Source organism: Cynocephalus volans, chromosome 17 (assembly GCF_027409185.1).
Source record: "Cynocephalus volans isolate mCynVol1 chromosome 17, mCynVol1.pri, whole genome shotgun sequence".
NCBI classification, from domain to species: domain Eukaryota; kingdom Metazoa; phylum Chordata; class Mammalia; order Dermoptera; family Cynocephalidae; genus Cynocephalus; species Cynocephalus volans.
In genome coordinates, this window is record NC_084476.1 from 30,030,994 (window position 1) to 30,103,082 (window position 72,089).

A 72,089-nucleotide genomic window follows, 5' to 3' on the forward strand; every position below is an offset into this window, starting at 1 on the left:
TCATCCACCAAACACACAACACGCATGTGGTATAGTGCCATGCCCTCAACAATCAGATGTTTAGTGGTCTTTTAAATCTTATCCCTTTCCAAAAAAAAAAAAAAAAAAGATTTGAAATAATTAACAAGAAAGAAAGATAAAGACAAAGATTTATTGAGCAAGACATGTTGCATAGCCCTTTGATGATTTAATCGTCACAGTGGACCAGGGAAGTAGATTGGTCTGCCCATTTTATAAAGAAGCAGACAGGCTCAGAGAGGCTAGGTGGAGAAACGAGGCTTCAAATTATGTCAGCCTGATTCCAGGGATGTGAACTTAAGTAGAACCCTGGGAAACCTAGGAAAAAAACATGGTAAGGACAAGGATTACCAGAGTTCTTACAACTGTGTTATAATCGGCTACAGATGTTTTGGGTTTCAAAATTTCTACTAGCTGAGGCATCAAAACAAAGAAGAAAAAGAAAGAGGAAGATCATATGAAGACAAATAAGAAAGAAGAAGGAGGAAAACAAAGAGGAGGTGATGGAAAAAAAAGAGAAGAGCAGGAAAAGGAGGAGGGAGGGGAAGAGGAAACTCATTTTCATACTCTCCATATCAGAAAAAGAGAAAATATCCCAATTCCTCAAAGGTGTAGTTTCTCACAAAAGACTTTATTTTATTTTTTTTGTTTTAATTTTATTTTGTCAATATACATTGTGGCTGATTATTGCTCCCCATCACCAAAACCTCCCTCCCTTCTCCCTCCCCCCCTCCCCCCCAACAATGTCCTTTCTGTTTGCTTGTCGTATCAACTTCAAATAATTGTGGTTGTTATATCTTCTTCCCCCCCCCCCGTTTGTGTGTGTGTGTGCCTGTGTGTGTGTGTGTGTGTGTGTGTGTGTGTGTGTGTGAATTTATATATTAATTTTTAGCTCCCACCAATAAGTGAGAACATGTGGTATTTTTCTTTCTGTGCCTGACTTGTTTCACTTAATATAATTCTCTCAAGGTCCATCCATGTTGTTGCAAATGGCAGTATTTCATTCGTTTTTATAGCTGAGTAGTATTCCATTGTGTAGATGTACCACATTTTCCGTATCCACTCATCTGATGATGGGCATTTGGGCTGGTTCCAACTCTTGGCTATTGTAAAGAGTGCTGCGATAAACATTGGGAAACAGGCATACCTTCGACTTGATGATTTCCATTCCTCTGGGTATATTCCCAACAGTGGGATAGCTGGGTCGTATGGTAGATCTATCTGCAATTGTTTGAGGAACCTCCATACCATTTTCCATAGAGGCTGCACCATTTTGCAGTCCCACCAACAATGTATGAGAGTTCCTTTTTCTCCGCAGCCTCACCAGCATTTATAGTTCATAGTCTTTTGGATTTTAGCCATCCTAACTGGGGTTAGATGGTATCTCAATGTGGTTTTGATTTGCATTTCCCGGATGCTGAGTGATGTTGAGCATTTTTTCATATGTCTGTTGGCCATTTGGATATCTTCCTTAGAGAAATGCCTACTTAGCTCTTTTGCCCATTTTTTAATTGGGTTGCTTGTTTTCTTCTTGTACAGTTGTTTGAGTTCCTTATATATTCTGGATATTAATCCTTTGTCAGATATATATTTTGCAAATATTTTCTCCCACTCTGTTGGTTGTCTTTTAACTCTTTTAATTGTTTCTTTTGCTGTGCAGAAGCTTTTTAGTTTGATATAATCCCATTTGTTTATTTTTCCTTTGGTTGCCCGTGCTTTTGGGGTCGTATTCATGAAGTCTGTGCCCAGTCCTATTTCCTGAAGTGTTTCTCCTATGTTTTCTTTAAGAAGTTTTATTGTTTCAGGGTGTATATTTAAATCCTTAATCCATTTTGAGTTGATTTTAGTATACGGCGAGAGGTATGGATCTAGTTTCATTCTCCTGCATATGGATATCCAGTTGTCCCAGCACCATTTGCTGAAGAGGCAGTCCCTTCGCCACTGAATAGGCTTGGTGCCTTTGTCAAAGATCAGCTGACAGTAAATGTGTGGGTTGATTTCTGGATTCTCTGTTCTATTCCATTGGTCAGTGTGTCTGTTTTTATGCCAGTACCATACTGTTTTGGTTATTATAGCTTTGTAGTATAGCTTAAAGTCAGGTAGTGTTATGCCTCCAGCTTTATTTTTTTTGCTCAGCATTGCTTTGGCTATGCGTGGTCTTTTATTGTTCCATATAAATGTCTGGATAGTTTTTTCCATTTCTGAGAAAAATGTCTTTGGAATTTTGATGGGGATTGCATTGAATTTGTATATCACTTTGGGTAGTATGGACATTTTCACTATGTTGATTCTTCCAATCCAAGAGCATGGGATATCTTTCCATCTTCTTGTATCCTCTCTAATTTCTCTCAGCAGTGGTTTGTAGTTCTCATTATAGAGATTTTTCACCTCCTTGGTTAACTCAATTCCTAAGTATTTTATTTTTTTGGTGGCTATTGTAAATGGGCAGGCTTTCTTGATTTCTCTTTCTGCATTTTCACTATTGGAGAAAAGAAATGCTACTGATTTTTGTGTGTTGATTTTGTATCCTGCTACTGTGCTGAAATCATTTATCAATTCCAGCAGTTTTTTTGTAGAGGTTTTAGGCTGTTCGGTATATAGGATCGTGTCATCTGCAAACAGGGACAGTTTGACTTCATCTTTTCCAATCTGAATGCCCTTTATTTCCATCTCTTCTCTGATTGCTCTGGCTAGTACTTCCAACACTATGTTGAATAGGAGTGGTGAGAGTGGGCATCCTTGTCTAGTTCCTGTTCTTAAAGGAAAAGCTTTCAGCTTTTCCCCATTCAGGATGATATTGGCAGTGGGTTTGGCATATATGGCTTTAATTATGTTGAGATACTTTCCCTCTATACCTAACTTATAGAGGGTCTTTGTCATGAATGAGTGCTGAACTTTATCAAATGCTTTTTCAGCATCTATAGATATGATCATATGGTCCTTGTGTTTGAGTTTATTAATATGGTGTATCACATGTATTGATTTGCGTATGTTGAACCAACCTTGCATCCCTGGGATGTATCCCACTTGATCGTGATGAATAATTTTACGTATGTGTTGCTGTATTCTGTTTGCTAGTAATTTAGTGAGGATTTTTGCATCTATATTCATCAAGGATATTGGCCTGTAGTTTTCTTTTTTGGTTATATCTTTACCTGGTTTTGGTATCAGGATGATGTTTGCTTCATAGAATGAGTTTGGGAGATTTGCGTCCGTTTCAATCTTTTGGAATAGTTTGTAAAGAATCGGTGTCAATTCCTCTTTGAATGTTTGGTAAAATTCTGCTGTGAATCCATCTGGTCCTGGGCTTTTCTTTGTTGGGAGCCTTCTGATAACAGCTTCAATCTCCTTTATTGTTATTGGTCTGTTCAAATTTTCTACGTCTTCACGGTTCAGTTTTGGGAGCTTGTGTGTGTCCAGAAATTTATCCATTTCCTCCAGATTTTCAAATTTCTTGGCGTATAGTTGTTTATAGTAGTCTCGAATGATTCCTTGTATTTCAGATGAATCAGTTGTAATATCGCCTTTTTCATTTCTAATTTTTGTTATTTGAGTCTTCTCTCTTCTTTTTTTTGTTAGCCATGCTAATGGTTTGTCAATTTTATTTATCTTTTCAAAAAACCAACTTTTTGATTCGTTGATCTTTTGAATGGTTTTTTGGTTTTCAATTTCATTCAGTTCTGCTCTGATCTTAATGATTTCTTTCCGTCTGCTAACTTTAGGTTTGGATTGTTCTTGTTTTTCTAGTTCTTTAAGGTGAAGTGTTAGTTTGTTCACTTGCCATCTTTCTATTCTTCTGAAGTGAGCGTTTAATGCAATAAATTTTCCCCTCATTACTGCTTTTGGAGTATCCCACAGGTTTTGGTATGATGTATCATTGTTTTCATTAGTTTCAATAAATTTTTTGATTTCCTGCTTGATTTCTTCTTGGACCCATATGTCATTAAGTAGAATGCTGTTTAATTTCCATGTGTTTGTATAGTTTCCAGAGGTTCGTTTGTTATTAATTTCTAGTTTTAATCCATTGTGGTCTGAGAAGATACATGGGATAATTGCAATTTTTTTGAATTTATTGAGACTTGATTTGTGACCTAATATGTGATCTATCCTGGAGAATGATCCATGTGCTGATGAGAAAAATGAATATTCTGAGGTTGTTGGGTGGAATGTTCTGTAGATATCTGCCAATTCCAATTGGTCTAAAGTCTTGTTTAGATCTTGTGTTTCTCTACTGATTCTTTGCCTAGATGATCTGTCTAATATTGACAGTGGGGTGTTCAGGTCCCCTGCTATTATGGTATTAGTGTCTATTTCCTTCTTTAGGTCTAATAGAGTTTGTTTTATAAATCTGGCTGCTCCGACATTGGGTGCATACATATTTATGATTGTTATGTCTTCTTGATGGATCAGTCCTTTTATCATTAAGTAGTGTCCCTCATTGTCTCTTTTTATGGTTCTTAGTTTAAAGTCTATTTTGTCAGATATAAGAATAGCTACTCCAGCTCGTTTTTCTTTTCTGTTTGCATGGAAAATCTTTTTCCATCCTTTCACTCTTAGTCTGTGTGAATCTTTATGGGTGAGGTGGGTCTCTTGTAGGCAGCATATAGTTGGGTCCTGCTTTTTGATCCAGTCAGCCAGTCTGTGTCTTTTAATTGGGGAATTTAAGCCTTTTACATTAAGAGTTGTTATTGAAAGGTGTTGATTTATTCCTAGCATTTTATTGGTTGTTTGGTTGTCTTAGGTGTCTTTTGTTCCTTGCTTTCTGATTTACTGATTGTTTTCTGTGTTTGTTGGTTCCTTAGGTTGTAGATAGTGTTTTTGTTAGCTTGTTTTCTCTTCATGAATGCCATTTTTATTATACTAGCAGGTTTAGATTTTTCTTGGGTTTTTATGGCAGTGGTAGTTATTTTTCTGGAACCAAATCCAGTACTCCCTTGAGGATTTCTTGTAAGGGTGGTCGTGTGGTAGTGAACTCCCACAGTTTTCGTTTGTCTGAGAAATATACTATTTGCCCCTCATTTCGGAAGGATAGCCTTGCAGGGTAGAGTATTCTTGGCTGGCAATCTTTGTCTTTTAGTATTTTGAAAATATCATCCCATTCCTTTCTAGCTTTTAGGGTTTGTGATGAAAAGTCTGATGTTAACCTGATTGGGACTCCCTTATAGGTGATTTGACGCTTCTCTCTTGCAGCTTTTAAGATTCTCTCTTTGTCTCTGAGTTTTGCCAATTTGACTATGACATGTCTTGGAGATGGTCTTTTTGGGTTGAATACATTTGGAGATCGTTGAGCTTCCTGGTCTGAAGATCTGTGATTTTTCCTATACCTGGGAAGTTTTCTGCCACTATTTTGTTGAATATGTTTTCAATGGAATCTCCATTTTCCTCCCCTTCTGGAATACCCATGACTCGGATATTTGATCGCTTATGGTTGTCTGATATCTCTCTCAGATTTTCCTCAATGTCCTTGATTCTTTTTTCTTTCTTTTTGTCTGCTTGTGTTATTTCAAACAGCCCATCTTCAAGTTCAGAGGTTCTCTCTTCAACTTCGACAAGCCTGCTGGTTAAACTCTCCGTTGTGTTCTTTATTTCGTCGAATAACTTCTTCAGTTCAGCAAGTTCTGCTACATTTTTTTTCAGGACATTGATTTCCTTGTACATTTCCTCTTTCAGATCCTGTATACTTTTCCTCATTTCATCATGATGCCTAGCTGAGTTTTCTTGTATCTCATTCAGTTTCCTTAGAATTATCACTCGAAATTCCTTGTCAGTCATTTCAAGGGCTTCTTGTTCTATAGGATCTAGAGTTTGAGATTTATTAACTTTTGGTGGTGTACTTTCTTGATTTTTTGTATTTCTGGTATCTTGTTTTTGGTGTTTATTCATTGTGGCCGGGGGTTTCACAGTCCACCGGTTTGAGACTAATGACTAACTAGGATGTTGCTGTGGTTGCCAATTTCGTATGGCTCCCTCCGTGACTGCTCAGTTGGCCTCTAGTGCCTTGTGTGTGTGGTTGCCTCGGGTCTTGGGCTTCTCCGAGGAGCCACCTTTCTGGTCAGCTTGGACTCTGCTAGGCTGGTGGATCACGTCCCACAGGGTGTGTGATCTCTGTTGAGCTTTCACTTCCTGTGCAGGACTTCTCCCTGTTCCGTGTGCTCTGGCCCAGGCTGTTAGATCGTGCAGTGGCGACCCCACCGGGTGTGTGGTTTTTGTCGAGTCTCCGCCTCCCTGGCCGCACGTCTCCCCACTCTGTGTGCACTGTGCTGGGCTGGGGCGTGTCTTCTGCACCCCTCGTCTATCAGCTGGGCCTTCAAGACCCTGCTCGGCACCGCCTCGCCCAGGAAGTCTACCAGGTTTCTGCTGGGCACAGACGACCGGTCTCTCTGGGTGCCTTTGTAGCACTATGTAGATCTTTCTCGGGTCTTTTTCACCTTTGTATCCCCCCAGTATAAACCGAGTCTAGCGCCCACCTGCAGCCTGGTCTCCGGCAGGTTCAAGCGGACCTGGGAACTCTCCTACCACACTATTCCAAACCAGAAATTCGTTAGGCTTTTTTCCAAACTGGTGGCCGCAGAGATGGTATCTGCCTCCCAGTAACAGGGAGTTTACCTGGGGCCGGAGTCCAGGGTATGGTGGAGTGACAGTCGGCCCGCCCGTACTTCCTTGCCCTCCTGACACTGGCCTGGGACGCCCCCCGCCACCAGCCCCACCAGAGAACCGCGGAGGGAGTGGGAGAGGAGGCCGGTCCGCAGGCTCTGGAAAGCCCAGCGCCAGGCCAGCAAGTGGGAGGGCTCAGTGATGGCCGAGCAGGGTGGAGCTGCCCGCACCTGGGAAAATGGAGGCAGCACCGGGCGGTGAGTGGCCTGGTGGTGCAGGCGGGAGCCGCGTGGGCATCCACCCCCCGAACAGAGGTGTGCCAGGGATCACTCACAGTGCTGTGCCAGGTCGGGTGCTCGCTCTCTGTCTCTGGTTTGCCGCCTTTCCCAGTTCTCGGCCGCTGCTGCCTCGGGCTGTTCAGTCGCGGCACGGCTCGGGCGCTCCCAGGAATCTTCTTTAATGCCGGCCTGAAACCTCGAATCCTGAATAGGGCAGCTGGCCGCCTTCAGCGCGGCCCCGGCCTCCGGGATCCTGGCTGCATCCACAGCAGCCCTGGCGCCGTGTTCCCTGTTTCAAGACTCGCTTTTGCAGCTAAGAAACAGTTCTTTTCCTGCTCCACACTTCAAAGCTGTTGCCTGTAAATGAGGCAGCATCTCCTGCCAGGGGCAAAGTGGCGGTCACCCCCCACGACCGGTCAGCAGCAGCAGTCCTCCCTTAAGAGATGGCGAGAGGAAGGTCCACAAGTTTCCCGGCTGCCTGAGGCCCAGTGGCCACCTTTTCCACCTCAGCTACTCTGCGCCAGCCGCCGCAGCCGCCGCCATCTTGAAAAAACTCTCACAAAAGACTTTAAATGAAAGATAATGAGCTAAAGAAAAAAATGTGGTTGTCAACAAATTGTTAACTTATTCAGTGATATTCAGTGCCTCCTACATGCCTAGCATCAGGCCAAGCACTGAGGTTCTCAGGATACAATGGTGAACATGGCTTCCTGATCCCCTAGAGTTTAGTTCTAAAGCAAACAGAGACGGGGCCACCTCTTTTCTCAGTAACGATTATGTTATTTTCAAATAACAGTTCTTAAAATCAAAATATTCTATTCTCCATAACAGCAAGAGAGTTCTAAGTGGACCTCAGTCCCATCTCTTGGTAAGGTCCTAAACTAACAGCACAAGGATATAGCATTCAGGGGGGTCTAATTTAACCCAAAGATAGAATATGGAGCAGTGGATATAAAGTGTGTCCCTTTATCCTATTTTTTACCAGACACCACATCTTACAGTCTGGCCTAATTGAGGTCGTAGTCTTATCTCAGACCTACAACATGGTTTTCTGTGTTGCTAATGGAAGAAAGATCCATTTGTTTTAGATGCCATATTAGTGTCTAGGAAAAGTGATATTAGGCTGTGGAAGTTGAGAATACAAATCAATTTTGTTCAAATCGTCCATTAGTAAATTCACTGTAACTAAGATTCCTTTTTTCATTTTTGCTGTTTTGGCTCTCTCTAATGAGCCCCCCAGCCCACTCCCAATGCACAACAGTATAAAAAAAAGTCTTCTAGTACCACATAAGAAACAAACCTGTGATTGAGACATTATGGCCATTACTTGCTTCATTGTAGGGAGTTTTCTTCCTTCCATCATTCCAGACCTCAGTTTACTATTAACTGTACCTATAATCACTCGTTTACTGAATAGTGGATGAGGACTTACTGTGTACTGTGCATTATACTCATGTTACAGATGCCCTCCGGAAGCTTATAATTTAACGGAGAAACTGAGTAAACATACAATTAAAATATAATGAGCAAATTCCCATAATAGAAATCAAATTAAGCCAGGGAGCCCAAAGATAGAATGAGTAGATGGCTGTTATATAATGTGTTACACAAAAGTGTAATCACAATAAAAAGTGCAAGTACAATAGGCATCATAAAATCTCACCTACCTTTTCAACAAAACAAAGCACTCTTTTTCTCTTTGTGTCTTGATTTAATGTTCAGACATAGTTGATTTCCCCAGAATACATATTATTTTTATTTTTATTTGTTATATATTTATAATATTTCTATATTGCTCTGTACCTTTATAATTACCACATAATACTTTTCTAAATTAATTTATTATCATTTTAATAACAATTTCTCTATTGTTGGATATTTAAATTGTTTCCAAACTCTAGTATAAATGACACTGTAGTGGACACCTTCCCTTCTTTCTCATAATTCTTTCTTAGTATAAATTCACAGAAACAAAATTACAAATTTAAAATGTAATATTTTATAATAACTCACTTACATTTGCCACATTACTTTCTAAAAGGCTTGTATTCATCTGCCACGCCACCATTAATGGGTATAGGTAACAGTTTGACTGCAATCTCAAGTAGTATATTATATTTTCCAAACCACTTCTACTCTAATAGATATAAAAATTACAAGTTCTTTGCTAAACTAGCATGGCTAAACAGTTCCCAAAAGTGTTGCATATTTATGTATTTTGATGAATTTATATTTTTTTCAACCTACATGCAATTCTTTCTAAAATGAAGACATTAGCCCCTACCCTGTTTGTTGTAAATATTTTCTCATGCCATATCATTACCATTTTTTTCTTGAAAAGATATTTTATCTCCGATGGTCAAATCTGACTATTTTTAACTTTGTGATTTAATTTAATCCCTCAAGACTTATCATGTCAGCATCGCTCCAGGAATGTGATATCATTTCCATTTTCTGTTATGTTGACTAGTTACATTTTTAATGCTCTTTGGCATGAAGTATGAATCTAATTTCATTTTAAAATAGATGGCCAGCTATGTAAAACTATACATTAATTCTTCTATTCTCTAATTTATGTATACATTTTCACTTTCTATTTCTTTTTTATATTTAATTAGATGATACTACCTCCCCATTTCAATTATTGCATATTTTTCTCTTACGTTTAATATGTGGTGCACTAGTCTGCTTTGTTCATCATTCTTTGATATTTTAGCCTTTTCAGATAAATTTAATGATCAATTGGTGATGTTATACGAAATTCTACTGAAATTTTGATTAATAATGATTTAAATTGTAAATGCATTTGAGAGAAATAGACATTTTAAGATTTAACATTCTCTACAAGAAGATCTTATGTCCCTCTTCATTTAAGCTACAGAATGTGCTGTATAATCAAATGTCCTGGATTTAATCCCAGCTCCGCATTCACTATGTTTGGTCCTGGAAATGTTATTAACCTTTTTGTGCCTCAGTTTTCTCAATTTCTCCTTTTGTTTTTGCATAAAAGTTAGCATATGGTTTGTATTGTAAAATATTTTCTTTATATAATCTATATTTTTATTTATTTTTTCTTTCTTTTTGATGTTTCTTTTGATATTTGGGGGGTTTTCATTTTTTGTTCTAAAAGCTACCATCACCATGCCCTTTGTATCTTTTTTTCTTATATAGGCTTCTACTATTTGGTTTTCACCTTTAAATGTATCCTCTGATTCTCACATTACCTATGGATCAGTCACCGACCTTTTTTTTTTTTTTTTACTTTCTCTCTTTCCTTTCTCCTCCTCCTATAATTTAGCTGTGCAACTTCCATTTTGAAAAAGTGTATAAAATTTACATACTATTCTTCTGCATCCTTGGTTTTGTTTTAGATCTTGCCGCATATTTTTTAAGTCTGAAATCTACAATTACATATATTTAATGTTTCTCCATATGACAAACTTTCCCCAGTTACAGCTCGGTCAGATCAAGTTTACTCTTGAAGTATTCCCTGAATTCTTGCATGTTTAAAACAGTTTTTCCTTCATCTTGATTTCAAAGTAGAAATTGTCCAGATATAAAATCCTTCCATAATGCTATTTCCTTAAGTTCCTTGAAATAGTGTTCCACTGTTGTCTTCCTTGGTGTTTTCCTATTAAGAATTCTGATGCCGACCTGAATTTTTTCTCTTTTAAGTAGGTTTGCCTCTTTGCCTGGAAGTCCAAATGATGTTTTAAAATTATTCTTAAAGACTATGACTCAGAGTTGACTATTTTGGGTCAATTTTCACAAGTATATGGCAGGCCCTTTAAATATGTAAATTTGGGTTATTTTTTTCCAGACAGTTTTCTTAGATTATAGTTGAAAATACAAGTTGTGTTTTAATACTTTGTTTCAAATTTCCAGAAACCCTAAGTATAGATTTTTTGAATCTCCTTTGCCTATCTTCTAGATCTTTTACTTTTTCTTTCAACATTTTATCTTCTATTAATTTGTTATTATTCTCTTGGCTATTTTCTTTCCATTTCCAAATTATTTTTTTATTTTTTTTTTTTACTATCTTTGCAGTTGAATCTACTCTCCTTAATCACTTTCATTTTATCTTTGCTTCTTACATAATTTTCATTTTTTCCTTCAAATTATTTTCTGAGTTTGGGCAACACTAATTTCTTGTCTTCTTGAGTGTTCTATCCATCTCAATTCTGAGGTTTTAAATTTTTGATCTGAGGAAGATTTTTATATCTACTTGCTTAAGGATATTTAATTTATGTTGGGATAATGTGTCATAGTTTTTTTGTACTTCATGTTTAGTTTTAGTGGAAGAATTTTCTTTTTATTTTGTTTTCTTTTCATATGCTAGTAAATTCTATTTTCATTTGATTTTCAATGCCTTGTATTTGCCTGACCAGCAATGACTGGGTTGTGTAGGCAGAAGCGATGGCTTTGAATGGCTTACCAGATTTCCATATCCAAAATTACTTTCTTCTACTGCTGTGGTGAAGTTAGTTCCTTCAATCAATAGCCCCTTAATCAAAAGTCTCTTTTATTTGGGTTGAAAATGAGAATAAGCATTGGTGTTTTTTTCTGATTTTATGGTTATCTTTATTTCTGTAGAATTCTTCATTTGAAAAGCTTGCTCTCTTCTTTACATTTACCAATAATCCTCCAAAAGACATTTTCTCCCTCCAAATCAGCCCCATCTTCCCCAAAGTCAGTGGCTTCTCAAACAGCTACCCTCAGTCCCACGTACTTTAAATTCCCTATGTTTTGATTCTTTAGTGTTCCAGTGCATCATGTCTGACACCCATCCTCAGTGTTTCTCCACTGAGGGTAGGTTCCCTTCTTTATAAGGGTGATTTTATTTGACTCCCCCAATGCTAGGACCTGTCCAATGCTTACTTCTTTTTTGTGAAGTCTCTGCCTAATAGACTTAAGAATGTACCTGGACACTGGATTTTTTTTATTATGAATATTCATGAGATACAAGGCTGACTGTCCTCCCACAGGCCCTAGATGTGAAGGTCAGATCCATACTGGCAGCATGCCCATTAACACAAATTGCAATCGTAGCCCGTCTCCCCTGCTCAATTATCCCCAACCTCCCTCCCCCTCCCACTTTCCCCCACTCCTCTTTGTATCCCTAGGTGTGCTCTCTCCCTCTGCAAGTCCAATGAACCATTGTGGTCTTTCTTTCCTTCCTTCTTTCTCTCTTAGCTCCCATTTATGAGTGAGTACAGGTGGTATTTATCCCTCTGCACTATGCTTATTTCATTCAACATAAGTTTCTCTGGGCTCATCCATGTTGTTGCAAATGGGAGTATTTCATTCTCTTTTATGGCAGAGTAGTATTACATGTTTATACATACCACAGTTTCCTTATCCAATCATCCATCAGTGGACATTTACATTAATTCCATATCTTGGCTATTGTCAACAGAGCTGCCATGAACATGGGAGTGCAGGTATCCCTTTGACAGGATGATTTCCATTCCTCCGGGTATATACCCAGAAGTGGGGTTGGTGGAGCATACGGAAGATCTATCTGTAGTCGTTTGAGAAACATCCATACTGTTTTCCATAGTGGTTGTAATAATTTACAGTCCCACCAACGGTGTAGGAGTGTTCCCTTCTCTCCACACTCTTGCCAGCATTTGTTATTCACCATCCTTTTGATTGTTTCCTTTGCTGTGCAGAAGCTTTTTAGTTTGATATAGTTCCATTTTTTTATTTTTTCTTATGCTGCTTGTGCTTTCAGGCTCATGTTCATAAAGCCTGTGCCCAGGCATAATTACTGAAGTGTTTCACCTATATTTTCCCTTAATATTTTTACAGTTTCAGGTCTTATACTTAAGTCTTTAATCCATTTTGAGTTCATTTTAGTGTATGGTGAGAGATGCATATCTAGTTTCATTCTTCTGCATATGGATCTCCAGTTTTCCCAGCACCACTTGTTTAAGAGGCAGTCTGTTCCCCAATGTAGATTTTTGTTGCCTTTGTCCAATATCAGATGGCTATAAGCCTGAGGGGTGATTTCTGGGTTTTCAATTCTACTCCACTGGTCTGAGTGTCTATTTTTATATCAGTACCATGCTGCTTTGATTACTATACTTTGTAGTATAATTTGAAGTCAGATAGTGTTATGCCTCCAGCTTTATTTTATTTTATTTTTTATTTTTATTTTTTATTTCTTTTTTGCTCAGGATTGCTTTGGCTATTGGGGGTCTTTTGTTTTTCCATATGAAGGGTAAGATTGCTTTTTCCATTTCTGTGAAGAATGTCAATCGGTATTTTGATGGGGATTGAGTTGAATCTGTAGATCGCTTTGGGTAGTATAGACATTTTCACAATGTTAATTCTTCCTATCCAAGAGCATAGAATATCTTTCCATCTTTTTGTGTCCTCTTTAATGTCTTTCAGAAGTGGTTTGTAGTTCTCATTGTAGAGGTCTTCCACCTCCTTGGTTAAATTGATCCCTAGGTATCTTATTTTTTTCGTGACAATTGTAAATGGGCTTACTTTCTTTATTTCTCTTTCTATTAATTCATTATTTGAGTATATAAATGCTACTGATTTGAGGCCATTTATTTTGTATCCTGCAACATTACCAAAGTTATTAACCAGTTCTAGGAGTTTTTTGACAGTCTTTAGGTTTTTCTCTGTATAGTATCATGTCATCTGCAAATAAGGACAGTTTGACTTCATCTTTTCCAATTTAGATTCCCTTTATTTCTTTCTCTTACCTGATTGCTCTGGCTAGTACCTCCAAGTGCTATGTTAAATAGAAGTGGTGAGAGTGGGCATCCTTGTCTTGTTCCTGTTCTTAAGGAAAAAGCTCTCAGTTTTTCCCCATTTAGAATGATACTGGCAGTGGGCTTGTCATAGATGGCTTTTATTGTGTTGAGATACTTTCCTTCTGTACATAATTTGTTGCGAGTCTTTATCATGAAGGGATGTTGAATTTTCTCAAATGCTTTTTCAGCATCTGTTGAGATAATCATATGGTTTTTGTCCTTCGGTTTGTTGATGTGATGCATCATATTTATTGACTTTGTATGTTGAACTTTCCTTGCATCCCTGGGATGAATCCCACTTGATCATGGTGTACAACTTTTTTAATGTGTTGCCATGTTCTATTGCTAATATTTTGTTGAAGATTTCTGCATCTATGTTCATCAAGGATATTGGCCTGTAATTTTCACTTTTTTGTTGTGTCTTTATCTGGTTTTGGTATCAGGATTATGTTGGCCTCATAGAATGAGTTTGGGAGAGTAGCTTCTGTGTCAATTTTTTGGAATTGTTCAAGGAGAATTGGTATTAATACCTCTTAAAAAGCTTGATAGAACTCTGCTGCACAGCCATCTGGACCTGGACTTCTCTTGGTCGAAAGACTGCTGAGTACTGCTTCAATCTTCTTGCTTGTTATTCTTCTGTTCAGGCTTTCTATCTCTTCTCGGTTCAGTCTGGGTAGTTTATATGTGTCTAGAAATTTATCCTTTTCTTCCAGGTTTTAATATTTGTTGTCATACAGTTTTACATAATAGTCTCTAATGATTCTTTGCATTTCGGTAGTTATAGTTGTAATGTCTCTCTTTCATTTCTGATTTTTTTTTTTTTTTGTAATTTGGGTCTTCTCTCTCCTTTTTGTTTTTTGTTAGCCTAGCTAATGTTTTGTTTATTTTATTTATCTCTCAAAAAAACCAACTTTTTGTTTTGTTGATTTTTTCTATTGTTTTTTGAGTCTCTATTTCATTTAGTTCTGCTCTGATCTTAATTATTTCTTTCCATCTATTACCTTTAGGATTGGAACGTTGTTGTTTTTCAAGTTCTTGGGCACTAGAATTTATTTTCCATGTATTAGTTTCCTCTTGCTGCTGTAACAAATTAGAAGAAACTTAGTGTTACAATACAGACTTATTATCTTAACAGTTCTGGAGGTAAGAAGTCTAAAATGGGTTTCGCTGGTCTAGATCAAAGTGCCAGCAGGACTGCATTTCTTCTGGAGTTTCTAGGAAATAATATGTTTCCTTGCTTATTCCAGATTCTAGAGGCCATCTATATTCCTTGGCTTGTACTGATCTTCAAAGCCAGCAATATCTTGCTGAGTCCGTTTCATACTGCCATCTCCATGGTTGTTTCTCTTCTGCCTCCCTCTTTCACCATCAGGACCCTTGTGATTACATTGGGCCCACCTGTATCATCCTGGATAGTCTCCCCATCTCAAAGTCAGCTGACTAGCAACCTTAATTTCCTCCACAACTCCAATTTCCCCTTACCATGCAAACTAACACATTCACAGTTTCCAAGGATTAGGATGTGGATATCTTTGGAGGTGGGGCATTATTCTGCCCACCACACTCTACTTACACAGAAATTGTCTTTTAGTGTGCTTTAGGCATGGACCATGGGTGGTTTTATCTGTTCTCCTTATTGATATGTATCGTTTTTGGAGAGGATGTGGAGAGATTTGGCTTTAGGCAGCTACCATTATCTTACTAGAAACTGGATTTCTTCCACTCATATTTCAAAAGCCAGAATATTGTTTCATATCTCAATCCCTTTTTCATAGTGTGCTTGCTGCCCAAAATGTCCTTTATTCTTTAGAAAATCCAAGCTTAGGTGGCACTTCTCCTAACACACTTAAACAGAATCAATTTTTTTTTAATTTACTTATTTTTAACTGACATGATTGATTGCACATATTTATGGGGTACAGAATTATACTTCAATACATGTATACAGTGTGTGATGATCAAATCAGGGTAATTAGCATATTCATCATCACAAAAATGTATCATTTCTTTGTGTTGAGAACATCTGAGCTCCTCTTTAAGGTTCCTTTAAGACTTTGCACTTACTCAATCATTCTATATGCTGTATTATGTTAGAATTATTCTTTTATATGTCTCACTAGACCAGGAGATATTTTAGAGTAAAGAATTATTTTTTAATTATTGTTGTTTATTTTCTGCCTAGTATAGTATATGAAACATGCTTCATCATTGTTATTATTCATATTAATGATAATGTCATTAATACCTACTATTCATACTGAGCATTTGACACATTATTGCTCCCATTTTACAGAGGAAAGGACTAAGACTGAAATTGTAACCAAAGTCATAAAGTCAATAAATAGTAGGGTAATAGCCCTTGATCTTGATCCCTGTTTACTTGACTACCTACAAATCTTAGGCTGTTTTTATTTTCTCCCAATGTGTTAGAGTGACAGAGAAAGGAAGAGTGGTACATTCTTGGAACAACCAACAAAAGAAGATTCCAAAACAAGATTCCAGAACTCTATTATTTCCTCTTCCAGTAAAATCATATGGTCTCCCTAGAGGCCAAGAACCTCTGCTAGGAGGAACAATACAAAACCTTTCAACTAGAGCACAGTCTGAGCAGTACAGACTTGGCACTCAGCGTTTTACTTAGAATGTAGCAAGACTTGGATCGTTTTCTTAAGAAATCAGACCAGATGAACTCTGGGGGCTGTGGCGATTTTGGAGATAATGCGATAGGCTATGTAAGCTTTCAGAAAAAGCAGTTCTCCTAATACTGAGACCCACAATGCTCTGAACAGCCACAAAATCCTCAGAACAAGTCTAACAAAGGGATACAATTCCCTGTTTTCCAAAGAACTGATAAAAATTCACCTTGGCTCAAGAAGACCAAAATTGAAATACAAACAAAGTTGCGGAGTGCGAATTGATTTTCAGGCACAGACCACCAGGAATCCACGGATTACATTGTTAAGATGGGAAGATAGACCTAACAAGCATAGTAACCAGAGAAATGAGTGTGGGCTCATGCTGGCTAATTGGCTGTGGGCTGGACCTGGATGCTAATTTTGCAGATCTAGAGATGTATTTCATATCCACAGGTAACACCAGGCTGGGAGAAACCAGAGCAAAGCAAAAGTGTGGGACCTAAAATGAAAGCCCCTACAGTTCTGCTTCCAGAAACTTCCTTGAGGATTGATTGTACTTCTCAAAGGAAGTGACAGAGTTACAATCTTGGAAAAACAACCTTAAGACAGGTCTGATGCAAAGAAAGACATAGTTCCTTCATGCTAATCATTGGTCCCCAAGACATACAGTTGACTTCTAGTACAAGAGAATTCAGACCTAAGTAAAGTAATAAAGTAATATAATCCAGAAAGAATTAGAATTCAGAAGTCAGTGCCACCAAACACTAAGAGGACTGAAAAGTACTGTATAATGTTACTGAAGAGGAAGGCTCTCTTGCTGCTGGAACCAGCTAAGATTGGATGAGTCAGAATGATCTGAGGGAGATGGTCTCTGAATTCAACTGCTGCCTCTATAATTACATGACCTTGTGGCTTTGAGGAAAGAACAAAACCAAGACCAAATGGTAGAGTCAATGCATAAGAGCACGTGGACTGTGAAAGGTCACACAGCTCTGATCTGCGCAACAGGTCCATGCTTGAAATGGCCATTCCCATGACAGCATAACCATCATGTAATATCCCTGATTTAAACTAACAAGACAAAACTGAATGAAAACAAAACAGAAAGAAAAGAAAAGAAAAGAAAACCTCTGTTGGCTGCAAAGCTCCTTCTGGTCACTGCCACATTATTCTAAGAAAGGTTGGTTGTTCTCATTGTCTCTATTTCCCTCCCTTATGTTCTCTAATGAAAATACTCCAATCAGGCTTTCATCCCCACCACTCCACCCAAATTGTCCTCATAAGGGCTCCCAGTGCCCTCTACTTTGATGAAGACAATGGGTAAATTTCAGTGTTAAGCACACTTAACTTCTCAGGAACATTCGGCAGAGTTAATTTCCTTCTCTCTCTTGAAACACTTGTCTCTTGTCTTCTGGAACAGCACACTGTCTGTTTTGTTTCGTTTTTCGTGGTTTATTTCATTTATTAGTTTATTCGATTTTCCTCCTGTTTCATTGGCTATTGCTTCTCGGGCTTCTTTGCTGACTCCTGATTCTAATCTCTGAATGTTGGTAAACCCAAGAGCTTGGTCCTCAGCTCTCGTTTCTTCTCTTTTAATGCATATCCAAGGTATGCTCCACCAGTTTCATAATTAAATATAATTATCCTGTCATGATGCCTAAATAGGGAATCTTTAGCCTCAACCTATCCCCTAGCTTTACCTTGTTGACTGATAAGCTTCTCAAAATCTCAACCTGTATGTTTAGGTCTCTCAAAATTAATATGCCTGACAGAGAATGTTTGATTACCATTCACTCTTGCATCCTGCACCTTGCAACCTGCCCCATCTGTTCCTCTTTAGCCCTTCCCAAATTGGTAAAAGAGAATGCTACTCGGAAAAACCTAGAAATCATACAATCCTTATGCCATACTGCAGTTACTCATCCTTAAAATATATCTAAACACTGATCATTTCTCAACACCTCCACCTCCACACCTACCACCCTAGTTCAAGTCTCCATCTCTCACATGAACTAATACTAGGCAACAGACCCCTTGCTGATCTTCGCTGCCACCTTTGGTCCACCCTCACCCTTGCTATATTCTCCACTTATTCCTCACGGGGCAACTGGAGTGATTATTTTCAAACATAAGTCAGATCACGATATCTCCTTGATCAAAGCACTCCAAAGGCTTCCCATTCACTTAGACTAAATTCCAAATTTTTGCTGTTCTTAACCATAATATCTCCATAACTAATGCTCTCTCCTCCTTCAAGGCTTTACTCAAATGTCATTTTTTAATGATGCTAACACCGACCACCACATTTAAAAGTGTAATCCGCCATCCCTCTATTCCTGATCTCACTTACTCTGAACTATTGTTTCATAGCATTTATCAACTTATGTGTAATATAATTTGTTTATTACATGTATTGTTTGTGCTCTCTTGCTCTCCATTTAGAAGTGAAGTTCCATAGATTTGTGTTTGTCTTATTCATTGATATGTCCCAAGAGCCTCAGCAAGTGCTTGGCACATGGTGGGCACCCAACAGATACTGACTGAACGATGATGACAGGTCCATATTCCCTGTGCCCTGCCCAGTTTCCAAACTCATTTCCTGTCACTCTTCTTCTTCTCTGTGCTTCAGCCACACCTGCCTTTTTGCTGGTCCTCAAACACATAATCCTCATCCCTCCCTCAGCTCCTTTCTGCTTACTTTCCACTACCTAGAACAGACTTTGCTCATATCTTCTTATGGGTACTGCTCTCTTCATCCAGAGAGCACTTTCCAGACCCTCCTGTTGAATGTGTGCTTTCTGTTAGATTGGATCACCCAACACCTCTGTTTCTCTCCCTGTGGCATGATGGATTACAAAGGTCAGAAACAGCTGTTTAATTTTCTTTTGATTAGTAAGTGTGGGCAGCCATGATGTGCGCCACTTCCAGGCAGAAGCTTTAAGAGCCAGCCTATGGCTTCTTATATCTCTTTACTCTCTGCCATCATGACTGGAAATGCTCCAGACTGAGAATACTCTGTCAGTCTGGTTCTTGAAGTAAAAACATGGAGTACAGATGCAGACCTATGGTAGACATGCAGCAGGAGTGAGGAATAAGTTTGGTTATTGTAAGCCATGGAGACTTGGGTCTTATTTGCTACTGCAGCATAACTCAGCCCTTTACCCTACACAGCATTTGTCATCACCTAGTAGTATAACATGCCTTTATTCAATTGCTTGTTCAATATCTCCCACTGGAATACAAGCTCATGAAGATAGGGACTCTGTCACATTCACTATATTGCTATCACCTAGAACAGTACCTGTAGGGGCTGAAAAAATATTTATAGAATTTATTGATAAAACTTTGTGCTTTTGGATAGCTAGTGCTGGCTGCTCCAACCTGTGTATGTAGGTATTCTGTGGCACTCTTGAGAGAAAATATGTAGAGAATGCTAACACAACAGTTTCCCTCTCTTAAAATCAGCATCCTTCCTTCCTTCCCTCCTGCCCATCCTGGTGTTGATGAAGTGATGAATCTGGATAAATTCACCCCTGACGAGGAGCAACCAGGAGAGGGTGTCCCATCTCATTCAGATCCACACAAACAGCAGAAGGTACAGTTCTCATACCTAAGAGGGTCCCTCTGCCCAAAACCCTCATTTTTACTTAGTCTTCTCCCTGCTTTAAGGAGAAAGTGGGAAAGGCTTTGTTTCTTATATAGAGAGGCATACAAATACCACAAGGGGCAGGGGACATAGCTTGGTTCTTTTTTTTATTAATTAGGTTGGTTTAATGCCAAACTTTCTGTTCCTCAGCTGTAAAAGAGCTAGTAGTTCTCAAAGAAGTTGTTTGAAGGAAGGAAGAAAAGAAAGAAAGAGAGAAGGAGGGAGGGAAGTAGGGAAGGAAGGAAGGAAGGAAGGAAGGAAGGAAGGAAGGAAGGAAGGAAGGAAGGAAGAAAGGAAGGGAGTGAGGGGAAAAAAGAAAAGAAAAACATTAATTTTGTTTAATCCCAAATTTTGATCAAAGAGAAAAATTGCATGTTTATTTAATGTAATTATAAAGACTGTAATGTCTGGAAAGACAGTGAAAAATCATCTATCTTCCCTTTCCTCTTTTCCCATCAACTCCTTCCCCCATGTTTAAAAATGTGCTACCCTGCCCTCCAACAGACTGTCCATCCTATTCTCTCACTCCTGGTTATAAGAAACTCACTTTCCCACCCAATCTTTGACAGTTATAACTGTCGGAAATGTCTTCCTAGAATTTAGCTAAAGTCTTTGCTCCACAGTTTTTCTTCCATTATCTCTAGCTCTAACCCCTGACACCACAATCAGTCTAATTCTTCTCTGTAGGCCATTGGTGGATGTTTGGCGCAGGGGGTGAGTTAACATTCATTCTAGGAAGACAATCTTGACTGTACTGTGGAGAATGGATTGGATGGGGCTCAGAGGCAAGAAAGAATTAGGGGAGACCTTTTGGGGACACTCTTGCAACAACTGGTTTCAAGAAGATGGTGGTTTGTACAAGGAAAATAGCAGTAAGAGAGGGAAGAGGTTGACAGAATTAAGGGAATTAAGGAGCTGAAATTGACAGAAGTTGGTGAATATTATCTTTGTAATTCTCTGTGAGACTGTTTGGGAGTCATAAAGAAATTCTCTCAGAATCTTAGGATGTATTTTGTTGGTTCAAACGTCACTTCGCAAGGCCAGGCTTCCATACCAGCTCCTCATCTCTCCGGGGCGTCAGTTTCCCTGACTACAGTTTGCCCCTTCTATCCATAACAGGTCAGAAGCATCCTCCCTGGCAAAAAAAGAAAAAACCTTAGGCAAGAAGAGAGGACTCTGCACCCTGCTGCCTTAAGGTAGCATGTCCCTTTAAGTGCATTCACGTAACTGGCAAAGAGCCAACTTAAGACTACGTAGGAGGGTGCGAGTTGTCAAAAATGATAGAAAAAATGCAAAAGTATTTCATTTGTTTTCTTTTATATCTTCAAACAATGCCTCAGTATACAGATAAAAAACTACCAGATGTTATGGACACAAAATAGTATTCAGGCCTCCTTCATCTCCATTTTGGAAGGCAGTAGAGAGACATGGTTAAGACAGACCTGGATTTGAACCTCAACTCTACTCTCTCACAAGCAGTGTGACTCTGGACAAGTTGCATAACCTCCCTGGTCCCCAGATTTCTCATGTGAAAATCACACTCAAGGAAAGTGGGGACTCTTCACAGCAAGGCCAGGGCAGAGCAGGTGGCAATGTTCCTGGGGTGTTAGCAAGGTGAATAATACCCAGCTCATTATAATAGAGAGTAAATGAAGGTAAAATGTCAGTGTAGTGCCTGCTGCAGAAAGTCCTCAATAAACAGTAGAAATGGTGGCTTTCGTTCATGATAATAGCAGGGTTAGGTCTTCAGAATCCTATTATACTCACTGAGAGAATAAGATTCTATCAAGCCAAGATCTTGAGTTTCCTGGAGTCAGCACTAGGTGGCCTGAGAAGCTGAGTTTTCTTCACTCTCTGAAGTGGAGTAGCCTTTTTGTTAGGCATGTTTGGTCTTGAGGAGAGGTGAGCCTCAGCCCAGGCCTTCTCCTCTTCGATATGTCCCAGATATGTCTCATGGTACAGCAAGGCCTATAAGCTCTTCCCTATTGGACTGATTCCTACTAGTACCTTGTCTGCCGTGCTTGTCACCCTTTTCTGGACTTCTAGTTCCCCTGACTGTGCTTCGGCTCCCTCTCAGGCAGCCCCCATCTCTGGTTCCCTTAGGGATCCATTATCTATTTCATCTTCCAAAGCTCCAAATCCACAGCCTCTTCCTTGGGAGAAAAAACTGGCTGGGAAGTTAGTATCCGGAGACAGGTAAGATATAAGAGACCAGAGGGCATAAAGCCTCAGTAAAGTAACCCTGGGTTAGGCATTACCCTAATCTCATTCTGCCTTCACTCCTTGGAGGCTAATGTAATACAGGGTGAAGAGCCCAAACTTGGGAATTAGGCTGACATGTTCAACTCCAGCTATTAACTCTGGGACTTCCTTGAAACTATTTGCTCACCTGAAAAATCGGGAAAATATTACTACAATAGGTCAGTTCTACCCGGGAAGTAAGTGGTCCTAAAGCTGGGGATGGAGCCCAGAGCACCTGAGAATGGTGTTCTCCTGAGTTACCTGAGTTACAGCTATAAAGAAGGTATGATAGAAATTCATGAGCAGAGCTGCTAGAATTCACTGTCTGCTGTCCAGGCAGTATCACACCCCTTTGAATTTTTCAAAGCACCTCTTCTTGATGAATCTGCAGCAGCCTTAGCCAGGGTGATTGCAGAGAGAGCAGTGAAGAAGGAAAACCAGGAGTGGGAGTTGGTGAGGGAAGGGAGGGGGTTGAGGCAGCATGGAGGAACACTTTAGTCGCATTGCTATTGAATCTGTTCTTTATCTTTCAAAGCTGGAACTAGCAATCCAATCCATACAGCCCTTTCCCACCTTCAATAAATTGCATTTGAAAAAAAAAAATCAACTGGTGCAGGATTTATTGATCTACATTGACTGTGAACTTCACAAATTCATACAAAAGAGTTTTCTCTCATTATAGAGTCATTTAAAGGACTTGTTAGTTCAGAGCATTCATCGTAAAGTTCACCTGCAGTATTAAAAAAAGGGGGCAGAAAAATGTATAAAATTGAGCCAAGGCTGTGGAGGGTTTTTTTCCCCGTCAATTTTTTCAGCATATTCTTTCAGACGCATTCCCTTCAATTTTGTAGACAAAAGTAGAATGTACCACCTTAACAATTTTTTTTTTTTTCTAAGAGGCAGCAACAGAAATCTCTCCAGGGCTTTCAGCCAGTCAGAACTTGAATCCAATGCTCTAGTTGATCAAAAGTTGATTCCAGGGGAAACCCTGGCTTTGTCTGCAGCTCCCCTCTGATCTCTCTCCATGTGGAAATTAGGAGGTCTGTCCTGAAGGGAGGAACACTTGTTGGCCTGCGTATGGAATGCCAATCGTACCCTCACCTCCTCTGGATTCCAAAATATAAAACCATGTCCTTAACCAAATAAAATGAGCCTTACCCTACAATATCAGTCTCAGAATGCTTGCAGCCTGGCCCTGTCAGAAGTCCCTGAGCATTTAGGGAAGATATTCATACTTCCAAACCACTTCTCTAGGCATTTTACCATAAGGTCAAGGAACCACTGGAAGACTCGCTGTCAACCACAAATTTGTCCTGAGTTGCCCTTTGATGACATGACCACAGTTCCTGTGGAGGGTTCATATCAGGAAGATTCATCTTACTTCTTGCTGTATTTATCAGAGGAAAGGCACAAGCTCTCTAGTCAGGTTCCCTGAGTGTGATTACTGGCTTCACCATTTACTGGTTGTGTTTTCTTAATAAGTCATTTAAACTCTTAGTCTTCAGTTTCCCCATCTTTAAAATGGGGGTAACGAGAGCATCCACCACATAAGGTTGATAATTAAATGAAATAACTATATACATATTGACAGCAGCTCCTGGCTCAACAAAAGCAAACTACTACATTTAATTGTAGTCATAAAAACTATTGTGTAAAACATTGCATATTAATCATTTGATGATTCTGATATTGGATCCTCTACGAAAATTTTTCTTAAGAATTTAATCTACAGGAAATAGAGTATTCACCAAGAATCACAGCTTTCTCACACTGAATAGCTCTGTCATCTAACCCAGTTCCTATTTTACCTTTGCAGAAAGGAATTTTAAATCCGAAGGTGATGACATCTTATATTTGATTGACTATGATTAACATGTTTGTTTCACCTCCTTCTTACCAGGATTTCGATATCTCATTGTCGAAGGCTTCAAATTCGAATTCAAATTCTACTGGCCTGTCAGTTTCTTAGGCGTATGGTGTCTGTCATTCCAGTATGTACTCCCCATATCTAAGTGTTGAGCACAAAGTAGCTGTTCATAAATATTACCGATTTGCATTTTTGAGACAATTTAAGAAAACAAACCATACTGAAAAGATAGAGCCTAGATAGAGCTTAGCAATTAGCATTAACATTGCCTAAGGTGCAATGAAAGAAATTTGTGACTTTCTCAAAATGATATACCTTTATGTTTACTGAAATTAAACACTTATATCAATATACAGTGAGTATCTGTTTAATCCAGTGTCATGAGTTATTGGAGGGACTTCCTCCCATTTCATCTTTCTTTTCCTACATCTACCCTATATCTAACACATTTGTGGTATAGGTAATGAATATACATCTAAATGAACAAATGAATATGAATAATAGGTAGTCAGAAAAGTCCCCAGAATGAAATACAACTTACACTTCATATCAAACACATCACAGTTTTAAAGTCTCAATGGCTGCAGTTAGAAATAGGTCAGGCCATTGTTGGTTAGCCTAAGAGAAAAATGAAGGACAGAGAGAAGGGAGCAGGAAGCCTTTTCCAACCTCATTTACTTAGTCAACAAATATTTCTTAAGCACCTGTAATATGCCGAGCACTCTTCTACACACAGGGTTACAAGAGTGAATGAAGGTATCTAATGAACTGCACTTACAGAACATGTATTCCATTGGAGGAGACAAAATAAACAAGACAACAACGGAAAAAATAAGATAAGCTTAGATAATAAATGCTATGAAAAAAATGAAACTAGATAACGTGATAGAGAATGACTGGGTGTGCAAAGGCGGGAAACTTTAGATAGAGTATATAAAACAGTTTCCCACGGTCCTCATTTAAGCTCTTATTTACTATAATCTTTACATCATTGGGTTATGATTATCTGTTCCGGTATTCATCTCCCCAACTGCCCCAAAAGAGGCATCACATAACTTAGTCTCAAGTGTAAAACATAGTGTCTGGTACATATTAGGCCCTCAACAGTTTTTTGTTGGGTTCCATTTTTCTTAAGGGAAGTACTTCCTCTATCTTTGGGAACACAAATGAAAGGGAAAAAAAATATTTTTTTCCTGGGAAGGGAAGAGGTGTTGAAATCAGGAAAAGCTTCAGAAAATAGATTAGGAAAGTCAGAGAAACAGAAAATTACATAGGAAACAACTGGTAGTTACGGGGTAGCATGGCAGGGCAGACACTGGAAGGTTCAGGTAATACATAACCATCCGTGTCATGCCAAGATGTTTGGACTTTCTCCCTTATGCAACGTGAGAGTCATTAGAAATTTTACTACAACAGAATCACACAACACGGTCTGGAAGGTCGAAAATCACTGTAGCAGCTGAGAAAGAGATGGAAGGAAGAAGACACAGCAAGAAGAGCAATCAAGTCAAAAGCAGCTACAAGGTGTGGCTGAGGAAAGAGAAAAGGCTGAGCTGGGCTTTGGCAGCCTGGATAGAGAGACACAATGTGGATCCAAAAGATATTAATGAAATAGAGTCGATAGGACTTGGGGAGGGATTGCATCTGAACCAACTGCATCTGAGCCCAGAAGGAACTGGGACGAGTGGCTCAGCAGTTGCCAACTCAGAGAACTTCATTTCTCATGGTTTAACCATAGGAGAAATTGAGATACAGAAAATGTCTTAAGAAGACACCTTGAGCAGGGGAAATTCTTTGAACAAATATGGCATCATTTTCCTCTCAGCCTAACTGAGAATCTGAATCTAGAAGCATCCAAAGCTTATATTGGGTCAGCAATCAGCATGGACTTTTACTCAGTTGGCCAGTTTGACATGAAGTCTTTCTATCTTAGGTTGTCATCTGTTGAAATGTGTAGGCTAACTCTCATCTTGACAAGGAGAGTTTGTCTGCACAGCAGTGGCTTGCAACTTAATATTTTGCATGAAAATTCATGAGCTGCAGTATCCATTTCAGCTTTGTTATAAAGTAGTAAAAGGAAGGGAGAGGGAGGAGAAGAAAAAGTTCAGCCCTGCTTTCAGATAGGGTTCATTTTGAGTGATGATTGCGAGCCATCCTTGGAAATTACAGATGCTACTTGGTTCACTATTATTTTGCAGCATCTCCAGTAATCTTACGTGATCATTTATAACAGCATGTCTGATGACTTTCAAAACGTAACGGGAAAGGGTACTTCTGTGAAGCATGTCTACTCAAAGGAAAAATCAATCTTGGCTGCTGAGGGAGTGAACTTTGTAACATCATGATTAGACAGTTAGAGATTTCAACATATAAAAATAGCAATGGCAGGGGTCCAGGCCTCCAACGTATATGTGTGTATAGTGTGTGTTCCAGTTGCTTAAACAGTTTAGGATTTTTCCTTTCATCCAAGCAAAACATAACGTGTCAAGAATCCAAATTGGCTCACTCAAATAGAAAATAATCATGAACTCCATAATAATAACTACTAATGTTTATATAATGCCTTGACAGTTCGCTAAGTAGTTGTCATACACCTGAACTGCTAATCATCCAAAACGCCTCACACTTTCCAACCTTCTTTTCTTCTCTGACAACCATTCCTATTACCTGAAATATTCTTCCACAACATCTGCCCTCCTGCCTTTCAAGGGCAAGCTCACAAACTCCTTCCCTATAAGATAATCTCTGGTTATTTTAACTCTTACAAGTGAATAATATTTTATAATGTATAAAAATCTCTTAAAGGCAGTGTAATGTGGTAAAAAGTTAGCAATATTTAGAATCAGAAGACTTGGGTGTAAGTACTAGTTCCCTAGTTTATTAGCTTTATGACCTGGGCCCATTTTTAACCTCAAAACAAAAAGCAAAACGTTATTTATCATATATGATTTTTATGTACTTCAAAAGAGATGATCTATGTAAATCTATTTTGTAATCTTAATTGATTATATAAATGTTAAGTAGCATTTACCTCAGAGGATTATTATGAGGAATAAATAATTTATGTAGAACACTTAGCCCAATGCCTGGTGTATAGGAAATGCTCAGTTAATGAGAATGATTATTATTATTATTATTAAAACTTACTTATTGATTCAACAGATATAAATTAAATATATACTATGTCTAAGACACTGAATTAGATATAGCACCTCACTCATCTTCTAAATAATTTATTATAAAAATATAAAAATGTTGTTTTCATGAGTAAACAATATAATGTATTAATTAGGAGCACTGACTCTGGAATCAGACCATCTAGGATCTAAGCCTAATTCTAATTCCTTATAGCTGTGTGAGTTGGGGCAAGTTACTTAATCTGTCTGCGCCTGAGGGTTTTTTTTTTTTTTTTTGGTTTTGTTGTTGTTTTGTGTTTTATTAAATCTGTAAAAGGAAGAAAACAATACATTCTTTAATACAGGGTTGCACATAAGGATTAAATAAATTAATCCATGGAAAGAGCTCAAAACAGTGTTTTGACACATAGAACTAGTTCAATAAATGTTATGTATTATTATAATCTTTTAGTTTAACTACCTCATAAAGAAAACATTTTTTCTTGTGAATCAAGAAAAAAAAAGTTGCTGTCAAAACTGAACTCAATTATGAATTCTTTGAATACATTCCACTGCTCCTAATTCACCTCTTTGCCTCCATTTTTGTTGTCTCCCACTGTACCCTCCACACTCTAGCCAATCAACTTTCTAAGGCATCGACTGATCATGTTAAAACTTGCAAAGGATTCTTAACATGCTTTATGAGACTGTTACCTGGCTTCGCCTGCCTCTGACTCTTCTACAACTCGTCTCAGCAGATTCTCCAGCCTGTCCCAGCAAAGCCACAGAGATGACTTGGAAAAGATTAACCCATCCCCTCCAGTAATGTCTAGGAGCCACACACTCCCATTTTTCATATGGGCAATGGACAGTTTATCAATTTTATGTCAAGCTGCTATGCAAATTCAGCTTCAATGCAAGTTCCCTAGTTCTTTCTTACAGCCAGAACACTGCCCCCAAAGCCCTCCAATGCAGAAACTCTGACATCATCATGCTTAATTGCCTGTCTATTCAAAACAAGCCATTTCCTTTCAGACCTCACTATCATTTGTCCAAGAGATTTTCTTTCCCTGGAATTTCACACCCACCCCATCCCCCACCACCAAAGTTCATTTATCATGTCTAAATTCAATTCAATTATCATCTCCTCTAAGAAGGCATTTAGGATTCTCCAGACAGATTCAGTCATATTTGTAACACTTTACACTTGGTGAAATGTCCCTACAATATGTGCTTCCCAAAGCAGGATTTGGCTCAGTGTTTTTGTCACCTGGCACAAACCAAGCACCTTGCAAATACTCCAATATTAGTATCAGTTAAATATTTGCAGGATCTTATTAGCCACATAGGAATCTTTGACTAACAGAATCATGAAAATCAAAAGGCACCAATAATGTCAACAATTGTGATTGCTTGTCAATGCTAGATTTTTTGGTTTAGCTTAATCCTAAAATAAACTTTCCATAAAACAAGCTAACCATTATAATAAATGTTAGTAACACTGCCATTATCATTTAAATATACACACACATACACACACGTATTGAAGGCAATAAAATACTCATCTCTATTATGGGTGGTAGAGATACAGAGATGTTAAACAAGAAGCCAGATTTTTTGACCCCCCCACCCCTAAATCTTAAGGGTCTAAAGAAGAAGAAGAACAGTAATGTTAATAATATGTACGATTTTCTTAATGACTATGTTGTATCAGGACTATACCCAATACAGTGAATGAATTACCTCATTTTAATCTTGCAACTTTGTATGTTAAATATTTTCACTACCATTATATAGATGAAGAAACCACCATTTAAGGACTCTTTGAACTTATCTCTTAGCCTCCATCCCCTTTCTTCTTAAGAAATATGGGTCCTATTTCTAAGGCTACTCTCAGTAACAGTTGCCCCAGATCCAACTCACATATGCCCTCTCTCCGCCAAGTCATCCTATACATTACTTGGAAATAAATCACCTTAGCACAACATTTCAATTTTGACAAAGTTGGGGAGATAGACTGTGGCAAAGAAGGACCTTGAGAATTTAGATAAAAAAAAAACTCTTTCTATTCCATAGGGTCCTATTGCATTGAACATTTGTGAGCACAAAAACAAAATATGCACAGCAAGGTTTTAGAATATAAATTTAGCAGCAGTGTAAAGATAGATAAGAAAGACAGGGAGACAGCTATGACAAAAAAAAAAGCTAGAAAACTGGTCATAGAAGTAGAAAGAATGGAAAAATTAAAAATGAGAAATGGAAAGGATGCTGTCTAGATAATGGGGAAAGGGAGGGTAAATTAAAGTGGAAACAAAGATTAGCTCCAAGGCCGGAGGAAAGATTGTGAATTGCACTGTTCTTCCTAAGGTTATGGGAATACAGGTAGGTAATCAGTGTGTCTGCACTTAACTGGAGCTGTGACATAGGATCAGGGAGATAGATGGGCCAATGGGTTCCAGTGGAGAGCAAGACTGGCTGGGATTTCTAGGGAAGCAGAGAGCAAGTTCAAGGATGGAGCTTAAGGACAAAGCTTTGAAACATAACTCCAAGCAGGAGATAAAGTCATTCAGCCAATAAATGTCTGTTAAGCATCAACTATGCACTGGCCACTGCCCAGGGCCCTGAAGATCCAGGAGTGATCTAAGTTCCAGTCTTTCTTCAGCTCACAATAAAGTAGAGTCCGAGAAGGAGTAACCAGAGAGGTAGAGAGAAAACCAGATTGCTGTAATAATAGGAATGCAATTTTTTAAAGTTTCATAAAGGAATTAGTGGTCAACCACATTGATTTACAATCTATCCTTCAAACAGAACTCAGAAAAATAAAACTATGGGTGTCAAGATGGCACAATAGACGGTTCTTAGCATCACTCTCTCCCACAAATCAACCAATTTACAACTATTAAAAAGCAACAACAGGAGGACCAAGCACCACCCCAGAACAGGCAAGAGCCATGAGCCATGGGACCCCCAGCCCAGGCCAGTCCCCACCACCTAGAGAGACCTAAGAGCCACTGGGCCCACACCGCCTGAGTCAACCATGCCAGAACAGGCAGGTGCCATAGGACCCCCAGCCAAGGCCAGTCCCCACCACACAGAGAGGCCCAAGAGCCACCAGGCCCACATGCCCTGAGACAGCCATGCCAGAATAGGCAGGTGTTGCACACCATGGGACCCCCAGCGCAAGCCAGTTCCTGCCACCCCAAGAGGCCTGAGAGCTGCTGGCCCCATATGTCCCTCTTCAGCCATGCCAGAAAAGGCAGGTGCTGTGGAACCCCCAGCCCAGGCTAGTCCCTGCCACCCAGCAATGTTCAAGAGCTGCCAGGCCCACATGCCCCAAGTTAGCCATGCTAGAACAGGCAGGCACAGAGAGACCTCCAGCCCATCAACTCCCCACTGCCCAGAGAGACCTGAAAGCTGCTGGGCCCACATGCCCCAAGCAAGCCATGCCAGAACCACAGGCAGGCACCACAGCACTCCCAGCCCAGGCCAGTCCCCACTGCACAGAACTGGTAGTCCTTTCCAGATCCAGGCCAGACATCAGGGTGGAACGAGTGGACTGTGATACCCCCTGCCACAATGACTAAACACCAAAGGAAAATACCAGAAATATGAAAAATCAAGAAAGTATGACACCACCAAAGGAAAAAAATAACTCTCAAGCTCTAGATCCTATAGAACAGGACATGCTTGAAATGACTGACAAGGAATTTTGAGCAACAATTGTAAGGAAACTAAATGACATACAAGAAAACTCAGTTAGACAATGCAATGAAATGAGAAAAAAAAAATACAGGACCTAAAAGAAGAAATGTACAAAGAAATCGGTGTCCTGAAAAAGAATGTAGCAGAGCTTGTAGAGCTGAAGGATTCATTCAACGAAATAAAAAACACAACAAAGAGTTTAACCAGTAGACTTGAACAAGCAGAAGAGAGAATTTCTGACTTTGAAGACAGGCTGTTTGAACTAACACAGGCAGACCAAAAACAAGAGAAAATAATCTTAAAAATTGAAGAAAATCTAAGAGAGATAACAGACAACCTTAAATGCTCAAATATCTGAATCATGGGTATTCCAGAAGGAGAGGAAAAAGGAAATGTCATTGAAAATGTATTCAACAAAATAATAGCAGAAAACTTCCCCAGTATAGGGAATGTCACAGATCTTCAGATTCGGGAGGCTCAAAGATCCCCAACATATTCAACTCAAAAAGGTCCTCCCCAAGACATGTTATAGTTAAACAGGCAAAACTCAGAGACAAAGAGAGAATCTTAAAAACTGTAAGAGAGAAGCAGCAAGTCACCTAAAGGGAGCCCCAATCAGACTAACATCAGGCTTTTCTTCAGAAACCCTAAAAGCCAGAAAAGAATGGGATGATATATTCAAAACACTAAAGGAAAAAAAAATGCCAGCCAAGAATACCCAGCAAGGCTTTCCTTCTGAAATGAAGGACAAATAGTACATTTCTCAAACAAACAAAAACTGCAGGAGTTCGCTACCACACAACCAGCCTTACAAGAAATCATCAAGAGAGTAATGGGTTTGGTACCTGAAAAACAGCCATCATTGCCATGAATACTCAAGAAAGAACAAAACCCACTAGTAAAACAAAATGCTAACAATAAAGAGAAAAAATAGTTTATCTACCACCTCAAGAAACAAACAAACACAGAAGACAAACAGAAAATCAAAAAGAAAGGAACAAAAGATACTTAAGACATCTAAACAAAAATCTATAAAATGCTAGGAGTAAATCAATACCTTTCCATAATAACTCTAAATGTAAAAGGAATAAATTCCCCACTCAAAAGACACAGACTGACTGACTGGATTAAAAAGATGGACCCATCAATAGGCTGCCTTCAAGAGACTCACCTCACCTGTAAAGACACACATAGATTAAGACTGAAAGGATGGAAAAAGAAATACCATGCAAATAGAAATGAAAAACGAGCTGGAGTAGCTATTCTTGTATCAGATAAAATAGACATTAAAACAAAAACCATAAAAGGAGATAAAGATGGCCACTATATAATGATAAAAGGATCTATCCAACAAGAAGACATAACAATCAAAAATATATACACACTCAATGTTGGAGCACCCAGATATATAAAGCAAACAGTATTAGACCTAAAGAATGAGATAGACATTAATACCATAATAGTGGAGAATCTGAACACCCCACTCTCAACATTGTACAGATCATCTAGGCAAAATAACAATAGAGAAACACAAGATCTAAACAACATATTAGACCAATTGAACTTGGTATATATCTATAGCACATTCCATCCAACAACCTCAGAATATTCATTCTTCTCATCAGCACATGGAACATGCTCCAGGAAAGACCATGTTAGGTCACAAAGCAAGTCTCAACAAATTCAAAAAAAAAAGGAATATCCCATGTATTTTTTCAGATCACAATGGATTAAAATTAGAAATCCATAACAAATGAAACTCTGGAAACTATACAAGCACATGGAAATTAAACAACATTCTACTTGTTGGTTCAAGAAGAAATTAAATGACATGTGGGTTCAAGAAGAAATTAAATAAGAAATCAAAAAATTTCTTGAAACTAATAAAAATAATGACACATCATACCAAAACCTGTGGGATACTGCAAAAGCAGTACAAAGGGCAAGATTTACCACATTAAATGCTTACTTCAGAAGAATGGAAAGATGGCAAGTAAACAACCTAACACTTCACATTAAAGAACTAGAAAAACAGGAAAATCCAAACTCAAAGTTAGAAGATGGAAAGAAATCATTAAGATCAGAGCAGAGCTAAGTGAAATAGAAACCTGAAAAAACAATACAAAAGAGCAATGAAACAAAAACTTGTTTTTTTGTAAAGGTAAATAAAATTGACAAACCTTTAGCAAGGATAACTAAGAAGAGAGAAGCCCCAAATAACAAAAATTATAAATGAAAAAGAGGATATTACAACCGATACCTCAGAAATAAAAGGAATCATTACAGACTACTATAAACAATTATATGCCAACAAACTTGAAAATCTGGAGGAAATGGATAAATTTCAGGACATACACAAACTACCAAAACTGAGCCAAGAAGATATAGAAAATCTGAACTGACCAATAACAATAAAAGAGATTGACACAGTTATCAAAAGTCTCCCAACAAAGAAAAGCCCAGGACTGGACAGGTTCACTGTGGAGTTCTACCAAACCTTCAAAGAGGAATTGATACCAATTCTCTACAAACTATTCCAAAAGATTGAAACAGAAGCCATTCTCTCAAACTCATTCTATGAGGCAAACATCGCTCTGATATCAAAACAAGTAAAAGATACAACAAAAATAGAAAAGAACAGGCCAAATCCTTGATGAATATAGATGCAAAAATCCTCAATAAAATACTAGCTAACAGAAAACAGCAACACATACACAAAATTATACACCATGATCAAGTGTGATTCATCCCAGAGATGCAAGGTTGGTTCAACATATGCAAATCAATAAATGTGATTCACCACATCAATAAAAGCAAACACAAAAATCCATATGATCATCTCTATAGACACTGAAAAAGCATTTGACAAAATTCAACATTCATTCATGATAAAGACTCTCCAGAAGTTATGTATAGATGGAAAATATCTCGACACAATTAAAACCATACTATTTGTTTTAATAAATAATTAAAGCCCACTGCCCACTGCCCACTGCCAATATCATCCTGAATGGGGAAAAGCTGAAAGCTTTTCCCTTATGAACAGGAACTCGACAAGTATGCCCACTCTCACCACTCCTATTCAACATAGTGTTGGAAGTACTAACCATAACAATCGGAGGAGAGAAGGAAATAAAGGGCATCCAGATTGGAAAAGATGAAGTCAAACTCTCCCTGTTTGTGGATGATATGATCCTATAGATTGAACAGCTTAAAGCCTCTACAAAAAAGCTCTTAGAGTTGATAAATGATTTCAGTAAAGCTGCAGGATACAAAATCAACACACAGATATCAGTAGCATTTCTATACTCCAGCAGTGAACATGCAGAAAAAGAAATCAAGAAAGCCTGCCCATTTACAATAGCCACCAATAAAAATTAAATAATTAGGAATAGAGTTAACCAAGGATGTGAAAAATCTCTACAAAGAAAACTACAAACTACTAGTGAGAGAAATTAGAGAAGACACAAGAAGATGGAAAGATATACCATGCTTCTGGATTGGAAGAATTAACATTGTGAAAATATCCATATTACCCCAAGTGATTTACATATTCAATGCAATCCCTATCAAAATTCCCATGGCATTTTTCTCAGAAATGGAAAAAATTATCGAGACATTTATACGGAATAACAAAAGATCACAAACAGCCAAAGCAATCCTGAGCAAAAAAATAAAGCTGGAGGTATAACACTACCTGACTTTAATCTGCACTACAAAGCTATAATAACTAAAACAGCATGGTACTGGCATAAAAACAGACACATGGATCAATGAATAGAATAGAGAACCCAGAAATCAACCCACACACCTACAGCCATCTGATCTTTGATAAAGGTACCAAGCCTACACACTGGGGAAGAAACGGCCTCTTCAGCAAATGGTGCTGAGAAAAGTGGATATTCATGTGTAGGAGAATAAAACTAGAGTTGGACCTCTGACCATATACCAAAATCAACTCAAAATGGATTAAAGAATTAAATATACATGTGGAAACAATAAAACTTAAAGAAAATATAGGGGAAATGCTGCAGGAGGTGGGATTGGGTACAGACTTCATGAATACGACCCCAAAAGCACAATCAATGAAAGGAAAAATAAACAAATGGGATTATGTCAAACTAAAAACTTTTGCACAGCAAAAGAAATAATCAACAGAGTGAAAGACAACCAACAGAGTGGGAGAAAATATTTGCAAAACATACATCTGACGAATGATTAATATCCAGAATATATAAGGAACTCCAACTATTTTACAGCAAAAAAAACCAAATAACTCAATTTAAAAATGGGCAAAGGAGCTGAATAGGCATTTCTCAAAGGAAGATATATGAATGGGTGACAGACACATGAAAAAATGCTCAACATCACTCAGCATCCGGAAAATGCAAATCAAAACCACTTTGAGATATCATCTCACTCCAGTTCGGATGGCTAATACCTCAAAACTGAGAACGATACATGCTGGTAAGGTTGCAGAGAAAAAGGAACCCTCCTACACTGTTGGTGGGGCTGCAAAATGGTGCAGCCTTTATGGAAAATAGTATGGAGGTTCCTCAAACAATTGCAGATAGATCTACCATATGACCCAGCTATCCCACTGCTGGGAATGTACCCATAGGAATGGAAATCATCATGCCGAAGGTATACCTGTACTCCAATGTTTATTGCAGCACTATTTACAATAGCCAAGAGTTGGAACCAGCCCAAAGGTCCATCATCAGATGAGTGGATAAGGAAACTGTGGTATATCTACACAATGGAATACTACTCTGCTATAAAAAAGAATGAAATACTGCCATTTGCAGCAACATGGATGGACTTAGAGAATGTTATATTAAGTGAAACAAGTCAGGCACAGAAGAGAAATACCACATGTTCTCACTTATTTGTCGGAGTTAAAAATAAACAAAGAAATAAATATACAAACAAATAAATTGTAGGGGAGGGAAGAAGATACAACAATCACAACAATTCCTTGTTAAGACAAGTGAACAGATATGATGTAATGGGGGAGGGGAGAGACAGAGGAGAGAAAGAGGAACTGGTAAAGGGCCATGAAAATCAACTACAATGTATATTCAGAAGTTAAAATAATAAATAAATAAATAAATAAATAAATAAATAAATAAACAAATAATTAATTGTTTGCCATTAAAAAGAAGAAGAAAAGAAAAGAAAAAGAAAACTATGCATGTTCAAGTCGTAACAACGCTGGAAAAAAATCATCACTGGAGCCCAGATTTGGAATATAAGAACTGTCCATTGGAAAGGCTGAAAGTAATTGAAAATAAAAGAGTGGATCTCTAAAACTATTTTTGGACAGATAATTATACGTACAACAAGGCACTGTTTTTGGCCATTTAAATAATATCCCAAAAGTGGCATAGGACAGTAGCCAGAAGGGAAGAGAAGAGAGAAGATGAGGAAATCCAAAATGTGGCTTATCCCAAGCAGTTTTTAATGAGGAATATGTATACTATAATAGGAACTTAATCCATATGCTCCAGAATATTTTACATTCTACTAAATGTTGGCACTTAAGAACTCTTTGATGTCCAGAGGTCTATCCGTTTCTTTTTATAAGACTTGTCAAGCCATTTCACTTCCAAATTAGAAGTTGTATTTTACCCAGAAAAAGCAAGCTCACACACTAGCAATCCAGAGTTTGGGTCAAAGAAGAAAAGACACAACCTTCAGTACACATGTAGAACATAAAAAATGATTTCCTTCCTTGTTATGTGGCCCACATGTAAGGGGACATGAATCCATTAAACACAAAACCAGACTATAAAGCGGGTGTTTAGTTTTTAAGTTCATCTCCTATAGGTAGGAATAGGGTAGGGGAGAGTGATCAGAGAGAACAGAATTGATAGGGGGACACAGAAAGCAGTCATAGAGAAAATGACTTTTAAGAAATGTGAGGAGAATTTCCTTTAGCTAACACTCAGTGAAGAAATTGTTTCATCCACAGAAAACCAGGGAGAACTATAAAATCCCTCCCATCACAACAGTGCAGGAAAAAAAAGGCATTTTGTGACAAGAATTTTACAAAGCAAGTTTTCCTGAAAGAGTATTCTGCATCTAGCATTTTCACAGATTTGTGCAATAGCAAATAACAATAGAACTTATTGAAGAAATGGAAGGACAAGAAGAGATCTTTACTATGTAGATTGAATTTAAGCAATTTCATTCATAAGGATTAAAAACTGTGAAATCAGTATTGAGAATCTGCCAAGCAGCTTCTGTTTCTCCATTGCAACCAAAACAGGAACAAATTAATGGAGTTGCAAGACTGCCTCAGCCATCTACAGCATGAGGGGGGCAAGAGGCACTGGTGATTATTCTGCATTATATTTATGTCATTTCCTTTAGAATGATTTTCTCTTCCTATGGGACACTGAATGTTACTGTACTGTTGTATCAGTCATTTCTGGAATTGTACGTTTTATAACAAAGAAATGTTTGGTATTTTTAATGTCTTACTACCATCTATGGAGGGTGGTCTCTGACAAATGGAGGACCCATTGCTTACCAAAATTGGCACTGAAATATCAAAGAGCTAGAACAGAGTCTCCAATAAGAATGGGAGGGTGAGAGAAGATCTGGGAATGTGATAAAAAGTAGCCTGTAAGACTGGGCAAAGAGTAGCCTGGAATAAACTTCTTTTATAAAAAATACTTGAATAAATAAACAGATCTTCGATATACATTGTAGCTGATTATTGCTCCCCATCACCACAACCTCCCTCCCTTCTCCCTCCCCCCCTCCCCCCCAACAATGTCCTTTCTGTTTGCTTGTCGTATCAACTTCAAATAATTGTGGTTGTTATATCTTCTTCCCCCCCCCCGGTTTGTGTGTGTGTGTGTGTGTGTGTGTGTGTGAATTTATATATTAATTTTTAGCTCCCACCAATAAGTGAGAACATGTGGTATTTCTCTTTCTGTGCCTGACTTGTTTCACTTAATATAATTCTCTCAAGGTCCATCCATGTTGTTGCAAATGGCAGTATTTCATTCGTTTTTATACCTGAGTAGTATTCCATTGTGTAGATGTACCACATTTTCCGTATCCACTCATCCGATGATGGGCATTTGGGCTGGTTCCAACTCTTGGCTATTGTAAAGAGTGCTGCGATGAACATTGGGAGACAGGTATACCTTCGACTTGATGATTTCCATTCCTCTGGGTATATACCCAACAGTGGGATGGCTGGGTCGTATGGTAGATCTATCTGCAATTGTTTGAGGAACCTCCATACCATTTTCCATAGAGGCTGCACCATTTTGCAGTCCCACCATAAAATTTAAAAAAAAATAAATAAATAAAAAATAAAAAATAAATTTTTTAAAAAAAGAAAGTTTTCTTGCCCTCAAACTATGAATACCAATAATAATAGCCTTATTTTCAATGAGTTACTTGGTTGATTAGATTATCTAAATAAGCCATTTTCACTTTTTTTTTAATTGATGCTTAGAGGCTATTCTCATTCTCCCTTTGAATCATTTTCAAATGTCAAAAGCAAACTTGTGGTACCAAATTATAATATCACTTTTCCTACTTTTTGAAACTGCATGATATTCTGCTAGCAATAAAAGGAAACTTGGTACACAAATAAATAAATAAATAAATAAATAAACAGATCTTCGAGACATTACCTTTGTCTTCTGCTATGCTCAATTCAGTGTGATCCTAGGATTCTATTTCAAGTAGAATCTGACAAAGGTGTAGACTTTTGTATCGAAATAGGCACCAAAGAGTCAGGTTATGTGGGTACCAGGGACTGGGGCCATCTTTCTTACCTTTGGAAAGAACAAGTCCTCCCCCTACCATGTGTTCTTGCCCCAGTCCACAGCTCTGACAGGTGAAAAGATACAGAGGAAACCCAAAAGCAGACATCATGACCCAGATGACCTGTCTCTCTGAAAAATGCTGGAACTCATAGTAGTGACACTGAAATTCATGCCATGACCTAGTCTAGAATATCACCTGTGAGATTAGTGCCTAACATAGTTCCTGACACATAGCGATGACTCAATGCATGTTGAAAGAATGACTGAGCCACGAAAGTGATCAGTCTGATGTGAACTGAGTAGGGATAGTGGGGACCACAAAGAGTTACGTCTGCAGGCGCAACAGAACAAGACAGAGACAATAAGGAAGAGCATCCATCGCCTTGCTCCTCAGAGGGTGCTCAATGAGCAGCGCTGGCTTCACCTGAGAGTTTATCAGAATCGGAGAAGCTCAGTCTCCACTCCAGACCCCTGCATCTGAATTTGCATTTTGATGAGATTCCCAAGTGATTGGCAGGCCCATTAAAAGTTTGAGAAACATTGATCAAGGCCATAACTAGGACAAGCAACACTAAAGACACACCTGACTAAGAGGGTCATCACCATCATAGTGAGGAGGGATTGTAGTTATACCAGACTGTAGTTATCCCCTGTGGTGATGCCTATACATTATCGACTGGTCACTCTGAAGAGTGAATTCTGTCAGAAGTCTCCTTTTGTCTTCATAAATTCCCAAGGAAAGAAGAACTTATTTGGGTACCGTTATAAGATAGATAACATAGATACAAATATATAGATAGAGATAGATGTAAGTTATTTTCCATTCCTTTGGACTCAGTATACATTTGCAGTGGTCAAATCAGCAACTCAGGAAACAATACATATGCCTAATCACAGTGTGCCAGGTATTTTGCATACATGATCTCTTTTTACAGTAATAATAGAAACAATGACAGTAAGAAGAGCTAGCAGGTGTTTACAGGGACAGTTCTTATGGTTTATACATTTGATCCTTGGACAAGTCTCTAAAGTTAATATTAAGAGGAAAAGTTGTAAGTGGTGGAGCTATGAATTTGAGGGAAAAATACATAGTACCTCTAAGCCTTGATTTGTTCATCTGACATGTTCGAGGTCACAGAGGTATTACAGGATAGAGCCAGTAGTTGAACCCAGGCCGTCTAAATCTAAAACCTACATATTTAACCACTACATTTTCGTGCTTCCCTCATATGAAACACATTTAATCACCCAGCTGGGACCTATGTTTAAATCATTCAAACATGAAATTTTTAAGGACTAAGATGCCTTTGCATTGAAGTTAATGTACTTTCTGAGGTTTCCATAGTAACAAAAAAATCTAAAATCACCTCTGGTCGTATTACTTACAAAAGAAGAGAGATGTTCCTGCTGACCCTTTATCAAAGAATTTGTTTTGTCAAATCAGGTCTAGCCACAAGGAAGAGAATGGTGCAAGGGGTTCTCAAAGATGTGACTTCCACTTGACTGTGGAGGGTCTACATCAATACAATCAACAAATATTGTTGAATGCTTATTATGTGCTTGACCAAAGGCATTAAAATATTAATGTTAATTTCTTCAAGGAACTCAATGTCCAACAGAAGAGATACCTGCATTATAAATACTGAGACATCACATGTTGTGATTGGTCATATACGAGAGCCAAGTCCAAAATGCTTCGGGAGCAAAGGAACAATAGGCTGGAGAATCAAAGAAAACTTCCCAAGAGGTAAAAACCAGGCAGGTATTATGCACATAGAGGACAAACCAATCATTAACAAGCACTTTATCCATGTTTCCTCTTTCTCTATCTCACATTCCCCACCTCCTCTTTTGAACTTCCTGGGATCACCTCCTAAATAGTCCACCTGCACTTAAGGGATTGTCTCAAAGTCTGCTTTCAGGGAAATCCAAACTAGGACAACATGAGTTAGGGTGATTTGTTCAGTTCCTTGCAGACATAATTTACAGTTAACTCAAGTTGATGGGCCCTCAAGGATCCATTAAAACAAGTTTGCCTGCATTACAGGATTTAGGTAAAAACCTCCAGCAGAGTGAGAGACTGTCCAGTAATGGTCCCAGGTCTATTCCCGTGGTCTTTCTTCCTTCTTCTAGGGGCCAAGCTTGACTTAGTTTTGAATTCATAGTGACTAAGAGGAATTACTACAAAAGCAAAGCTCAAGAGTATGTCTTTCAGATTCCTCAGCGTTCCTCTGTGAGCACCCATGCACTCCATCCTCTTCACATGTGACACATCACTGAATTACATGTCATTATGTTCCTTGTGTTGTCATCCCAGGATACTGTGAGGGATAGCCATTAACCACATTTTCAATGGGAATGTTTCTAAAAGCACAGCTCACCGCACCCTCCATAGGCTTCTCCATGAGAAATGTCTTCCAAAATAGTGTCAGGAAAACTTTTGCTCCCTGCAAGTGAATGAAATACTTTTCCATTTGGGTCAAAAGATCCATGATGCTAATTACGTCTTCTTTTTCACCCCTGCCACCATAAGTTTAGTGTTAAATATGAGGTTCACCTATGGTCAAAATCTTTTGACTCTCACAGTAATTCAGTTTATGTTCCTCTGTCACTAAACTCCATTTTTTCACTTTTTAAATTTTTTCTATTCTCATTCAGATTTTTAACTTTTGTTTTATAATATTGTATTGCAAATGGCCTTATAATCAACTGCCTCACATTTTTTGTAAAATCTAGTCAAAAACCATTTTGAGTGTCTGCAAATGCCAACGCTCTATCAGATGGGAGGGACATGACAGTGAGCAAGACAGGCATGGTCCCTAGCACCACAGAGCATACTTTCAGAAGGAACAAGGTGGAACATATATAAATATATGTATTATGTGGTAAAATTTTTGTAAAACAAATTGTGTCCACCAAAGGGACACATTTTCTTCTAACAGAAAAAAATCAAAAGATTTACTAAGTTTTCATTTTTGTCTTTATTATGACACTGGAACTGAGTTTAATGCTCAAGTCCAGTAATTCATTTTGGGATCCTAATACAATTACCTCTTTGTTTTTTCCAAAGTGTTTCTGATTTTTATACATTTTCCTGTTGTGGGTTTTGGGGGGGGGGGTTGTTTGTTTTTTCTGGCTTAACCTTGTAGTCCAAAATAAATTATTTTTTCCAAGAGTCAGAATACGTACTTAATAAATTAGTGCCCTAAAATATTAGCCCCTATGTTGCATAGTGTTTTCTTTTTCAAACTAATGAATTCATTTTAGTAACTGTTTTTGATAATCTGCAAACCAGAGCCCAGGTTATCCATGCATTAATGCTGACTGGAGGTGAGAGGTAATAGAAAACAGAACAAGATGATAGCATCTCTTTCCTTCCCTACATCTGCAAGTATCCCTGCAGGTAGAGCAATATTCAAGTCTATAACCCATACCTTGAGTAGACTCAGATGATCAGAGAAAGAGTAGCTGAAAGGTGAAAGCACTAAAACCATGGAAGGCACTGATGAAACAACTGGCGACATTTAACTTGGAGAAGAGAATGCACAGAAAAGAAATCCAGTCTTTAAATATCTTAAGAGGCAATAGACTTGTCATACATCATCTCAGTGGACCAAAGCAGCATCTAGGCATGGAAGTTTCCTCTACGTACAAGAACATTCTGATTGATGAGTGTCATGAAACCACACAAGCCTGTGAATTGCTGCTTCCCACACCTCAAACTGGCTTCTACACCAGCTTTTTGTTCCTTGTCACGAGATCCAGGAAACCAGTCTGTTTTATTTTCCTCTTTAAAGTTGACTTGGGAAGTAATGAGTTTCCCATCATTGAAAGTACGCAAGCAAAAACTGGGCAAGCACTGAGTGGGGCACTGCTGACAAAATTTGAGTCTTCCCCAGGTGTCTCTCAAAATTCTAGGATCTGAAAATACGAGTGTCAAGAGGAGAAAAAGCTCCTCCCAGGATTCGCAGTCTCTGATTAGAGTGGGACGTGTTACCTCTCTGCTCACACTCTATAGAAGCCTTTCCAATTTTTTTAAGTACATTCCTCTCACCCCTTATTCCAACACATTTCTCACACGAGGTGGAACAGATGCTGGGGTAATGCTGGCTAAAAATAAAAGCAAGAGGAGGGGGGGAAAAACTATTTTACAATAAATATTTCAGCAAAAATTTTATATCCTGAATGGATTCGGCAGCAAAAGAGCAGCTGCTGCCTCTTTGCAGTTCTTCCTTCTCTCACTTTTATAACCTGATTAATATGCCAATCAGATTTTTGTAATCAGGAGCAGGGGACATTAACCTCATGACATGTGTAAAATGTATCTTATCTGAATAAAGAAGGAAGTATTTTATGAATCGGTTTCTTTGCTCTTTTTTTTTTTTTTTTTTTTCCAGTTGCATTAAAGAAGCCAGACTGTCACAACGGACCAGAAATCCTTCCCATCTGTCAACCCTCAAGGTCCTTGAAGAAGCACACTGGTATTCTCAGCCTCACACTAACGGGCCAGATAGCAGTATCACAAACATCTCCACTGTACTAGGGGTCAGTGAGACCCACGGAGGTTGTCTCAAAGGTCTCCATCCCTGAAATGAACCCTGATATCCTCTAGCTTTCTCCAGCCATTCAAACCAGAGAATGATACGTTGGAAAAGCTGGCCACACCAATTTCTAAATATTAATGAGCTAGACAATCATTATGGGGCCTTTGGGCATTAATAACGGGCAGTAATAAAGCACTGTTAGGTACAAGACACTCTGAAAAACATAAACTTAATAAGGTAAGGTAGTTACTCTCCAGAAGCTTATAATCTAGAGTTACGCACACAACTCAGCAAAAGGCAGAAGGAAAATAGCACAGGCCACAGAAGCACTACAGGTAAAATGAATAGGAGCTCAGAGCAGGAAAACAGTATTTCCACGGTGCAGTGAGAGTAGACATACGTCTAAAAAGAAGGAGGTGTGTTTTAGAAGAAGGTGCCATTGGGTCAGGTCTTAGAAAATGAGAAATATTTGGGTAGGTGAAGATAGTAGGAAGGTGGTGGTAAAGAGACAGAGGAAAAGGGAAGACAAAAAAAGGAGAAATCACAAACAAAGACAAGGGAAGAACAGAGCATGTGCTCTGATGGTTAATTAAGTAAACCAATTCAACTGAAACGCAGGATGGAGGGGAGAGGAGAGGAGAAGAGACGGGAGCCAAAGAATGGACCAGAACTTTTAGCAATGACTCTCTGTGATTCCACAATTGAGTGTTAAACACCATAGTTATTATTCTACCCTGCTGGACAATCAATGTTGTGCATTCCTGAGTATCTTCACAGCCCTGCCAAAAGAAATTAAGAAAAGAACAGTGATCCTAAGGTCAACTTGAATCTATAGAACTTGCAACATTCTGCCCCATTTAAACCTGTTACACAAAATCTGCAGTTGCCTTCAAAATAGTTTAGCAAATAAATACAAAGGTACTTCCAAAAGTTCATGGAAAGATTCATAACTTTTAATTCTATTTTTCCACTAACTTTTTGAAGTACCCTCGTACAGTATATGTACAAATGTGTGCATGATAGGATATGCATGTGGGAAGCATGTTTGACCAAATGTTGACAATTGTTGAACTTAGGTGATGAATATATGTGTGCCCATTATTCTATTCTTCCTGCTGTTTGTAATTATGAAAAAGTTTTTAAAATAAAATTTTTAAATGGTAAATAAATAAATGATTATATCTTGAGTTATTGGCCTAAGAATCATCTGAGGACCTCATTTCCAGCAGTGCCTGGCCAGGTTCTCCCAAGTCTGAATTTGGGTATGAACCAAGCCCAAGTCCATGCTGTGCTCAGACTGGGGGTTGCTGAGATCCTTGTTCACATCTCTGTGATGCCCGTGGTACAATTGCAGAGTTAACAGGCAACAAAACATAATCATGTGTGGGAAGCGAAAAGAGCAGAGCAGTCTGCCATTTGCTCATTTCACAAGTTGTAGGCACTTTCAACGGCAAAAAATATTCATGGGGTTAAGAATCAGCTTGTTTGGTAAACTGCAATTAGCATGAAGTGGGTCTCCTCAGCTGCTGGAAAAGGGATAAATATAGATGTCGACATTTTCTGTGGGAAGACAGAGCCCTGAGTTTCTATTTTAGAATCTCAGTTTTAAAAAAAAATGCCTTAGTATGGGCCATCCCGCCAGGAAGGAAAGCCTTGCTCCAGACCCACTGTGAGGACAGTGTCAAGAGTCCAGGGCCCAGATATGTGCCTTTTACAATCCCTTAAAGACCTCAGCTAGAGAGGCAGAAAGCAGGGAGGTGGATTCTGGGAGCCAAACAGGCTAGGTTTGATCCTTGCTCTGCCGCTCACTAGGTGTGCAACACTAGCTGAACACAGCCTAATCAGTCTGTGCCTCAGTTTCCTCATCTGCACAGTAGGAATGATGAATATATGTGAGCCACTTACAGTGGTATCTGACACAAAATTGTAGTAGATATGTATTAGATGTTGATATTCTTTCATCTTTTAAAAAATTAAAAGGAAAATTAAATTAATATACTATTGACTAATCTGCAGACCTTACTTGGATTTCACAAGTTTCCCCACTACTGTTCTTTTTTCTGGCCCAGGATCCAATCCAGCATCCCATACTGCATTCAGTCATCATGTCTCCTTAGACTCCTCTAGTTCCTCAGCTTTTGTCTTTCATAGCCTTGCCACTTTTAAAGAGAGCTGGCAGAATGTCCCTCAATTTCAGTTTGTTCAATGTTTTTGATGATTACATTGAAGTCACGTATTTCAGGCAAGAATATTGCAGAAGTGATGCTGTGCCCTTCTCAGTATGTCATATGAGCATTAGGAAGTACACGAATTCAGTGTGTGTTATTAGTGGTGATTTATCACTAGGTTAAGATGACATTTGCCAGGTTTCTCCATTCAGAGAGCTACTATATTCCCCTTTATAATTAATAAATACCTTATACGGAAATATTTTGAGACTATGCAAAGTTAGGTTCCTCATCGTACTTTTGCCAAAAATTTTTAACATCTATCAATGATTCTTACTTCCACAATTATTAATGTGGTGTTTGCCTAATGGTGAACTTTTATTTCTGGCATTCCTACTACATGTATTAACTGTAATTCACCACTAGGAAAGACCTGTCCTTTCTCTCCTATTTATTTATTCAATTATTTACATAAATATGACTCATGGATACTTAGTTTATTCTATGTGTTAAACTTCATTGCTTTATTTATTTGTTGTTGTTGCTCTTATTGTTGTTCAAAGCATCCAAGATTTGGCCCTGGGAGCTCATTCAAGTTGGTTCCTATGTCTCTTTGATAATTGTATCATGGTGAGGTCAGATCAGATGTTAACATTAGGGGAAACAGGGTGATGGGTATATAGGAACTCTCTATACTATCTTTTTCAACTTTTCTATCAATCTAACATTATTTCAAAATAAAAAAGTTTTTTAAAAGTTTTAAAAAGACTTGAAAGGAATATGAAGATAGCTCCTGGAGTGCTGGTAATAGTCTGTCTTTACTTGAGTGCAGGCCACATTGGTGTTTTCCATTTGTAAAAATTCACCAAGCTCTACATTGATGATGTGCATACTTTTCTGTGTTTGTTTTGCTTTAGTAAAATGTTTTTTAAAGGAGATAATGGAGCTTTACAAATATTATTTTAGGAGAATTTAGCTATAAAACATATGGTAATATGAAATAACATTCAAGAATTCATCTAGAAGGGCCAGCCGTTGAGTAGCTTGCATCAGAGTTCCATCTGAGTCTTATTCAGGCCCCGGCTACTGCTGTCACTGTGTTTTGTGTAATCTTCTGAGTCACCTGCATTTCCCAAGGTACGTTATGTTGGTTCCATCCAGCTGGCCACTTCTTTGGCCCAGAGCAGGAATGTTAATGATCAAGTCTCAGTCTTTCTAGCTGCAATTCCCTGATGCTCCATCTCTGTACTAGGCTATATAGTCAGTATACTTTGTACTACATCACCTTCAGAAAATATGCATTGATTGCTCTAGTTATTGACAATATTTATTGATAATTCCAATTAACTGCTCCTCCATTCGTGCTGCCACAGCCCTTTGTGCGTGCCTCTGTTGAATCATAACATGCATTATATTGTTCCTGTGGATTATGAACTCTTTAAAAGAAGGGAATTAGTCTTCCTGATTTCTGCATCTCCAGTACCATATCTAGGCCTCTCCCAGTAAAAATTAACTTCATCAGAGTGGGCAAGCACAGTAGAAGAAAAAAGAGAGAGAGGAGATATATTGATTTTTAATGGCTGTGTCCCAAAAGGACACATCAGCTATGCTCACATTTCATTGTCCACATTAGTCAGTCATGTGGTCAGAACCTAACAGCAAGGTAGGTGTTGAATGTAGAGGAAAACATGGATATTTGATGAAAACTAACCCATCATCCTATATGGTCCACAGGGTGTTACTGTGGCTCTGAGAGTTTAAACGACATATCCAAGATCATACATTAATGAGTGATTTCACACCTAATTATTTTTCTATGTTCTGCACTTATTTATATCTCAAATTCTTCTTGACTCCAATTTCCTTGTTTTTGTTTCACCATCTCTAGCCTCAAAAAACCAAAATGCTAGTCAACTCCACAGGTAATGCATTCATACCCAAGCAAACACATGCAGTTGGTAGAAACCACTCTTGTGAACCCAAAGGGAGTCATATTATGGTCTAAATATGGTATCATTCATTTGTGGATAGTAAAGGGAATTCACAGCCAAAGACCCTAGTCGTTTTATTTTTAGAAATAAAAATATCCATGTTCAAAGGAAAGGAAATATTTTTTTCATGAAAAAAAATTAAAACTTTTTTTGGCCCATCAATCATAATGACACAGGCTTTAATTATTCAAAAAGAAATTTTATTTCTGGAATCAAAGATTTGGATCTTTCTTCACAAGGTAAAAGTTTTGAGACAACCACTTTGTTGAATGCTCTGTAAGATTTTTCTCTGACCTTATTATAATTCAGCACTCCCTGAGATAAACTGGTGCCCATGCCTCAGAATAGGAAGGTTCTTGCAATCTGTTTTCCAGCAAGACCGTCCTAAACCACAAATCACAAATCCTCTGCCTAAAAAGTCTTCCTTGACTTCCTTGGTGGACTCTTTTGGTTGATTATTCAACCAGCATTCTTTCCCCTTCTTACTGGCTAGCCAGACCCTGATTATGTTCAAGCATTGAGCCAATCTGGTGTTTTCAGGAAAAGTACATCTCTCTCAAATCCCAGAATATAATTAAAAATACTGTATGTCAATCATTTCCATTCAGATTCTTACTTTGCCAGTCTCACTGGATCCAGCAAAAAGTGAGCATGTGACATAGCTTTGGTAGAGCTATGACATGTAAAGGGAAGTCTTCTAGAAAATTTCCAGGAAAATTGGTACAAACTCAAGAGAAGAGCTTTCTGACACTACCTCTTTTCCTTTCTTCCTCCCTCAAAAGTGGTTTTGTAGGAGGTGATATTTAAAGATATATTATCCATGTCGTAACCTATGGCAAAGCCTGCTAGCTAATCAGCAAACCTGTTTCGTATTCTGCCTAGTCTCACTGACACTCTTTGTTTCCCATTTTCCCTCACAGTTAGGTATAACAGAACTCAACTCAATAGGATATGGGAGAAACTGCTGTACAACATTTCCAGGGTTAGCACTTCCTCCTATGCATGGTCCTCTGTATTCTTTCCTCTCCCGGCTTGATGAAAATCAACACATTAGTCTTGGAAAATACATCAAAGCTGGTGGAGAAGAAGATGAAGACCACTTGAAGAAAGGTCATCTGCTTATCAGGAAACCTGTTTCAGGTTTTATAGAAGGCAGATATAAACTTTTGTTGTATTAAGCCACTTAGAATTAAGGAGTGATCTATTACAGTAGCTAATATTACATTAACTATACAGGGCCATGAGGCAAAAAGCCTGAAAATGGAAAATCAGCATGATGAAGATGCAATAGAAAGAATAGGAAGATTCTGAGTTTTTGAAGATGTTGTTGAGATGTTACACCAAACTGGAGTGAACCATCTCTAGATTTCTCAACCTATGAGAAAATGTAATGGATTTATTGTTTAAGCCCCTACTAACTGGAAAGTCTGTCACTTGCAGCCTGAAACATTCCTAATTAAGTGCCTTAAGGAAAAACATCAGCCTTCAAGTTCTTTATCAGTCTGACCCTTAGCTACTCTTTCAGCCTCACCTTCAGCCACTCGCTACATCTCATAAACTCTCATCCCATGCTGAACTAAAATCTGGTCCCTGTTTTGCCACAGACCATCATGCTTCTTTGATATTGCATATATTCATCCCTCTGCCAGGATTATTATTCCTCCTCTATCTGTTAAAGTCTTTCTTAAGGAACTCAACTCAAACAGCACCTCTTCTTGTATTTTCCCTGACACCAGCATGCAGAATTAACTTGCTCTTTCAACTATGTTCCATAATGCTTTGCAAGAACCTCTAGCATGGTACTTAGGTGCTCATTTACCTGCCAGTTCATTTGCGTGCCTCCCTCTCTAGGCCAAAAGTTTCTTATAGGCAGAGACTATAAATCTTCTACTTCTGCTTACCGAGAATCTAGTACAGTCCCCAGCACAGGGAGGATTCTTGATAAACACTTACTGAGTTGAAAAGAATTATCAAATGATAAATTGTTCTTTTTTTTTTTCAGAATTGGCAGGATAGTTTAAGATTAACCTGTCCATCCCCTCATTTCATAGATGAAAAAATATGACACCCTGAAACGACCGAGAACTTAGTATCAGGACTGGTGTGGAACATAAACCTTCTGATTTTCAGTCCACTAAGAATTTTTTTCCATTTCCCAGTGTCTAGGCTGAAGCTATTTTTTAGTTTGACCACTTTATTCAACTCTGGTGACATGACCTTCCCCCAGCTCTAGCTTTACCAGTCATAGAAATAATTTTCCATAAATCCTAGTATGAGCACCAGGTAAAAGAGAAATGTCAGAAAATAAAAAGAATATATTCTGGCTTGGATATCAATCATCCCTAGAATCACACTAACCTAGCAAATCCTGCCTCACCAAAGACATTCTGACTTACAATCCTCCACACTGGGCCTAGAAGCCATCCCTGACCTTCAACCAAAATGGCTGGGGCTTGAGACCCTGGATGATCCTAACCAGTCAGACTCCTCTCCTGGAGGCAACTGAACTCTGCCCTCTGACCATCAACCACTGTCTGATTTCCTATTCCACACTGAAGAGAAGACACATAAACACAATAATGGCACATAATCTGACTATATCATGCCTGAAGACTCCTGCTGCCCCACTGCTATGGGTCAAATGTTTCCCCCAAAATTTCATGTGTTGGAACTTGACCCCCGTTACAACAGTGTTAAGAGTGTGGGAAATCAAATTATAGAATTTGAAAGGCAGGGCCTTTAAGAGGTGATTAGATTGTGAGGACTGTGCTCTCATGAATGGATTGATCCATTCATGGAGTAATGGGCATGGTTCTGATGGCTTTATAAGGAGGGCAAGTGAGAAATTTAGCTCTCTCTTGTTCAGCCCCTTTTCACCCTGCATCACCGTAGAGTCACCACCAAAAAAAATGGACCCCACAAGATGTGTTCCCTGGGCAATTGACTTCCCAGCCTTCAAAACTGTAAGAAATAAATTTCATTTCCTTATAAATCACCCAGTTTCAGATATTCTGCTATAAACAACAGAAACAGACTAATATAAGCACCCATCCCAGATGGAGCCCTTGGACACTGAGTCCAGCCTAGATGCTTTTTTACCTCTCTGATTGGCCTGAGCCCAAGTCCCAACATGCTGAGTTCATCCAAGATGAGGCAGGAAAGTAGTATGGTGGTGGCCTCTGCAAGAGCTTTGACCAGGATCAGTATTCACTCATGCATTCAACAATTGTCTCTTGACATCATTCAACAATTGTCTCTTGACATCAAAGATATGGTGTTGAGCACAATCCTGCCCTTGTGGGGCCTCTGTTTTAGAAAGGGAGGTAGGCATTCAATAAGTAAACAGATGCTTACATAGTATAATTTCAGGAAATATTGGGTTCTATAAAGAAAAATAAAAGACAGTCACAGAAATCTGGAGGTAGAGGCTGGGGCAAGTGTCTATTTTAAATAGGGTGGCAAGTGAAGGCCTTTCTAAGAGGACGACACTTGATGTAAGATCTAAAAGAAAAAGGGGAGCAGGTCATGAAAATATCTCAGGATGACCACTGTATTAGTCCATTTCTGTTGCTTATGACAAATACCTGGAACTGGGTGATTAATAAAGAAAAATGAAATGTGTTGCTTACTGTTTTTGAGGCTGGGAATTCCAAAGTCCGTCTGGTGGTGGTGACAGTGACCTAGGGGTCTCACATTGCAAGATGGTGGAATCAGAAAGAGCACAGAGAGAGAGCGGAGAGACTTTCCTCTTCTTTTAAAGCCCTCGGAACCATGCCCCTGACCACCATTTTTAATCCATTCACTGCGACATGGTCCTACAATCCAATCACCTCTTCAGAGCTCCACCTTTCAATTACTATAATAGAATTTCTCATCCTCAACAGTTACAGTGAGGATTAAGCTTCCAATATGTGAAATTTGTGGGACACAATTCAATCAATCTACAGCAACCACCTATGCCTGGGACAGTTACAGTTACTGTTATTTTCTGACACAATTGTTAATAACAATTCATTATACATTCAAAATTTTCCTGGTTGGGAAAATAAATTATATGATTTTGAAAATAAATACCAGATTGCCCTAAAATTCTGGTGGACTAGAGTTCAAGGCAGAGGAAGTATTGAGTGCAGTGACCCTGAAGTGGAAAAAGTTGGAGTGTTCAGAAACAATGAGGAGGTGAATGTGGGTGGAGTGAAGTTATGAAAAAGGAGAGGAAGCAAGAGATAACTACAGTAAAGTCAAGCAAACCGTGCAGGGTTGTTCAGGTCATGGTAAGAAATTTGAATATTTTTCTAAATATCATGAGAAGCCACTGGAGGGTTTGTGGCAAAAACTAATTGAGATAGTTAAAATGCCCACTTCGGATTTTGTTTAAAGAATAGATTATATGGGGACAAGAGAGACAGAGAACTCAGACTGGAAATCTGAGAAAAAACAGACTTTTTTCTCTCTACTCTCACACAGTCACTCTACACAACACTTCTGACACCAGATACGGGGGCATTACCAGCCAACACACCAAGCAATCAGTCCTCCAGTGGGCACCAACTGGGTGTCCTACAATTCAATTCAATTCTGATATTATCCACCTGTAGATAGTGGCAGATTCCACAGGTAAAGAGCTCAGTCCCACAAGACTGCATCCCACTTCAGATGCTACTCAAAAGCCCCAGGCTGTGAACTGTGCTTCTGACTGACCAGCTATAAATTTGGGTTCATACAACCCCCTCTTAACTGGGTTCAATTAATTTGCTAGAGAAGCTCACAGACCTCAGGGAAACACTCTACTTACATTTACCCATTTATTGTAAAGGATATTACAAAGGTTACAGATGCACAGCCAGATGGAAGAGATGCACAGGGCAAGGTATGGGGAAAGGGGAAGGGCCTTCCCTGCCCTTTCTAGATGTGCCACCCTCTAGGAAAGTCCATGTGATCAGGAGTCTGGAAGCTCTCTGAACACTGTACTTTTGAATTTTTATGGGGCAGGGGGAGGCTCATTAAGTAGGCATGATTGTTTACATCATTGGTCAATGCTGATCAACTCAACTTTTAGCTCCCCTTCCCCACCACCCAAAGGTCAGGAGTGGGGTTAAAATTTCCAGTACTCCATGATTGGTTCCCCTGGCAACCAGCTCATATCCTGAGGCTATCCAGGAGCCCACCAAGACTCACCTGATTAAAACAAAAGATGATCCTATCACCCTGGAAATTACAAGGGATGTAGGAGGTCTGTCAGATGCTCCTGTTACTCAGGAAATTACAAAGGTTTTAGGAGCTCTATGTCAGGAACTGGGGTCAAAGGCCAAATATTAGAACTAGGAGAAGAGATCAAATACATATTTCTTATTTTATCACAATATCACAGTAAGCTATTGCAATAATCCAGACAAAAAATGATGATAATTCAGACAATGGTGGTGAAATGTAATCAGATATGGGATGCATATTAAAGGTAAAGCCAACTAGTAGATTAGGTGTGAGGTGTGAGATAGTCAGAGGAAACATAGATGACTCCAGGGGGGTTGGCTGGAGCAATGCCACAAATGGCAGTGCCTTCTGAGATAAGTAAGAAAGGAGCAAGGTGGGATGGGAGAGGCAGAGAGAAAACCATGAGTTCCACATTAACTGTGTGGAAAAATTAATTGGACCCCTCAATAGAGATGATGAATAAGCTCAGGGTGTACAAATCTTCATCTTATGGTATAGGTGGGGTCCAAAGAGATGAATTTGTAGTTAATAGCATTTAAATGGTATATGTATATGCTCACCTCATGGGAATTTTCCTCTTGAATGTTTTTTGTTTGTCTTGTTGCTGTTACTAATGACGATGCTGTTTTTACTTATCATTCCTCTCCATTTATCATTCTCTTTCTGCAACATCATCTATTTGTATATTGGGTCTCTTGAATATTTCTCCAGTCACTTAATTTTTCTTTCAAGATTTCCTCATTTTAATCTTTCTGCTGAACTATTTGTAACAGACGTGCTGGTACCCTGCTTCACATACACTTGATCAAGTTCAGATGTCAACCACAACTGCAATGGACAGTTCCACAGTTCCATGTGCACTCAGACTTGCTTTGTGCTGACAGCTGTCCATTTCAACCACTGCCCATATATTGAAATGCAGAGGAGTTAATGCTCACAGGGATGTCCCTTTATCAGTGGGGAATGGAAGACTGTAAATAAATTCTCCAGCCTCCTGTCCTTCAGGGGCTCAATTCCAGGAAGCATTCTAGATGCTTTTAAGAGGTCCCCGTGAAATTGAGTCTTATTGCCCACAGCAGTGACTTCAATAATGTATCCTTATATTGAATTTTACCTTTTTCCTGTCTTATTCTCCATACTTTCTCACTCTTGCTTCCTGGAATCATCTCCAAAACACACCGCCTGCACCAAAGATCTTGACTCAGTTTCTAATTTGGAGTGGTTTTGGGGGTGGAGGTGCAAAACCAAGAAAATACTTTTAAGAGATTCTTGTAGTCACTTCTTCAGACCACTAATTTGGTCCTCAACATTGATCATCCTCTCCTTTAACTCAAATAGTAAACTTTTAGCTCAAAATTCAGGTTATCAAGCTCCCCGAAGACTATGCTGCATTTCGTGCCCTCTCTCATCTTCTCTCTCCTTTTTTCTCTCTCTCTTATATTTAGATGGTCATTGTCTTGGATTGAATTGTGTCTCCTGAAGTCCATGTATTAGAAACTTAACCCCACTATGACAGTGTTAAAAGGGTGGGAAATCTTATTATGGTAATTAAAAGTGGGTCCTTGAAGAGGTAATTAGATGGTGAGGACCACACCCTAGTAAATGGAATAATGAGTTGATGGTTTAATGGTGGCCATGGGTGTGGTTCTGAGGGCTTTAAAAGGAGTAGCAAAGAGTTAGCTCTCCCTGGCTTTAAAAGGTGGAGCAAAGAGTCTGCTCCACAATTCTCGCCATGTGACATCCTGCATCACTGTGTAGAGTCACTTCACCAGATATGTTCCCTGGACCTTGGACTTCTGAGACCCCAAAGCTGTAAGAAATAAATATTGCCCCCTTACAAATTACCCAGTTCCAGTATCTTGTAGGCCTGTGGTTTAAGGGCAGGATATTAATCCCCACCTGAGGTTGCTGAAAAAGCCTCTTTAATCAGTTCTACCTGAACTTTTCCAATCTGGAGAGAGGGAAAGACTTTACCTACTCTTTCATCCCCTTCTTGGTCTTTTGCAGGTCAGGAGAATGAGCACATTCCCATGGGTTAGCATTAGATTTCTTCTAGGATTCAAAGACCTCTGAAAGCCAGTTTCTTCTCAGACCCAACACTCTCCTGTCCTCTCTGGGTGGTTGCCCAGCACTTAGGAAAAGTCCCATCCATTTCCCTTTTAGAAACAGAACCTAAGGAGTTATCCATATCAGTCACTGAAAGATCTTGGTTCCCACTTGGCTTAGAAGAAGCAAATTTTCTTGGAATTGGTGTGGAGAGAAAGAGTCAGTCTCAGCTCACCATATTCTCTCATATGATTACATGATTCTCTTATATAACTGAGAGAATCCCCTTCTCTCGGTTATGGATGATAAGTAAAACTTTAGACTGGAGAGATCATCCAGGAAGTGAATACACATAAAAAGAGGACTGGGGACAGGGTTGTGGAACACACAAGCATTAGGAGACAGGCAGGGAAAGAGAACTTATTAATAATATATTTTGAATAAATTTTAAATAAAATATTTCTAACAAAACTATATTTTGTTGATAAAAGTATAAAGGGGTAGTATTGAGAATTGTGTGGACATAGAGGTCCTTGTAAGACTTAGATGATGCAGGAAGTTACTTCAACCTTGGTCAGTACAAGACAGAAGAGGAGAAACAAAATGACAGCTCTCAGTGAGAGTAATCAGCTTACTTTGCAGAAAGAGTAAACTTCAAAGGAAACAGACCAGGTATCTAACAAGTGAAGAGAACATTAGTAAAGCAACTGTGCAAATGAAGCCTGTGTCCACACAGAAGAGATAAGCCAGGTCCCAGAGAAGGAACCCAGCCATTTGCAAGATTCTGTGCATGCAGGGAAACCTCAGAAAAGATGGAGACTAAAGATAGGAATAAAGACATCCCCAAGGCTCTCATGATTATCAAGAAAAAGGAGCACATCTCAGGTTGCAAGGTAGAGAAATAACAAGTTTGTATGGAATTATATATCACATAAAAGTCTACTTTTTAGATTTAATACTCTACATATGGGATATATAGTATTTCATGTTTATTAAACTTAAGAGTCTTATAAGAGTGCAACTCTACATCTCAGATAATCAAAGGAGAGCTAGGAAAGGAAAATATGCTACCCAAAAATAGTCCATGAAAATAATGACTTGGGAGAATTCATTTAAAAATGTGAATAGCGAGGCATGCCACATATTAATAAAAAATCATGTAGAACTTGCCAGTTTAAAATCACCTTCACTTATCTGATTTAATGCCATCCCTAAAACAGTCCCTTGTGGAAGGTAGGGTGGGTATCTTTAATATCTCCATCTTATAAGTGAGGAAATTGAGACTTAGAGAAGTTCAGTGACTCATTCAACATTCAACACTGCTTGCTAAGTGGAAGAACTAGGACGAAAACCCAGGGCTGGCGGCTGTCTCTGCCGAGAAAGGCATGGAAGGAAGGGTAATGACTTTTAATTGAAATGTCTACCAGGAGTGCGATGAGCTTGCATGGGTAACGGCTGCCCCGACTCGGGCTGGGCCGGCATCAAGCCAAGAGCAGCCTGTTTCCCAAGCATTCCTTCACTTGTTCAAGAGATCATGAAAATTAAATTGGGCTATAACCAGGCCTTAATTCCCTACCCTTGATGTGAGGAGCCATATTTGTCTCATTAGCTTAGGTCATAAACTCCAGCAGGAGGGAGAAAAGGAGGCAGAGGATAAAAGTGAGGAAAGGGAAGGGAGACAATGTGGGAAGAAGCAGGATGCAAGGCGGAGGAAGCAGAGAGGGTCCATGCAGGACAAGGGCACCTTGTTAGGGCAGGAGCACCCCCGCCCAGCATTATCACAATTACATTCTAAGCTTATGTAGCTCTCTCATTTGATCCTCATTACCTCCCTGAGAGGCAGGCAGGGCAGACAGGATCAACTACATTTTACCAGGAAAAGGATGAGGCTCTGAGAAATTGAGAGACTTGCCCAATTGGCAGATCCAGGGCCAATGAAACCTGTGTTTTTTGACTCCTACTCTGTAAATAGCAGGCCACTGACAAACCCCCTTGATCCTCAAAGGGCCCAAAAGTAGAGTTCCAGTATTCTTTTGAAAATCACATGTTGCCTGTCTTGTACTTTTCGACGTACAGATACATCAGATGAGACTTTTATTCCTACACATCAGCAGAGGTTTGAATATGAAAGTTCTCTTACCAAATATTAAAAAATTCCACCAACTGTCTCTCTTCTTCAGCTGTATTGGAATATGGATGAATCACCTATTGATTAGGCTCGTAGGTCCAGAGTAGGAACTTGGAATTATTTCTGTTTAGTTTACAGAGATCTTTACCATAATGGTGAGTATTAGAGAAACTTGATCTAAACTGAGCATGAAAGTCTTGGCTTGAAATTACATCTCGTGGATGCTTGCCTTCCATATATAAGAAATTTAGCAATCGACTACCTCCAATGGATAAACCTCCCTGGAGAGTCAGAATAGATAAACTTTTGGGAAAGCAATGAGGTGCTATATAATATTATGGACTGTCAAATCAGAGAGCCTGAGTTCAAATCCATTGTGTATCACTTAGTACACAGTATTACACAGATATCACAGTAATTAAGATTAGATGTGGGGTACAAATAGATCTGGGTCCAAATCCTGGTCTTACCACCTTAGAAAAGGTATATTGAATCTCAAAACTTTAAATCCCACCATCTGTAGAAATAATTATGCCAGTCTTACTGGATTATGCTCAACAAATTGTACCTATAATTATTAAGGAATATCTATTTTTCAATGAAAATACATTTTATGATATCTTTTGCCTATGTGGCAAATGTTGAGACCAAAAAAGCCCAGCTACATCATATAAGGTTTTTTCCCAATATAAACATTGATTGGACATCTCTTATTTATTCTTTCTTTATTTTTTTGTATTGGTATTAATTTGACAAGTGCTTCTCAATATGGCTACCCTAAATAACAAGCATAGATTATAATTTTGCTTCAGTGCATAGGATACAAGTAAACTTCTGCTTAATTGTGCTGGAAAACAGTAGGACTTTTTCTATTAAAAGAGGTTTCAAGGATTCCGAAGAAAGATAAAATATTTGACAAATGTCTTTTAGAAGCAATACATTAGAATTTAGTTGAAAACTTTAGTTGAAATCAAAACTTAAACTTTCCGTGCTTAACTAGTTTCACTCTTTTCTTTGAAGGTAATACAGCATTTCTGGAGATTTTCTTTATTTGTAATGGAGAGATTGGCCCATGTTCATAATGCTGAATCTTATAAGAAAAATCAGTTTGTCAACAAATGGTCAAGTATAATTTTGTAATCTCTTCAAAAAAAAAAGCTTTCAATAGTTAGAAAGTAGACAAAATTCATGGCTGTTATCTTCAAAGGAAAACAATTAAATGACCTCTGGATGGAAGAAATCCAAAAATGCTCAGGCCCCAAAGTCCCAGTTCTTGGGGGCTACTCTACATCTTGACACCTGGATCATTAGATGTGGCTGTCTATCGACTGAGCTAGAACTAGACTGCTAGAACCAAGCCAATGTCCTTTGGAGACTCAGCACAAATGTTACTGCTCTGCCCCTGCGGGAATTATTTTTGAAGCAGATTGATATAATGGTTTTAGAGTCAGAGTGTCTGGATTAGAATTCCAGATACTAGTAGCCAACATTTGTAAGGCACAAGCCTAAGCACATTGCATGTATTGTTGCATTTAAGCATCACAAGAACCCTATGAAGTAGATGCTTGTATTATTCCCATTTGTCAAGTGAGGAAACTGAGGCATTAAGCACCTTGCCCAGGGTCACACAGAAATTGTCAGAGCTAGAATCCAACTCAGACAACCTGGCTCCACTCTGCTCTTCCCTCTCCCAAGGTCACTTACCAGCTATGTGGCCTTGGACAAGCTACTCAACCTCTCCATGCCTCATCTGCTACATGGAGGTAAATACAGCTCATTAAAGTACAACAAACTTGCACATTTGTTAAAATGATAAACAAAGATAACACCTGTATTTTTCTTAGCATAGTGCCTGACATAGTAAAAGCTTAACAAAGGCTGTTTACTTATAATTCTGTCTTATTTGTGAAGGAAGAGACCACACTTTATTCATTCATTCATATATGCTGCTAAGCAAGTCACTTAACTTCCCTGAGACTTAAATCCTTCATCTGTGAAATGGGACAATAATACCATGTCACAAAGTTATTTTGGTACCCAAAAAACACTTGATGAATTAGTGGACTCTCTTTATGTAGTACCTCACATAGTTCTGCAATAAAAACTTCTTGATCATGGCAATCCATAATGTAAATATGATAATATCATCTCCTCATCCTTCAGGATCTGTGAGGATAAATGAGACAATCTCTAGGAGAGAGACTGTTAGGTGAAAGGTGCTTTATAAATCTAAGGGGTCGCTATTAATGATGATCACCATCATCATCACAAATCTGGTGTTGTAGAAATCATAGCGCATCATGCACAGCTCCTTAAGGGAAGCCTACCAAGGCTTCCTTCAATGACACAGTGGTAGCTAATGCCTGAGACCTTGAATCTATCGAAATATCAGAGGGAAGACAGTGTTGTTACAGAAAGAAGTCAGAAAGGAATGCATGCTGGCCATTTAGAGAGTGATGGAGTTTGGATGTGTTGTCTCCTCCAAAACTCATGTGGAAATTTGATCTCCAATGTGGCAGTGTTGGAAACTGATTGAGTCATGGGGGCGGATCCCTCATGAATGGATTAATGCTCTCCCTGGGGGCGGGGGGATTAATGAGTGAGTTCTCGCTCTATTATTTCCCACGAGAGTTGGTTGTTTAAAAGACCCTGGCACCTCCTCTCTCTCTCTCTTGCTTCCTCTAGCCATGTGATCTGCTTGTACCCACTGGCTGCCTGCCACTTTCTGCCATGTGTAGAAGGAGCCTGAAGCCCATGCCAGATGCAGATATCCCAGAATCATAAGCCAAATAAACCTCTGTTCTATATAAATTACCCAGTCTCAGTTATTTCTGTTACAGCAACACAAAACAGACTAATAGAGACTGGATCTTCTCTTCCGTGCCCTCTTGCCTCCCCACCCTCTACACCTCTCACACTAAGTCTCCTGGGGTGGGACCACCAGAGCTTAAGTCAAGATCCTCAATTTCACAGGCCCAAGAACTCAAACATATCCATACATCCAGAGCTCATCAAACCCTTGGAGAAACCCCCTGATAGGAAATTATCAGAGAACCAGGCAAGCTGGGAGAGTGTTTCCTTATGGCAGCCTGATACAAAGCGGTCTACTCAGGGAGCCCCGGAGGCAAAAGACTGGCCCAGATTGGAAAGGTGAGGTTAAGCCAAAACTGGCATTACATCATAGTGGCCAAAAGCACAGAGATCTGGACAAGAATCCCAAGTGCCCTGCTTAGATTTAAGGTGACAACCTCTTCAAGCCTCTATTTCCAGTAAAACAGAAGTATCTCCAAGAAAACCAGCATGGGATAAATGAAATAGAGTCCATGATGTGCCCAGCACAGCGACTGGCACATGTGCAGCCCTCAGGTAATGATAACAATCATCACTGTGGTTCTTGCACTGCTAATGTTTTGATTTTGATTATGCAAAGAAGGTATGTGTAGCAAAGCCAGGCTCACATGAAAGGAAAGGAGCAGGAGGGTCAGCTACTCAGATAGAGGGCCTTCCCTATATGTTCCATAATTTGGTTTTGAGTGTGCTAAGAGTGGGTCAACAGTGTCTTTAAAGGAACTGCATCAGCCTGGACAAATTGCTTAACTCAAGAGACACTGATAACAGGAACCAGACACAAACATACGCATTTATGGATTCAGAAAGCCATTCCCAGTAACTGAGGCATATCAAGTGCATAGGAAACCAAATTAACCACTGAAAAATGACTTGGTGAGCATGTGATCACAGGGACTTGGAAGGTCCAGTGGGGTATTTATCCAAGTATGTCAAAGCCAGATAGACCCTTTCTCTCTCTCCCACAATAGATTCCACCTCCTAAGTGATCTGATTACTTGACATCCATGTCTGCCAAAATAATATCTCCTTCTAGCGTACAGAGCCAAAATCTTGCTTCCCTTTCTCCAAAATCCACATAGAACACTTCCCTCTGTACAGTAAATATTTTGAAGTCCAACAAATCTGGATTTGATTCCCTGCTCTACCACTGACAGGCTGTGTGATCTTGGATATATCACTCAACTTCTCTGAACCACAGTTTGCAGATCTATAAAAATAGTGACGAGTATCTCTATTTCATGGACTGTTGTGAGGCCTAGAAAGAATGTATATAAATACTTACCACACTGAATGCCTGCGTGATTACTGTTATACTAACTACTATTTTAATTCTATTAAACCCACTTTTTCTTCAATTTCTGTGAGTCTGGCCCTAAGGACAAATTCTAAACACACAGTTTGAATCTACAACTGTCCTGTGTTCACTCCCATGTTCACTCAAACACACAAGAACAGAACATCTCAAAGGCTGGACCATGTCTGAAGACAGCTCGATTCATTGATTCTTTGCTGATTTTAGATACTTCACCTTCAGAGGGTGACCTCATTACCTAGTTCTGGGGATATCTCACTGCAGCTGATTAGTGTAGAAAGAAAAAAACAAAAGGATTCTGAAGGCCTAGAGGGATGCAGAGGAATGAATATTCTGCAAATACCAAGCAGCTTTAGGCCCATAAGGTGTAGACATTTCTATTTTTCTGCCCAGAGCATTTTCTTCTTCCTTGAGCCAGCCCCACTTTTAAGAGACAATTTCTTCCTTTTGTTACTTTTAATCAAGCAGCCAGCATTAATGAGAGCGTTAGTAAGTTCATCTACAGCGATGTCATTCATCATTTACTATAAAATCTTTGGATAAAATGTCCCAGATAGCACTTTTCTCAATGTCTTTGAACAGTCCCTTTCTCTTTATTTCCAAAGGCACATGTGAGCTCTGTTCAATGGAGAAACACACTAACAGCAACCTCTCTATTCCCTCTAGGTTGCTTGCAAGTCTTCCTGTGTTTTTAATCTTCACCGAGTTCCAAAACCAACTGTGTTGAGTGATATGAATACCAGGTTTCTCATTTCAGTAAGAGATGACTGCCTTGGAGTCTGCAAAGATTAATAAAAAGAAAAACTTCACACTCAGAAAAGCCACCGCTTTGGGGGGAAAAAAAGTAGATCATAATAAAGATTAAGGAGGTGATTCAAAAAAAAGGAAGATATAAAATATTCCCGTCTTATCTAGACTAGTGAAAAACTACAGTATAAATAGGGCAATGCTGACCTGCTCTTTAATAACAGGGGAGATAAGGGACACAGGTCAGAATGGGAAGCATATCTGCAGCAAATACAAGGTTGGGAGCTTGGGATTCAGATCAGACAGAGAAAGGTGTTGCTGATTTAAGTGGTATGGGAAAATGGAGAAGGCATTGCTTAAAGCAGTAACCAATGTTGTTTATTTGGGATACAAGCTAGAGAATATTATTATGGCAGAGAAAAGAAGTTATCTCTTGTGAATTGTCTTGAATTATGGGGGGAGTGAGAGAAGCTCACGGCGTATGACATTTAGAATTGCAATTTCTAAGCAGAGCACCATGTCTGATATATCATTTATTGTCTCTGCCTCCATCCTTCCAAAGCCACATTAAGGACAGATGTGAAGCTTACTTCCCTGGGTCTCCATTTTCACGTTGATTTGGAGGACATTTATTTTCCCTTCACAATAGAATCATATTTTTCCCTTCTCAGAAGGTTTAGTTCATCACTAAATATTCAGGTCTAAAAAGCGATTTTCTTTTCTGTTTGTGCATGATTTGTCTCTCCCAGGAATGAAGCCCCTTTGGTTGAAAGCAAGAATCTATACAAATGAAAGGCACAGGTGAAGAGAGAGTCAGGGTGGATGAGTGGAGGGGAAGGTTTCTCAAGTTGTGATGAAAATTTGCACTTGAGTCTTCCCCATTTTAGCTGATTTTACAGGAAGGAAGAAACAATGCTCATCCGATCAGGTATCAGATCCTGCTGGCTTAGAAGATTCAGAGGCAGATTCAATTACCACGCAGTGTAGTCCAACTTCCTGCTGAAAAACATTATGCATATGTGCAGATTCTCACGGTTGCTCTTTTAAAATGGGGTTTTCATACCATCCTCACTGCATTTCAGGCAGAAATGAAATCATGCCATACACAGACAATCCAATTTCATAGACTCAATGAATCTTAGAACCCAAAGGGATTAACATACCCATTAATTTTGCAAATGGAGAAACTGAGGTCTCAGAAGTTAACTGACTTGGTTAAGGAAATATATTTCCACAAGTGTCTGCATATGTATATTCATGTGTTTTCTTTAGCACTTTGGGATTCTTCTGTTTTATGTGTACGTGTGGGAATCTCCCACTAAGCATGGGGTCTTTGCCAAGGCTGGGCACTGGAGCCCAAGGTCCAGCTTCCCTGCAGGAACCATGCCACGCTTCCTCAGCATGGTCTTACAACCACCCTGAGTCACTGTGAGGGTGCAGGGGACAGGTGCAGACATCCTCATAAACTTAAACTTCAGGCCCCTTGCAGTATTGGGGGAAATAGCTCTTGCTCTGTTCCAACTGTGCTGCATCCCATACAAAGACACTAGCCACATCCCTCTCCCCTTCCTATTATTTCCTCAATATGCTGAGGCTTTTAAAAACAAAAGCCAGCAATATCTGTTGTTTTCAAATAACTTCTGCTTTCAGCTCTGTAACTAAAGCTCTGGAGAAATAAGATTACAAAACACAAATTAATATCTCAACAAGTTATTCTGCCACACTTGCCTTGTATATTCCTGCCCCTGGGGCCTTGTTGATGCTGTGCCTTCTACCAGAAAGGCCCTTTCCCTTTTCCTCCAGTTTTGCAATCCTCAAGCCCCCCTGTAGCCCAGGAAGCCCTCCCTGACCTCTTCACAGAACTCCTAAGGCATTCCCTGCTTCTGCCACTGGCTTTATTATTCCATGTCTCAGGCCTATGTGACTTTTTTCTCTAATCAGATTGTTAGTTCCCCAGTGGCAGCCACCATGTCTTTGGCTCTTTGGTATCCCTCAAATTACCTAATAAAGTGTCAGTCACATGGCTTGGAGTGAGGTTTGGGTTTGAATCCTGAGCAAATTATTTCACCTTTATGAGATACCACAGTAACCTCAGAATGTGGCTGGTAGTATTTTTTCTCTATAGCTTTACTATAGCTTTACTGTTTTTCTTCTGATTATATAGATGACACTTTCTCATTGTAAAAAAATCAAAAACTACATGGTACTATAAAAAAGGAAGTAAAGGTCACATGAAATCCGACCTTCTCTATCTATATAAGTGCCATTAACATTTTCTTGCCCATCTTTCACATATCTCTTTATGACTATACAAACATACACACACACATATATGATTTTACATTTTATATAACTGGGGCAATTTTATACATACAATTTTTTTAAATGGAGAATATTAAAGATTGTATCCAAAAGTGTCAAGCAACATTGGTTAAATAAGAAAAATTAGTTTAATCTGAGCTTTAATAAATAGTCTTAAATGAATGAATCAATAGTGTTTTTCATAGAATGTGGGGAATAAAGGAAAGTAGAAGATGTCCTCTAGACCTTCCTGTCTCTAGGCAGGACTCCACTGAAAATACTCCATCCATTTAAATTAGTCCAAGGTGCAACGCAATGTATGTGGCACAAAGGACAAATGAGCATTCTAATTGGAAATTCAATACCTGACACTAAGATCAGATTTCTTCAGCCCAGTGCTGCTCTCAGACATTGTATGTGTTCTCAGTTTACCAGCTGGAAGCATTGAAAGGCATGAACAGAGCTGTGCACTTTGGGTAAACTGTTTACTAAAGCTAAAACAAACTAGATCAGATGGATGTGTATCTTCCCCGGGGACCTTATAGAAGAGACTCCAGCCTCTAGAACCCAGTGAAGAAACTTAGTTTTCTTATCTTAAATCATCCTGTTTCCACTTAAGCTGGTTTCCTCTTGTTCTACCCCTAGTGGAGAAAGAACAATTTTTAAGTTAGTTCTCTTCCCCCAACCTCCCCAACTCTGGCCACAGACACACGCCTTTCGGCCTAATAATTTTGATTTCCCTTCCTCCCCAGGCCCTTTAATCACCTTTTGTGGCTCTGCTCTGAATACTTCCCACTCTCTACATCCCTTTTAAGGGTATGTAAGCTCTATGATCCTCCTGCCTTCAACTGATCTGAAAGAGACAAATATTTCACAGCCCACGTTACTCCTTCTTAAACATGAGACATAGCCGTATCTCAGCTCTTAGTAATAAAAGTAAAACTTACATCAGAAAACTGAAAGAGCCATCACCTTTCCATAGTCCTCATTTAAAGATCAAATTCAGACCTATGAGAAATTCCGTTATTATGATAAGCAAGTGTGACAATAGGATCTTTGCCATTATATGACAACATGCCACTGTCCAGGCAGTGGGAAGCTTCCCACAGTTTCTCTCCAGTCCTTTGCAGGGAGGCTGGAGTCTACGTGTGGGTTAGAATAATCCATCATCGCACATTTACGCCACCAGAAGTATGACTAACAGATTACAAATGTCTCTTCTTCTGTAGACTAACAGTTGGAATATGATACCTGCTACAACACCATGACAGTACTGCTATCCTGTTCACAGACACGCAGATGGTGACCAGCTCCTAGTGTGTGTGTATTTGCAATAGTGACAGTGATCAGCCAGACAGCCATGACTGCAGTGACCAGGGCTTCACTCATGGAAGGGCACAGACATCTAGGGCTAGGACCATGAATTTCCATGCTACCCTATTTCTTAATGGCAGGCATCGCTATTTGAAATCAGGTTACTTATGTTCTTACTTCTTGTTGCCTCTTTTACTAGATAATAAAGATGGGCTTAATTTTGCTCATCACTAAGATTAACTCCATCACATCCTAATCTCCACCAATATCTCACTTTCTCAGTGAGAAATCCACCCACCTGAAAAGCCCCTACATATGTTATCCTTGGCATTCCTAATCCCCTTTACCTTGCTCTACTTTTTCTTTTTCTTTTTTTCCCATAGTTTCTATAATCTTCTAACATATTATGCAGTTAACTACATATGATGAATATTGTTTATTGTCTACTTTCCCCTTATGAGAATGAAAGGTCCATGGGAGCTGAAATTGTCTGTTTTGTTCACAGATGTACCCTAAGAATCTGAAAGTATGACTGGCACACAGAAGGTGTTCAATAAATACTTATCAAATGAATGAAAATTCACTTTATCCCTAGCTTGTGTAACTGTGCCTGACATATAATAGCTGTTCAATAAATATCTGTTGAATTTGTAATTCTGGCAGTAAGGACTTTCACTTTTCTATGAAAATTCCTGAATTAAGGAATATGTTCCCAGTGTCCAAGCACTTGCCCTTCTAAATGTCTTTCACTGATCTTCCTATGTCTCTAGTTAATAGCATATGGAAGAAACTAAATAAATGTCTGACCAATTAATTAGTAAATTAATAAGTAACTGAATTGATTGTACTTAATGTTGCATGAACAATGATCAACACCTTATCTCTTACACCCTTTTCTGACTGCCTATTTCCCCAACATCATCAACAGTAACTTATCCCATTTACAGTTCAACTCAACAAAAGTTTCTTGAATGCCTCCTGTATTTCAGATGCTATGTTAGATACTGAGTGGTACAACCAACAACACTAGCAAGCATTTATTGAGCATTTACTTAGTGCCAGGGAAAATGCTAAGCATTTCACATGCATGATCCTATTCGATGCTCATAATAACCATACAAGACAGGAATTACTGTAATGCCCATTGTACAAACAGACAGACTTAAGCCTTGAGAGGCAGCTTGTCTAAAATAAGGCAGACAGTAAATCAGAACAGTAAACAGGCAAAGTTCAGTTTCTTAGCCAGACAGCCTTAACTCACACTTTTAAGCTCAAAAATGACCTAAAGATGAAGTACAATCAGCAGTAATTTATTTTCTCAAAGAAAGTTGGGTATATTTGTAGAGAAAAACATTTTCAAAAGTTCTGAATCACTCAACTTTTGGCCCCCAATGAATGCATCACATTTTTGCTAAAAGAATATATGATACTAAGCAATAAAAAGAGGTAAAACTGCAAGAGGAAACCATCAGTTCTGATTAAAGGAAGCTGGGAATAACCCAGGACAACTGGAGTATTTAAACTAGACCTGAAAGAATACGTAGTATTCTAAAAGACCAAGAAGATAGTCATACTTAGTAGAGGATGTATTAGTTATCTATTGCTGCATAAGAAATAACTTCAAAATCAGTAGGTTAAAACAAAAATAAGCATTTATCATCCTTACAGTTTTTGTGGGTCTGGAATTCAGTAACAACCTTGCTGGACAATTTTAATTTGGGAGCTCTTATGAGATTTCAGTTGAGATGTTGACTTGGGCTGCAGTCATTTGAGAGTTTGACTGGCAAGATCTTCTGTCAAGGTGACTCACTTACATGGCTGGAAAGTTAGGACTGGTTGTTGGAGGAGGCCTCAGTTCCTCCCCACAAGGACCTCTCCATAGGCAGCTTGAGTTTCCTCACACCATGACAGCTGGCTTTTCCCAGCATAAGCAATCAAAAAAAGAAAGAGAGAGAGCCTAGCAGAAGCTACCTTTCAATGACCTAGACTCAGAAGTCATACAGTATCTGTCCTATCACATTCTATTTGTGAAAGGCAACTCACTAAGTCTGACTTACATTCAAGGGAGGGGAATTAGGCTCTACCTTTTGAAGGGAGGAGTTTCAAGAACTTGCAAACATTTTAAAACCACTACAGAGGCAGCCCATCAGAAAACACAGGGCATGTTCTAGAATGACGAGTTATCCAATGTTCCAGTTAATGGACTTTTATAAGCTAGTAGCCTCCCATTTTCACTGGTTTCATATCATACCATCAATTTCTTATACTTTGACATTTTGGTCTTTGCCATTTTGCAGAGAGAATCTTTCAACAGCTCATCCATTCCTTCATTTTATTTAAATATAGTTCTATTCTGTGTGCTTAGCACTCAAAACACAAAATATAAAAACGACAAGGCCCTTGCTCTCAAGCAGTTTATAGTCCATTTGATAAAATACATTCATAGTTCATGCAATAATCACATTCAGTATTCCAAGGACCATAATAGAATTATGTGCTAAGTCCTATAGTAATATAAAGGAGACTAATTTTCCTCATGGGATGTACTTTGTTTGCCCTGTAAAGGAGTCTGAACCTCATGTATGCAATGAAGGTTTTTAAGCAGGTGAGTGCAAAGAATCAGATCTTTATTTTAGAAAGACAATTTTAATAGCAGTAGAAAGGATGGAATTGGTGGAGGCTATGTTAGCAATGGCATATAGAGTGAAGGGGACAAAATACACATGAGAGATTTTTATTGGGTAGAATTAACAAGGGCTTGTGATTAATAACAAAGGCAGAAAAAAGGTTGGGAATAACTTCTACATTTCTGGAAGGCATATTTTGGTCTCATTAACTAAAATAGAAAATATAGGAAGAGAATGCAGGTGTTTGATAGAGAAGAGAATAAAATAAATTCAGTTTTAAAAATATTGAGTTTCAATTGCCTTTAGTTAATAGTTGAAGGATGGGTCACATAGGTGATTGGAAATAAGTAAATAAAGTTTCAAGAGAGAAGTCTTAGCTAGAAATACACATTTTGGAAATACTGGCATTTGTGTTCTAATTAAACTCATAGTATTGAAGGTGATCACCTAAAGACCTACAGAGTAGAAAAGGCAGCCACGAATAGAAAACTGAGGAATACCAATACATAAAGGGTGGTGAAGGAAGAGAGGCAGAAAAAACAGTGAAAAAGAGAAGCAGAAAGAAAGAAAGAGAGAGAGAGAGGAAGGAAGGAAGGAAGGAAAGAAGGAAGGAAGGAAGGAAGGAAGGAAGGAAGGAAGGAAGGAAGGAAGGAAGGAAGGAAGAGAAAGAAAGACAAAAAGGAAGAAGAAACAAAAGAGGAAGAAGGCATTCAAGAGATTTCAGGGTTACAGAACCCACAGAAGTTGAGATTTTCAAGGAGAGAGGATCAACAGAGTCAAAAAAATCACAGACATCAAATTAGAGACAGACCAAAAACTATGCTTCACATTTGTCAATTAGAAGGTTATTAATTTTCGAAGCAATTTCAACAGGGTGATGTGGGATGAAATCCAAATACAGGAAATTGAGAAGTGAAAGAGAGGTGAAGGTGTGAAGCCAACAAGGGCAGACTACACTCACCAAAAGTTGGAAAGCAAAGAGCAGCAAAGAGATAGAGTGTTATTTTTATAGGGATGGGAAGTGAAGCAGAATCCATATCATTCCATTCCGATAGGGTTGTGTTTTCTGGATTCTGTTAAATTCTCAGCCTAATCTCTCAGGAGAATTTTTTCTTTTTTTTTTTTTTTTTTATGCCAGAATTTTATTTTATTTTATTTTTTCTTTATTTTTTTTTTTATTTTATTTTGTCGATATACATTGTAGCTGATTATTGCTCCCCATCACCAAAACCTCCCTCCCTTCTCCCTCCCCCCCCAACAATGTCCTTTCTGTTTGCTTGTTGTATCAACTTCAAATAATTGTGGTTGTTATATCTTCTTCCCCCCCCCCCCCCGGTTTGTGTGTGTGTGTGTGTATGTGTGTGTGTGAATTTATATATTAATTTTTAGCTCCCTCCAATAAGTGAGAACATGTGGTATTTCTCTTTCTGTGCCTGACTTGTTTCACTTAATATAATTCTCTCAAGGTCCATCCATGTTGTTGCAAATGGCAGTATTTCATTCGTTTTTATACCTGAGTAGTATTCCATTGTGTAGATGTACCACATTTTCCGTATCCACTCATCTGATGATGGGCATTTGGGCTGGTTCCAACTCTTGGCTATTGTAAAGAGTGCTGCGATGAACATTGGGGAACAGGTATACCTTCGACTTGATGATTTCCATTCCTCTGGGTATATTCCCAACAGTGGGATGGCTGGGTCGTATGGTAGATCTATTTGCAATTGTTTAAGGAACCTCCATACCATTTTCCATAGAGGCTGCACCATTTTGCAGTCCCACCAACAATGTATGAGAGTTCCTTTTTCTCCGCAGCCTCGCCAGCATTTATTGTTCATAGTCTTTTGGATTTTAGCCATCCTAACTGGGGTTAGATAGTATCTCAATGTAGTTTTGATTTGCATTTCCCGGATGCTGAGTGATGTTGAGCATTTTTTCATATGTCTGTTGGCCATTTGTATATCTTCCTTAGAGAAATGCCTACTTAGCTCTTTTGCCCATTTTTTAATTGGGTTGCTTGTTTTCTTCTTGTAAAGTTGTTTGAGTTCCTTATATATTCTGGATATTAATCATTTGTCAGATGTATATTTTGCAAATATTTTCTCCCACTCTGTTGGTTGTCTTTTAACTCTGTTAATTGTTTCTTTTGCTGTGCAGAAGCTTTTTAGTTTGATATAATCCCATTTGTTTATTTTTCCTTTGGTTGCCCGTGCTTTTGGGGTCGTATTCATGAAGTCTGTGCCCAGTCCTATTTCCTGAAGTGTTTCTCCTATGTTTTCTTTAAGAAGTTTTATTGTCTCAGGGTGTATATTTAAATCCTTAATCCATTTTGAGTTGATTTTAGTATACGGTGAGAGGTATGGATCTAGTTTCATTCTCCTGCATATCGATATCCAGTTATCCCAGCACCACTTGCTGAAGAGGCAGTCCCTTCCCCAGTGAATAGGCTTGGTGCCTTTGTCAAAGATCAGATGGCAGTAAGTGTGTGGGTTGATTTCTGGATTCTCTATTCTATTCCATTGGTCAGTGTGTCTGTTTTTTTGCCAGTACCATACTGTTTTGGTTATTATAGCTTTGTAGTATAGCTTAAAGTCAGGTAGTGTTATGCCTCCAGCTTTATTTTTTTTGCTGAGCATTGCTTTGGCTATTCGGGGTCTTTTATTGTTCCATATAAATGTCTGAATAGTTGTTTCCATTTCTGAGAAAAATGTCTTTGGAATTTTGATGGGGATTGCATTGAATTTGTATATCACTTTGGGTAGTATGGACATTTTCACTATGTTGATTCTTCCATGCAAGAGCATGGAATATCTTTCCATCTTCTTGTATCCTCTCTAATTTCTCTCAGGAGTGGTTTGTAGTTCTCATTATAGAGATTTTTCACCTCCTTGGTTAACTCAATTCCTAAGTATTTTATTTTTTTGGTGGCTATTGTAAATGGGCAGGCTTTCTTGATTTCTCCTTCTGCATGTTCACTATTGGAGAAAAGAAATGCTACTGATTTTTGTGTGTTGATTTTGTATCCTGCTACTGTGCTGAAATCATTTATCAATTCCAACAGTTTTTTTGTAGAGGTTTTAGGCTGTTCGATATATAGGATCATGTCATCTGCAAACAGGGACAGTTTGACTTCATCTTTTCCAATCTGAATGCCCTTTATTTCCTTCTCTTCTCTGATTGCTCTGGCTAGTACTTCAAACACTATGTTGAAAAGGAGTGGTGAGAGTGGGCATCCTTGTCTAGTGCCTGTTCTTAAAGGAAAAGCTTTCAGCTTTTCCCCATTCAGGATGATATTGGCAGTGGGTTTGGCATATATGGCTTTAATTATGTTGAGATACTTTCCCTCTATACCTAACTTATAGAGGGTCTTTGTCATGAATGAGTGCTGAACTTTATCAAATGCTTTTTCAGCATCTATAGAGATGATCATATGGTCCTTGTGTTTGAGTTTATTAATATGGTGTATCACATTTATTGATTTGCGTATGTTGAACCAACCTTGCATCCCTGGGATGAATCCCACTTGATCGTGATGAATAATTTTTCGTATGTGTTGCTGTATTCTGTTTGCTAGTATTTTAGTGAGGATTTTTGCATCTATATTCATCAAGGATATCGGCCTGTAGTTTTCTTTTTTGTTTATATCTTTACCTGGTTTTGGTATCAGGATGATGTTTGCTTCATAGAATGAGTTTGGGAGATTTGCGTCTGTTTCAATCTTTTGGAATAGTTTGTAAAGAATTGGTGTCAATTCCTCTTTGAATGTTTGGTAAAATTCTGCTGTGAATCCATCTGGTCCTGGGCTTTTCTTTGTTGGGAGCCTTCTGATAACAGCTTCAATCTCCTTTATTGTTATTGGTCTGTTCAAATTTTCTACGTCTTCACGGTTCAGTTTTGGGAGCTTGTGTGTGTCCAGAAATTTATCCATTTCCTCCAGATTTTCAAATTTGTTGCCGTATAGTTGTTTATAGTAGTCTCGAATGATTCCTTGTATTTCAGAGGAATCAGTTGTAATATCGCCTTTTTCATTTCTAATTTTTGTTATTTGAGTCTTCTCTCTTCTTTTTTTTGTTAGCCATGCTAATGGTTTGTCTATTTTATTTATCTTTTCAAAAAACCAACTTTTTGATTCGTTGATCTTTTGAATTGTTTTTTGGTTTTCAATTTCATTCAGTTCTGCTCTGAT